The 72,089-nt window shown below is 43.7% G+C and overlaps 1 pseudogene; it reads right to left on the bottom strand.

Annotated features, from left to right (window-relative positions):
- Positions 1-28,197: 28,197 nt before the first annotated feature.
- On the bottom strand, positions 28,198-29,290 carry LOC128636474 (protein mono-ADP-ribosyltransferase PARP11-like; annotated as a pseudogene).
- Between the last annotated feature and the right edge of the window lie 42,799 nt (positions 29,291-72,089).

Genomic DNA, 72,089 nt, shown 5'->3' on the forward strand with positions numbered 1-72,089 from the left:
GTGACATTGTAAAACAATGCCTTCCAATTTTAGCCACTGATACTAGTCTGGAAAAAGTAGCAACCGATGGTTGCAGATTTGTAGCTAGAAAAAGCAGAACTATAGGCAACATGGTAGCGCCCTCTGATCTATCAAAGGCTAATCCACGTACTTGGTTACCCAATAGATTTGGCTTCTTCAAGTGTAGAGCTCAAAGATGCAAAACATGCAGTCATGTAGTAGAGGGCAGACATTTTACTTCCACTGTAACAAAACAAGTATATGAAATTAGACACAATTTGAGTTGTAAATCCAATCATGTCATATACTTACTTACCTGTAGGGGGTGCCAAATCCAATATGTAGGCAAAACTAAACGCCTTCTTAGGGATAGAGCTCTAGAACATGTTAGAGACATTGAAGACCCCGATTATCTGTACACCTGTATCTAGACATTTTAAGTCTATGCACTTGGGAGATGCATCCCTTATGTCCATTCAGGCTATTGATCATGTCCCTCCACACAAAAGAGGTGGGGATAGGATACAGAAATTAGATTATAAGGAGGCCCAATGGATCTTTCTGCTAAACACCAGAGTCCCCCTAGAAATTAAAAGGGAAAGCGATGTAAACTTGTTCATTTGATGGATAGCTTAAGGAATAGGATAAAAAGTTTAATCAGCTTAAAATTCATATCATAAATTGATCTGATATATAACCAATAAAGTTAAGTAAAATGTATATGTAAAAAAGGAAATTTATGCTTACCTGATAAATTGATTTCTTTTACTATATACCGAGTCCACGGTTTCATCCTTTACTTGTGGGATATATTCCTCCTGCTAACAGGAAGTGGCAAAGAGTACCACAGCAGAGCTGCTATATAGCTCCTCCCCTAACTCCTCCCCCCAGTCATTCGACCGAAGGTATAGGAAGAGAAAGGGAAAGAACCATTAAGGTGCAGAGGTGACTGAAGTTTATATAAAAATATGTCCTGTCTCAAAATGACAGGGTGGGCCGTGGACTCTGTATATCGTAAAAGAAATCAATTTATCAGGTAAGCATAAATTTCCTTTTCTTTTACAAGCTATACTGAGTCCACGGTTTCATCCTTTACTTGTGGGATACCAATACCAAAGCTTTAGGACACGGATGAAAGGGAGGGACAAGACAGGAACCTAAACAGAAGGCACCACTGCTTGAAGCACCTTTCTCCCAAAAATAGCCTCAGAAGAAGCAAAAGTATCAAATTTGTAAAATTTGGAAAAAGTATGAAGGAAGGACCAAGTCGCAGCCTTACAAATCTGTTCAACAGAAGCATCGTTTTTAAAAGTCCATGTGGAAGCCACAGCTCTGGTGGAATGAGCCGTAATCTTTTCAGGAGGCTGCTGTCCAGCAGTCTCATATGCCAAATGTATGATGCTTTTCAGCCAAAAAGAAAGAGAGGTAGCTGTAGCTTTTTGACCTCTACGCTTTCCAGAATAAACCACAAACAGAGAGGATGTTTGACGGAAATCCTTGGTTGCTTGCAAGTAAAACTGCAAAGCACGAACCACGTCTAAGTTATGTAACAGACGCTCCTTCTTAGAAGAAGGATTAGGACACAGAGAAGGAACAACAATTTCCTGATTAATATTCTTATTTGAAACAACCTTAGGAAGGAATCCAGGTTTAGTCCGCAAAACTACCTTATCAGAATGGAATATAAGATAAGGGGAATCACATTGCAATGCAGAAAGCTCAGAAACTCTTCGAGCAGAAGAGATAGCAACTAAAAACGTAACTTTCCAAGATAACAGCTTAATATCTATGGAATGCATGGGTTCAAACGGAACCCCTTAAAGAACATTAAGAACTAAATTCAAACTCCATGGTGGAGCAATTGGTTTAAACACAGGCTTGATTCTAATTAAAGCCTGGCAAAATGCCTGAACATCTGGTACATCTGCCAGACGCTTGTGAAACAAAATTGACAAAACAGAGATTTGTCCCTTTAATGAACTAGCATATAAACCCTTCTCCAAACCTTCTTGGAGAAAGGACAAAATCCTAAGAATCCTAACCTTACTCCATGAGTAATCCTTGGATTCACACCAATAAAGATATTTACGCCATATCTTACGGTAAAATTTTCTAGTGACCGGCTTGCGAGCCTGAATCAGGGTATCAATGACCGGCTCAGAGAAACCCCGCTTAGATAAAATCAAGCGTTCAATCTCCAAGCAGTCAGTTGCAGAGAAGTGAGATTGGATGTTGGAAAGGACCTTGAATGAGAAGGTCCCATCTCAATGGAAGTCTCCACGGTGGCAGAGACGACATATCCACTAGATCTGCATACCATGTACTGCTTGGCCACACAGGTGCTATCAGAATTAACGAAGCCCTCTCCTGTTTGATTCTGGCAATCACACGAGGAAGGAGAGGAAATGGTGGAAACACATAAGCCAGGTTGAACGACCAAGGTACTGCTAGGGCATCTATCAGCACCGCCTGAGGGTCCCTTGACCTGGACCCGTAACGTGGAAGTTTGGCATTCTGTTGAGATGCCATCAGATCCAATTCCAGTGTGCCCCACTGATGAATCAAGGTTGCAAACACCTCCGGGAGAAGTTACCATTCCCCCGGATGAAAAGTCTGACGACTTAGAAAATCTGCTTCCCAGTTCTCTACTCCTGGGATATAGATCACAGACAGATGGCAAGAGTGAGCCTCCGCCCATCGAATTATCTTTGAAACTTCTATCATCGCTAGAGAACTCCTTGTTCCTCCCACGCCACAGTTGTGATGTTGTCCGACTGGAATCTTATGAATTTGGCCGAAGCCAACTGAGGCCACGCTAGCAGCGCATTGAAAATCACTCTCAGTTCCAGAATATTGATTGGTAATTGAGACTCCGCCTGAGTCCACATACCCTGAGCCTTCAGGGAATTCCAGACCGCACCCCAGCCCAGAAGACTGGCGTCCGTCATTACTATCACCCAAGATGGCCTGTGGAAGCACATCCCTTGGGACAGATTGCCCTGCGACAACCACCACCGAAGAGAGTCTCTGGTCTCTTGGTCCAGATTTATCTGAGGAGATAAGTTTGCATAATCCCCATTCCACTGACTGAGCATGCACAGTCGTAGTGGTCTGAAATGAAAGCTAGCAAACGGAATGATATTCATTGCCGCTACCATTAGTCCGATGACTTCCATACACTAAGCCACTGATGGCCGATGAATGGACAGCAGAACCCTGCAAGTATTTAGAATCTTTGATTTTCTGACTTCTGTCAGAAATATTTTCATGCTTGCTGAGTCTATCAGAGTTCCCAGGAATGGAACCCTTGTCTGTGGAACTATTGAACTCTTTTCTACATTCACTTTCCAACCGTGAGTTCTCAGAAATGATAACACGATTTCCGTGTGTGATCTTGATAGATGAAATGTTGATGCCTGGATCAAGATATCGTCCAGATATGGTGCCACCACTATTCCTCGCGGCCTGAGCACCACTAGAAGAGCCCCTAGAACCTTTGTGAAGATCCTTGGAGCCGTGGCCAACCCGAAGGGAAGGGCCACAAACTGATAATGTTTGTCCTGAAATACAAATCGTAGGAACTGATGATGATCCTTGTGGATAGGGACGTGAAGCTACGCATCCTTCAGGTCCACCGTGGTCATGAACTGACCCTCCTGGATCATAGGCAGAATTGTACGAATGGTCTCCATCTTGAACGATGGGACCCTAAGAAACTTGTTTAGACCTTTGAGATCTAAAATTTGTCTAAAGGTTCCCTCTTTTTTGGGAACCACAAAAAGGTTTGAATAGAACCCCTGCCCCTGTTCTCGAGCTGGAACTGGGCAAATTACACCCATGGTGTAGAGGTCTTTTACACAGCGCAAGAACGCCTCTCTTTTTGTCTGGTCTACAGACAAACAAAAAAAGACAAAATCTTCCCCTTGGGGGAAAATCCTTGAATTGCAACTGATACCCCTGGGTCACAATTTCCAATGCCCAGGGATCCTGTACATCCCTTGCCCAAGCCTGAGCAAAGAAAGAGAGTCTGCCCCCTACTAGATCCGGTCCCAGATCGGGGGATGCCCCTTTATGCTGTCTTGGTAGCAGCAGCGGCCTTTTTGACTTGTTTACCTTTATTCCAGGCCTGGTTAGTTCTCCAGACCGCCTTGGATTGTGCAAGGTTACCTTCCTGCTTAGCAGAGGAAGGGGAAGCAGACGATGTTTCTTTAAAATTCCGAAAGGAACGAAAATTATTTTGTTTAGTCCTCATCTTGAGGGGCTTGTCCTGAGGTAGGGTGTGACCCTTACCTCCAGTAATGTCAGAAATTATTTCCTTCAGTTCAGGCCCAAGTAGGGTCTTACCCATGAAGGGAATAGACAAAAGCTTAGACTTAGACGACACGTCCGCCGACCAAGATTTTAGCCATAATGCTCTACGCGCCATGATGGCAAAGCCTGCATTTTTCGCTGCTAATTTCGCAAGCTGAAAAGCAGCATCCGTCATGAAAGAATTTGCAAGCTTTAGAGCCTTAATTTTGTCTAAAATGTCCTCTAAAGGTGTCTCAACCTTCAAGGACTCTTCCAGGGCGTCAAACCAAAAGGCAGCCGCAGTAGTTACTGGAACCATGCACGCTATAGGCTGCAAAAGAAAACCCTGGTGAACAAAAATTTTCTTTAGAAGACCCTCCAGTTTTTTATCTATATGGTCTTTAAACGCACAACTGTCCTCAATGGGGAAAGTTGTACCTTTAGCTAAAGTAGAAACAGCTCCCCCCACCTTGGGAATCAATTGCCAGAAATCCCGCATGGTGTCAGATATGGGAAACATTTTCTTAAAATTAGGAGGGGGAGAAAACGGTATACCTGGTCTATCCCATTCCTTCTTAACAATTTCCGAAATTCTCTTAGGAACCGGAAAAACATCCGTGTAAGTAGGTTCTTCTAAATATTTGTCCATTTTACACAATTTTTCTGGAGGAACCGTGATCGGGTCACAATCATCCAGAGTCGCCAGAACCTCCCTGAGCAATAAGCGGAGGTGTTCTAATTTGAATTTAAAGGACATGAAGTCCGAATCTGTCTGAGGTATTACATTTCCTGACTCTGAAAGTTCTCCCTCAGACATAAAATCCCTAACCCCCAAATCAGAGCATTGGGAGTTTACATCGGAAATAGCCAATAAGGCGACAGAAGGTTCAGTATTTGTATTAATATCTGACCTATGGCGTTTACCCTGCAAGGCTGGCAGCTTAGACAATACCTCTGTAAGGGAAGTAGACATGACTGACGCCATATCTTGCAAAGTAAAAGAAGTAGACGTACTAGAATTACTTGGCGTCACTTGTGTGGGCGTTAAAGGTTGTGACACTTGGGAAGAAATAGATGGCATACCTTGATTCTCTGCAGACTGAGAATCCTCCTGAGGCCCACTTTCTATATTTAAAATGTGATCCTTACAGTGTAAGGCCCTTTCAGTACAATAAGGGCACAATGTAAGAGGGGGTTCCACCATGGCTTCTAAACACATAGAACACTGACTTCCCATGTCAGACATGTTGTACAGACTAGTAATAACAGCACAAGTCTTTCCCAACTTTATTATGTGTAAAAATAATACAGTAAAAAAAAAAACGGTTACTGCGCCTTTAAGAAGAAAAAGTGAACACTGTTTTGCAAAATCGATAAAACGATAATTAAAATGCAATATTTTGTTGTTTTGAGAGCCTAAAGTGCCTTTGGATGTTGCACCACCAGTAAAAGGAAAGTTAATTTTTTAATTTCAGCAAGTTAAGCAGGATTAAAACGATCTGCAGACAATAAACAGTTAAAGTCTTCTGCACCTCGCCACAGCTCTGCTGTGGCACCTACCTGCCCCAAGACCTGTCCAAATGATCCGGTCCCACTTCAAAGCACAGCCACACAGCCTGGTTCAAACCAGAGCTAATGGCTGCCACCTCTCCAGAGATCTAACTGCGCACTGAAGCGCGAAAATAGGCCCCACCCATCATATCTGACGAGCCAAAAATACAGAAAACCGCATAGGAAGCGTTTTCAAGTAATAAACGTACACACTGCTTCTATTAAAAAATATGCCATGTGAACCCCACAAACAAAATTCAGCCTCAATAACCCCATAATCGTTCTTCATTAGGTTTCCTAGGCTGCCCCAGTGTCTAACCACAAAGCCCTTAAGTGTCCCATGTTATTTATAATGGGATAATAATACAGGTCAGCACAGTACCACCCTAAAACAAGGACTACTGCTTACCCCTGCCCCGCATGGGGAATATGTCAGCCAAATTCTGATATATCATGTCTCCTCAGAATGCAAATGACTGCACATACCTTGAAATTGCTTGTAGCAAGAACTCGTTCCCCTCTACTGAAGACTTCTCATGTACTTCCTCAGCAACGCTTGTAGGAACGAAAATGGATCTTAGTTACTACTGCTAAGATCATCAGACTCAAGGCATGATTCTTCTTCCATATCATGCCAGAGTAAAAACAGTACACACCGGTACCATTTAAAATAAAAAAAACTCTTGATTGAAGAAAAATAAACTATCGTTTTATCACCACATAAACTTTACCCTTCCTAATGCTATGCATAGGCAAAGAGAATGTCTGGGGGGAGGAGTTAGGGGAGGAGCTATATAGCAGCTCTACTGTGGTGCTCTTTGCCACTTCCTGTTAGCAGGAGGAATATATCCCACAAGTAAAGGATGAAACCGTGGACTCTGTATATCTTGTAAAAGAAAATACATTATAGTGATCTAGCTAAGCCTTAAAGGGACATTAAACACTAAATGCATGCTAGATAGAATGATGCATTCAAAGAAAAGATTAGTCCATGACTAACATGTAGATATATTTTTTAAAGTTTCATTAGTTGTTTAAAAAGTGACAAAATAAGAGTAACGTTTTAGTGTCTATAAAACACTGGGAGCTGCCATGTTGTAACTTGTGTTACCTTCTCTGCTGTGGCCAATTAGGGACAGTTATACATAGGTCATTAGAGTGTGCAGCCAATGGTTGTGCTGGATTTAACAGTGTTCTGCACTTCCATTTCTAACAGGAACTGAAAAGATCACAGGCAAAGAGGACAAAATAAATAATAAAAGTATATTGCAGAGTTGTTTTATTATATACAATTTATCGTTTTATATTACCATCTCAAAGTGTTTAATGTCCCTTTAAGATACACTCTATGTAAAATATGTATAAATATGTGTTCAATTGATTGTTTTCTACCAATGTAAAATTATGTAAAGTAAGAGGAAATTGAGATATTTCCAATTTTCAGACAGTCTGTGATAAATAGACAAAATGAATATAAAACGATTATTACAGTAGTTGACATCTTAACTGTTATAGTTTAGTTGCACAAGATAATTCAGGACATGAAGGGGTTAATTGTTTATTTTAAGTGTTGTTCCTTTAAATAGAGGACCCAGAGGCGGCAAAACTCCAGCAGTGATCAAGTGTGGTAGAGCCACACGAAACCTGTCTGCATCAGCCGTCCTGTGACCCTTTCATGTTGTATTTTTTGAGCTGAGGCTCAAACTTTTGTTTTTATAGTGTCTCAGACTTCAATAAATTTGTATTTTTTATTACATGACCCCCTTTGGATGCTTTTTATTTTTCATATTTTATACCTGGAGATAAGAGAAGGTTTGTGAAGCCTGCAAGCTGAGGAGGTTTTGTTACAGAGGATTTGCGCCCTGGATGGTGGCGCAACAGCTGGGCTCCCTTTTCACCGGAAGTAATACACAGCTGACTGAGCGCATACAGCGCACATCGGAGGCATGCTGAAGCGACGTAGCTAGACAAACACACAGGACCCCCAGGATAGGTAAGCGCCACTGTCGTCTTCTCTGTATTGTATCATCAAATTTGCTTTGTTCTCTTGCGGCTATATTACGAGTTTTTGTCGGTAAGGCTTGCGGTGCTAACAAGCCTTTTTTTCCCACCGCTTCCTTAAGACAACACTGGTATTACAGGTTTTTTAAACCTGGCGTTAGCCGCAAAAAGGTGAGCGTAGAGCAAAATTTAGCTCCACATCTCACCTCAATACCAGCGTTGCTTAAGTCAGCAGTGAGCTGGCTAAACGTGCTCGTGCACGATTTCCCCATAGGAAACAATGGAGCTGAGCTGGCTGAAAAAAAACCTAACACCTGCAAAAAAGCAGCGTTCAGCTCCTAACGCAGCCCTATTGTTTCCTATGGGGAAATAAACATTATGTCTACACCTAACACCCTAACATGAACCCCGAGTCTAAACACCCCTAATATTACACTTATTAACCCTTAATCTGCCGCTCCCGCTATCGCTGACACCTACATTATATTATTAACCCCAATCTGCCGCTTCGGACACCGCCGCCACCTACATTATCCCTATGAACCCCTAATCTGCTGCCCCCAACATCGCTGACACCTACATTATAGTTATTAACCCCTAATCTGGCCCCCCAACGTCGCCGCAACTATATTAAATTTATTAACCCCTAATCTGCCGCCGCCAACGTCACCGCCACTATTATAAATTTATTAACCCCTAAACCTAAGTCTAACCCTAACCCTAACACCCCTCTAACTTAAATATAATTTAAATTAAACGAAATAAATTTACCATCATTAAATAAATTATTCCTATTTAAAACTAAATACTAACCGATAGAATAAACCCTAAGCTAGCTACAATATAACTAATAGTTACATTGTATCTAGCTTAGGGTTTATATTTATTTTACAGGCAAATTTGTATTTATTTTAACTAGGTAGAATAGTTATTAAATAGTTATTAACTATTTAATAACTTCCTAGTTAAAATAGACAAATATACCTGTAAAATAAATCCTAACCTAAGTTACAATTACACCTAACACTACACTATAATTAAACTAATTACCTAAACTACCTACAATTAATTACAATTAAATTAAATAAAGTAAATTACAAAAAAAACCAACACTAAATTACAGAAAAAAAAAGAATTACAAGAATTTTAAACTAATTACACCTAATCTAATCCCCCTAATAAAATAATGAAGCCCCCAAAATAATAAAAATCCCTACCCTATACTAAATTACAAATAGCCCTTAAAAGGGCCTTTTGCGGGGCATTGCCCCAAAGTAATCAGCTCTTTCACCTGTAAAAAAAAATACAATACCCCCACAACATTAAAACCCACCACCCACACATCCAACCCTACTCTAAAACCCACCCAATCCCCCCTTAAAATAACCTAACACTACCCCCCTGAAGATCTCCCTACCTTGAGCCGTCTTCACCCAGCCGGGCACAAGTGGACCTCCAGAGGGGCAGAAGTCTTCATCCGATCCAGGCAGAAGAGGTCCTCCAAGCGGCAGAAGTCTTCATCCAGGCGGCATCTTCTATCTTCATCCATCCGGAGCGGAGCGGATCCATCTTCAATCCAGCCTACGCGGAGCCATCCTCTTCCATTGACGTCCTAACGAAGAATGAAGGTTCCTTTAAATGACGTCATCCAAGATGTCGTCCCTTGAATTCCGATTGGCTGATAGGATTCTATCAGCCAATCGGAATTAAGGTAGGAAAAATCCTATTGGCTCATCCAATCAGCCACTGATTGGATCAGCCAATAGGATTGAGCTCGCATTCTATTGGCTGTTCCAATCAGCCAATAGAATGCAAGCTCAATCCTATTGGCTGATTGGATCAGCCAATAGGATTTTTCCTACCTTAATTCCGATTGGCTGAATTTGATTTAGATTATTATAAATTATATTTAAGTTAGGGGGGATTAGTGTTAGGTTTAGGGGTTAATACCTTTAATATAGTAGCGGCGACGTTGGGGGTGGCAGATTAGGGGTTAATAAATGTAAGTAGGTGTCGGCGATGTTAGGGACGGCAGATTAGGGGTTAATAAAATTTAATTAGTGTTTGCGAGGCGGGAGTGCAGCGGTTTAGGGGTTAATATATATATTAAAGTGGCGGCGATGTCCGATCCGCAGATTAGGGGTTAATATATTTATTAAAGTGTTTCCGATGTGGGGGGGGGGCTCGGTTTAGGGGTTAATAGGTAGTTTATGGGTGTTAGTGTACTTTTTAGCACTTTAGTTAAGAGTTTTATGTTCCGGCGTTAGCCCATAAAACTCTTAACTACTGACTTTTAAATGCGGCAGAAGTCTTCACAGGAGAGGGTCTACCGCTCACTTCTTCCAAGACTCGTAATACCAGCGTTAGGCAAATCCCATTAAAAAGATAGGATATGCAATTGACGTAAGGGGATTTGCGGTAAGCTCGAGTCTCGGAAGAAAAGTGAGCGGTACACCTGTACTTGCCAGACTCGTAATACCAGCGGGCATTAAAAAGCAGCGTTGGGACCTCTCAACGCTGCTTTTTTAAGGCTAACGCAAGACTCGTAATATAGGCGTTGGTATTTTTTGTTATAAGCTAAACCTGGGTAGGCTAAAATGCTAATTTCTAAGCCCTTGAAGACCGCCTCTTATTTTAACTATCTTGTACAGCTAGAGAGTGTTAGTTCATGTTTGCCATATAGATAATACTGTGCTCACTCCCATGTAGTTATTTATAAGTCAGCACTGACTGTCTAAAATGCAAGTCTGTCAAAAGAACTGAAATAAGGGGGCAGTCTGCAGAGGCTTAGATACAAGGTAATTACAAAGGTAAAAAGTACATTAATATAACCGTGTTGGTTATGCAAAACTGGGGAATCTGTATTTTTAAACAATAACAATTCTGGAGTAGACTTTCCTTTTAAAGGGACAGTACACTGTAAAATAGTTTTCCTAGTAATGTATTTTCAATGACTTGTTATACCAGCTGCAGAGTATAGAATGTATAATAAATTGCATTTTCAGGTTTATTTGTGTATATGAATTAGCTGGTTTTGTACTTTTAAACCACAGCCTATTACAATGGGTTGAGCCTCCAGCTAATATCAGATCTCATCATGTTAACACTTCCTGTATACACACTTGCTTCCTTATCTTATATTTTCCTGTAAATCAAAGCCCAATACTTAGAAAGAACATTGGAAAATTAACATTTTATTACTTAAACTATCCTGCACCCCACTGAAAATGTAATTTCTTCTGATGACTGTGTTTACTTAGGCTTATCAATAGCCTAGACTCCAGTATACAGGGAGTGCAGAATTATTAGGCAAGTTATATTTTTGAGGATCAATTTTATTATTGAGCAACAACCATGTTCTCATTGAAAACGAAAACAGTTAGGAGCACCAAAAAGCGAGTGAAAAAACAAAATTTATTTACAGTTATTTAAACAAGAGGGTTAATTAACCCCAGGGTAAGAGTGTGATAACAAAAAACAATATACAGAGAACAAAAACGGCTGACCGGTTTCGGCGTCTGCCTTAATCCTAGCCTGCTTAAAAAGTGGTTGTAAATTCAATTTGAACCCAAAAAACTCATTAATATCAAAGCTGAATAGTTTTGGAAGTAGTTTTTAGTTTGTTTTTAGTTATAGCTATTTTAGGGGGATATATGTGTGTGCAGGTGACTATTACTGTGCATAATTATTAGGCAACTTAACAAAAAAACAAATATATACCCATTTCAATTATTTATTTTTACCAGTGAAACCAATATAACATCTCAACATTCACAAATATACATTTCTGACATTCAAAAACAAAACAAAAACAAATCAGTGACCAATATAGCCACCTTTCTTTGCAAGGACACTCAAAAGCCTGCCATCCATGGATTCTGTCAGTGTTTTGATCTGTTCACCATCAACATTGCGTGCAGCAGCAACCACAGCCTCCCAGACACTGTTCAGAGAGGTGTACTGTTTTCCCTCCTTGTAAATCTCACATTTGATGATGGACCACAGGTTCTCAATGGGGTTCAGATCAGGTGAACAAGGAGGCCATGTCATTAGATTTTCTTCTTTTATACCCTTTCTTGCCAGCCACGCTGTGGAGTACTTGGACGCGTGTGATGGAGCATTGTCCTGCATGAAAATCATGTTTTTCTTGAAGGATGCAGACTTCTTCCTGTACCACTGCTTGAAGAAGGAGTCTTCCAGAAACTGGCAGTAGGACTGGGAGTTGAGCTTGACTCCATCCTCAACCCGAAAAGGCCCCACAAGCTCATCTTTGATGATACCAGCCCAAACCAGTACTCCACCTCCACCTTGCTGGCGTCTGAGTCGGACTGGAGCTCTCTGCCCTTTACCAATCCAGCCACGGGCCCATCCATCTGGCCCATCAAGACTCACTCTCATTTCATCAGTCCATAAAACCTTAGAAAAATCAGTCTTGAGATATTTCTTGGCCCAGTCTTGACGTTTTAGCTTGTGTGTCTTGTTCAGTGGTGGTCGTCTTTCAGCCTTTCTTACCTTGGCCATGTCTCTGAGTATTGCACACCTTGTGCTTTTGGGCACTCCAGTGATGTTGCAGCTCTGAAATATGGCCAAACTGGTGGTAAGTGGCATCTTGGCAGCTGCACGCTTGACTTTTCTCAGTTCATGGGCAGTTATTTTGCGCCTTGGTTTTTCCACACGCTTCTTGCGACCCTGTTGACTATTTTCAATGAAACGCTTGATTGATCGATGATAACGCTTCAGAAGCTTTGCAATTTTAAGAGTGCTGCATCCCTCTGCAAGATATCTCACTATTTTTGACTTTTCTGAGCCTGTCAAGTCCTTCTTTTGACCCATTTTGCCAAAGGAAAGGAAGTTGCCTAATAATTATGCACACCTGATATAGGGTGTTGATGTCATTAGACCACACCCCTTCTCATTACAGAGATGCACATCACCTAATATGCTTAATTGGTAGTAGGCTTTCGAGCCGATACAGCTTGGAGTAAGACAACATGCATAAAGAGGATGATGTGGTCAAAATACTCATTTGCCTAATAATTCTGCACTCCCTGTAGAAACTTTCAGTATAGGTGGGGAAACCACAGACTAAATCAGCTATTTCAAATGCTGATATAAGGGTAAAGGAGATATGTGTAAACAATTTAATACATTCCAGCAGATAAAATAGATCATTGGGAACAATTTAAAAGGGAGGAAATGTTGGGTGAACTGTCCCTTTAAGAAGGCTAAACAGTTACTAATTACTATCCTCTTTTTGTCTCTAGTATCTTAGATAGGAGGGTTGAATAGTTACTTGCTGACCCCTGGCCTAGGCACATATGTACGCCAAAAAATAATTACATTAGATCACTGTGGTTGTATTTTCTTTTGTGCGCCTCGTTAAATGGACTAGTTACTCATTTATCATTTTTTACGCCTACAGCATATTTAATTTTCTCCTTCAAATGCATGCATCCAAGTTCTCCATAAATACTGTGGAGAACAGAAGTGTAAGTCATTTGCCTTTGAGCTTGTGTTGTGTCATCATGGAGTTCTTCCTGATGTTAGCTGGTATATCTATTACAAGGCGACTGGAAAGGCAAGAGGAGGAGAAAGATTTGCCTTTGGAATGGCACCAACCAACCATTCCTACCCCTTTGTGGACTTGAAGCATTGGCTGATCACAAAGTCAGACAAAGATTCAGGATCAACAAGGAGACCATCCTGAATCTCTATAGCTAATGATCTAGAGCCACGTATTAAAAGGACAAGGGCACTCCCTGGGATGCTCAAATTATTGGCCGTTCTTCATTTCCTTGGTACTTGCTCATTTTATGTTTGCTTATGTTATTGCAATCAGACCAACCTAATGCTGCTTATTTGGGTATTACTGCTCCTTCTGTTTGCTCATTACAGGAGAATGCTGCTAATGTTTCACCAAGTGTGAAAAACAAAATTTATGCTTACCTGATAAATGTATTTCTTCAAGATATAGTGAGTCCACGGGTTCATCTTAATTACTTTTGGGAATATCACTCCTCGCCAGCAGGAGGAGGCAAAGAGTACCACAGTAAAACTGTTAAGTATCACTTCCCTACCCATAAACCCCAGTCATTCGACCAAAAGTAAATGGAGAAAGGAAAGCAACACAAGGTGCGGAGGTGTCTGAGGTTTAGTCAAAAATGTTTTAAAATATAAAAAACAAAAGGGTGAGTCCGTGGACTCACCATATCTTAAAGAAATAAATTAATCAGGTAAGCATAAATTTTGTTTTCTTCTAAAGATATGGTGAGTCCACAGGTTCATCTTGATTACTGTTGAGAACCAATACCCAAGCTAGAGGACACAGATGAAAAGGGAGGGATAAGAACCAGCATGCCTAAACGGAAGGCACCACCGATTGATGAACCTTTCTCCCAAAAGCCGCCTCAGCCGAGGCAAAAGTATCAAATCTGTAAAATTTGGAAAAAGTATGTAAAAAAGACCAAGTTGCAGCCTTACAAATTTGCTCCATAGAAGCTTCATTTTTGAAAGCCCAAGAAGAGGCTATGGCCCTGTTGGAATTAGCCTCAATTCTCTCTGGAGGCTGCTTCCCAGCAGACTCATATGCCATGTGAATCACACTTCGCAACCAAAAAGCAAGAGTAGAAGCAGAAGCTTTCTGACCTCTATTCTTTCCAGAAAAACTGAGGCCTAGATTTGGAGTTCGGCGGTAGCCGTCAAAACCAGCGTTAGAGGCTCCTAACGCTGGTTTTGGCCGCCCGCTGGTATTTGGAGTCAGTGATTAAAGGGTCTAACGCTCACTTTTCAGCCGCGACTTTTCCATACCGCAGATCCCTCTACGCCATTTGCGTATCCTATCTTTTCAATGGGATCTTTCTAACGCCGGTATTTAGAGTCGTTTCTGAAGTGAGCGTTAGAGCTCTAACGACAAAACTCCAGCCGCCTGAAAATAGCAGGAGTTAAGAGCTTTCTGGCTAACGCCGGTTCATAAAGCTCTTAACTACTGTACCCTAAAGTACACTAACACCCATAAACTACCTATGTACCCCTAAACCGAGCTCCCCCCACATCGCCGCCACTCGATTAAAATTTTTAACCCCTAATCTGCCGACCGCCACCTACATTATACTTATGTACCCCTAATCTGCTGTCCCTAACCCCGCCGACCCCTATATTACATTTATTAACCCCTAACCTGCCCCCCACAACGTCGCCGCCAGCTACTTAAAATAATTAACCCCTAATCTTCCGACCGCAAAGCGCCGCCACCTACGTTATCCCTATGTACCCCTAATCTGCTGCCCCTAACACCGCTGACCCCTATATTATATTTATTAACCCCTAATCTGCCCCCCTCAACGTCGCCGACACCTGCCTACACTTATTAACCCCTAATCTGCCGGGCGGACCTGAGCGCTACTATAATAAAGTTATTAACCCCTAACCCGCCTCACTAACCCTATAATAAATAGTATTAACCCCTAATCTGCCCTCCCTAACATCGCCGACACCTAACTTCAATTATTAACCCCTAATCTGACGACCGGAGCTCACCGCTATTCTAATAAATTGATTAACCCCTAACACTAACACCCCCCTAACTTAAATATAATTTACATCTAACGAAATAAATTAACTCTTATTAAATAAATGATTCCTATTTAAAGCTAAATACTTACCTGTAAAATAAATCCTAATATAGCTACAATATAAATTATAATTATATTATAGCTATTTTAGGATTAATATTTATTTTACAGGCAACTTGGTATTTATTTTAACTAGGTACAATAGCTATTAAATAGTTAAGAACTATTTAATAGTTACCTAGTTAAAATAATAACAAATTTACCTGTAAAATAAATCCTAACCTAAGATATAATTAAACCTAACACTACCCTATCAATAAAATAATTAAATAAACTACCTACAATTACCTACAATTAACCTAACACTACACTATCAATAAATTAATTAAACACAATTCCTACAAATAAATACAATTAAATAAACTAGCTAAAGTACAAAAAATAAAAAAGAACTAAGTTACAAAAAATAAAAAAATATTTACAAACATAATAAAAATATTACAACAATTTTAAACTAATTACACCTACTCTAAGCCCCCTAATAAAATAACAAAGCCCCCCAAAATAAAAAATTCCCTACCCTATTCTAAATTAAAAAAGTTACAAGCTCTTTTACCTTACCAGCCCTGAACAGGGCCCTTTGCGGGGCATGCCCCAAGAATTTCAGCTCTTTTGCCTGTAAAAGAATAAATACAATACCCCCCCCCCAACATTACAACCCACCACCCACATACCCCTAATCTAACCCAAACCCCCCTTAAATAAACCTAACACTAAGCCCCTGAAGATCTTCCTACCTTGTCTTCACCATCCAGGTATCACCGATCCGTCCTGGCTCCAACATCTTCATCCAACCCAAGCGGGGGTTGGCGATCCATCATCCGGTGCTGAAGAGGTCCAGAAGAGGCTCCAAAGTCTTCCTCCTATCCGGCAAGAAGAGGACATCCGGACCGGCAAACATCTCCAAGCGGCATCTTTGATCTTCTTCCATCCGGTGCGGAGCGGGTCCATCTTGAAGCAGGCGACGCGGATCCATCCTCTTCTTCCGTTGTCTCCCGACTAATGATGGTTCCTTTAAGGGACGTCATCCAAGATGGCGTCCCTCGAATTCCGATTGGCTGATAGGATTCTATCAGCCAATCGGAATTAAGGTAGGAATTTTCTGATTGGCTGATGGAATCAGCCAATCAGAATCAAGTTCAATCCGATTGGCTGATCCAATCAGCCAATCAGATTGAGCTCGCATTCTATTGGCTGATCGGAACAGCCAATAGAATGCGAGCTCAATCTGATTGGCTGATTGGATCAGCCAATCGGATTGAACTTGATTCTGATTGGCTGATTCCATCAGCCAATCAGAAAATTCCTACCTTAATTCCGATTGGCTGATAGAATCCTATCAGCCAATCGGAATTCGAGGGACGCCATCTTGGATGACGTCCCTTAAAGGAACCGTCATTAGTCGGGAGACAACGGAAGAAGAGGATGGATCCGCGTCGCCTGCTTCAAGATGGACCCGCTCCGCACCGGATGGAAGAAGATCGAAGATGCCGCTTGGAGAAGATGTTTGCCGGTCCGGATGTCCTCTTCTTGCCGGATAGGAGGAAGACTTTGGAGCCTCTTCTGGACCTCTTCAGCACCGGATGATTGATCGCCAACTCCCGCTTGGGTTGGATGAAGATGTTGGAGCCAGGACGGATCGGTGATACCTGGATGGTGAAGACAAGGTAGGAAGATCTTCAGGGGCTTAGTGTTAGGTTTATTTAAGGGGGGTTTGGGTTAGATTAGGGGTATGTGGGTGGTGGGTTGTAATGTTGGGGGGGGGTATTGTATTTATTCTTTTACAGGCAAAAGAGCTGAAATTCTTGGGGCATGCCCCGCAAAGGGCCCTGTTCAGGGCTGGTAAGGTAAAAGAGCTTGTAACTTTTTTAATTTAGAATAGGGTAGGGAATTTTTTATTTTGGGGGGCTTTGTTATTTTATTAGGGGGCTTAGAGTAGGTGTGATTAGTTTAAAATTGTTGTAATATTTTTCTTATGTTTGTAAATATTTTTTTATTTTTTGTAACTTAGTTCTTTTTTATTTTTTGTACTTTAGCTAGTTTATTTAATTGTATTTATTTGTAGGAATTGTGTTTAGTTAATTTATTGATAGTGTAGTGTTAGGTTAATTGTAGGTAATTGTAGGTAGTTTATTTAATTATTTTATTGATAGGGTAGTGTTAGGTTTAATTATATCTTAGGTTAGGATTTATTTTACAGGTAAATTTGTTATTATTTTAACTAGGTAACTATTAAATAGTTCTTAACTATTTAATAGCTATTGTACCTGGTTAAAATAATTACAAAGTTGCCTGTAAAATAAATATTAATCCTAAAATAGCTATAATATAATTATAATTTATATTGTAGCTATATTAGGATTTATTTTACAGGTAAGTATTTAGCTTTAAATAGGAATAATTTATTTAATAAGAGTTAATTTATTTCGTTAGATAAAAATTATATTTAACTTAGGGGGGTGTTAGTGTTAGGGTTAGACTTAGCTTTAGGGGTTAATCCATTTATTATAGTAGCGGTGAGCTCCGGTCGGCAGATTAGGGGTTAATAATTGAAGTTAGGTGTCGGCGATGTTAGGGAGGGCAGATTAGGGGTTAATACTATTTATGATAGGGTTAGTGAGGCGGATTAGGGGTTAATAACTTTATTATAGTAGCGCTCAGGTCCGCTCGGCAGATTAGGGGTTAATAAGTGTAGGCAGGTGTCGGCGACGTTGAGGGGGGGCAGATTAGGGGTTAATAAATATAATATAGGGGTCGGCGATGTTAGGGCAGCAGATTAGGGGTACATAGGGATAACGTAGGTTGCGGCGGTTTACGGAGCGGCAGATTAGGGGTTAAAAAAAATATGCAGGGGTCAGCGATAGCGGGGGCGGCAGATTAGGGGTTAATAAGTGTAAGGTTAGGGGTGTTTAGACTCGGGGTACATGTTAGAGTGTTAGGTGCAGACGTAGGAAGTGTTTCCCCATAGGAAACAATGGGGCTGCGTTAGGAGCTGAACGCTGCTTTTTTGCAGGTGTTAGGTTTTTTTTCAGCTCAAACAGCCCCATTGTTTCCTATGGGAGAATCGTGCACGAGCACGTTTTTGAGGCTGGCCGCGTCCGTAAGCAACTCTGGTATCGAGAGTTGCATTTGCGGAAAAAATGCTCTACGCTCCTTTTTTGGAGCCTAACGCAGCATTTGTTTGAACTCTCGATACCAGAGTTAAATTTATGGTGCGGCCAGAAAAAAGCCCGCGGAGCGTTAACAGCCCTTTTACCGCCAAACTCCAAATCTAGGCCAAAGAGAGCAGAAGACTTTCGAAAGTCCTTAGTTGCCTCCAAATAGAACTTAAGAGCCCACATCCAAATTATGTAACAGACGTTCTTTATCCGAAGACGGCTTCGGACACAGTGAAGGAACAACAATCTCCTGATTAATATTCTTAGTAGAAAACACCTTGGGAAGGAATCCCAACTTAGTGCGAAGAGTTTCTTGAGGGCCTTATCCACATGAAAGATAAGATAAGGAGAGTCAAACTACAAGGCGGAAAGTTCGGATACCCTTCCGCACAGCAGAAATCGTCAACAGAAACAAAGCCTTCCAAGATAGTAACTTAATATCTATAGAATGCATTGGCTCAAACGGACACCGCTGCAAAACCTTAAGAACAAGATTAAGACTCCAAGGTGGAGCAACAGCTTTAAACACAGGCCTGATTTTGTTCAAGGCCTGACAGAAAGATTGAACATCTGGCACATCTGCCAAACATTAATGCAACAGCACAGATAAGGCAGAAATTTGACCTTTCAATGTAACTGTATCAGAGAGGCAGTAGGATCTGTAATTTCTTTTGGATAGGCAGAGACAAGCAAGTAACTACTCTTGGTAATTGTAGCAGAGAGGCAGTAGGATCTGTAATATATTTTTGGTAAGCAGAGACAAGCAAGTAACTACTCTTGGTAATTGTAATAATAACCCCTTTCCACCAAGAACTAGACGACACATAGCTTGGGAGTCAACAACAACTTTTTTTCTTCAAACGCAAAAACAAAACTTTTTAAAAACAGTCTCCCCTACAAGGGGTTTCCCAACTGAAACAGCAGGGAGTTTGAACAGTAACATACAGTTTAACATACATTTTAACCATTAGCCTAAATAACAATTCCTGCATAGTTCATAAGTGGCGAGGTTTGCCACAATGCTCCCCCAGAACCAAGCCAGCATACCCAGTCTGATCCCAACGGATTGGCTTGGGGAGGTCCGGAGGAGTGTTCACAGATCAAGGTTCAAGTTCAGTTTGTCTGGACAACCCGTTGGCGTTGCCGTTTTGCTTCCCAGGTCAGTAATGGATTGTTAAGTCAAACGGCTGCAGCGCCAAACTCCAGCGCAACAGCTGGGCATTGTCTCCGGATACCCTGTTTAGCCACACCAACGGGTTGTGATCTGTGAGCAGGGAAAATTGTTGTCCATATAGATATGGCTGAAGTTTCTTGAGGGCCCACACCACGGCCAGGCATTCCTTTTCGATGGCGGCATAGCTAACTTCTTGGGGTAACAGTTTCCTGCTTAGGTAGGCCACAGGATGCTCGCCGCCATCAGCCCCGACTTGGCTCAGCATAGAAGAGTCTGTATGGACGAGAAAGCGTTTAGTTGGATCTAGGGCAGCAAGGATAGGGGCATTTACGAGAGAGTTTTTCAGTTCTTGGAATGCTTGTTCACACTCTGGGCTCCAGGTAACAATCTTAGGAAGGTTTTTACAGATGAGGTCGGTGAGGGGTTTGGCTAGGGTACTATAATTAGGTACGAACTTCCTATAATAGCCTGTGGTACCTAGAAAGGCTAGCACTTGGGTCTTGGTACGGGGAGTGGGCCACTTGGCAACGGCCTCTACCTTGGCTGGTTTGGGCTTCTGTTGCCCGCTGCCTATTCGGTGCCCTAGGTACTGGACCTCCGTCATCCCTATATGACATTTGCTAGGCTTAAGGGTTAATCCTGCCTCCCTAATGCGATCTAGGATCGCCCCTATATGGTTCAAATGCTCATCCCAGGAGCTGCTAAATATAGCTATGTCGTCTAAATAGGCGCATGCGTACTCTTGGGACCCATCCAGTAGCCGATCTACCATTCGCTGGAAAATAGCCAGAGCGTTCTTCATCCCGAATGGCATGACCTTGAATTGGTACAGTCCAAACGGGGTGACGAACGCTGATTTGGGGATGGCATCCTCAGCTAGTGGGATCTGCCAGTACCCCTTACACAGATCTATGATGGTGAGGTACTGGCCTCGAGCCATTTTATCCAGGAGCTCATCTATACGGGGCATAGGGTAGGCATCAGAGACGGCTTTATCATTAAGTTTCCGGTAGTCTACGCAGAAGTGGGTCGTGCCGTCCCGCTTCGGCACTAGAACTACCGGCGAGGCCCAAGGGCTGTCCGAGTTCTCAATCAATCCTAACTGTAGCATCTCGTCAATCTCCTTCTGCATATGTTCTCTCACCGATTCTGGTATGCGGTAAGGAGGTTGACGCATGGGGAGGTGACCTGGGGTTTCTACCCTATGGGTGGCCAGTCGGGTATATCCAGGCACGTTGGAGAATGTGTCTCTCTTTTCCAGCAGTAGCTCTGCTATTTGAGCTCATTGCCGAGGACTTAACCGCTCACCCAATTGTACCTCCCCCAGACCTTCGTTCCGGTTCTTCATTCCTAGGAGGTCGGGAAGAGGTAAACTGTCTGCGTCGTCCGCGGCAGGGGCGCAAATAGCATTCACCTCCTCTGCGCGTTCATGGTATGGCTTCAACATATTTATATGGAGCATGCGTCTACCGCCTGCTCCAGTACATGGGCCGATCACATAGATGGTGTCACAGATTTGTTCCACCACCTTGTATGGGCCCTGCTAGGAGGCCTGCAGTTTATCATTTTTAAGATTAGCACCTTCTGCCCAGTCTGAAAACTGCGGTCCCTGGCGCCCCTATCATCCCAACGGCGTTGACAGGTTTGAGCCGTCTGAAGGTTGGAGCGGACGGTCCGAGTCAGGGCCTCTAGGCGCTCCCTAAACTCCAGCACGTATGGTACGATAGGAGTACCGTCACTAGTGACTTCCTCCTCCCAATGCTCTCGGATTAAGTCTAGGGGACCCCGTACCCTCCTTCCGAATAATAATTCAAAGGGAGAGAACCCCGTGGACTCCTGAGGTACCTCCCGGTAGGCGAAAAGCAAATGGGGTAGAAGTTCTTCTGGGTATCCATGAACGTGCGGAGCATCTGTTTCAGTGTTCCGTTAAACCGTTTTCTTAACTTTGAAGCACTATTGTCCAGTTCAACACCGTGGGATTGTAATATATTTCCATGCTTAAGGTCTAAAACCCTTATTACGTCCTACGTAGTGTAGCATAACCTGAATAAATAAGACAGCACACCAAGTTGGGAGAAAAAAGACCGGTCACGGTCGCGTTTATTAAATAAACGAATAACTAGTGCCTAATGTGCTATTTGAATTACCTTAGGCACTTTACTCTTAATTCCAAACTTGGCAACAAGTTCGTTAACAGAAAAACCGTTGGCGGCATCTTTCCCTAACCTAGCCCCTTTAAGCAGATGGTCAAGGCCCCTTTCGATGTTTGCAGAGTGACACCCGGCTGTCACGCCCAATGGCACTGAGAGAGAGCTGTGAAGGTTTAGAGGTATTTGGTCTTGTTCGCAAGGGAGAGGACCCCCAGACCGGCGCCTGGCGGGCGTAACCCCTCCCCTTTTTTAGACCGTCACTCTTCTCTCTCCGTGCCCGCTCCCCAGTGCCCTGACCACCCGCCACAAGAGCCGGGCTTTCTCTTGCCGCCACACAAAAACCGACAGGCACCTATAATAACTTAACATATCAACTGTAACAATAACCTTAATAACAAATAAAAATTAAAACCTTTATTTTATTTTTTTTTGAAAACTATAGTACCCTTAACAAAGCGTTCTTAATGTCCTTTAAGAACATGTCCAACCCGACATCGGTCAGACGAAATAGGTCCTTCTTGTCGGCCGTTATCCCATCGCCTAATCACGAAGCCCCCCAGGGCCGTGACCGCTGTTCCCAACTCTCTATTGACCTTCTTTTGCATGTTATATGCAGCTCTCTGGGTCACAATGTGTTTCCAATGCAGCCGAGCAACCACATTGGACCAACCTATTTTGACCTCTTTCAACCATGTGTGAACCCACTTAATATACGCTGTCATCCTCTTAATAAGGTCCAGGGCCGGCAATGCGCCCAAGTCATTACCCCCCAGATGCAGCACTATAACATTAGGCTGCCCCCACCTCCTATGTGCCTCCTGCAACAATGCTGGCAAATCGTCCCACACAAGGCCCCTGCGTCCTAACCACCGGAAGTTGGCCCTGGATGTTTGGAATCCAAGTTGTTGCCCTTCCAGTGTCCGCAGTGCCCTGATGGACGCCCAATGGATAAATGATTGGCCAATTATCCACACTCGAACAGGGGATGAACTTCCTAAAGTAACTGGTGAAACAGACGATACCCTATTAGCATGAGCCAGAGCCCTGGCCCACGATACAGCCCCCCACTGTCCAACTCCCTTATCAGCTGCCCCCACCCCCACACCAACCCGCTAACCCCTCAGGTGCCCCGTTGGTGCAAACCTTACATGATCAATTAAGTGTCATTGAACCACATCCTTTCCTAGGAATGTGGACCGGGGGCGGGCCTAATATACGTTTTATATTGGGCTGATCTCCATCTTCCCAAGCGCTTTATCTCAGGCGATGATTCCTCTTTCTCTGCTGCGCTAGTTGCTGCGCCGATCCTAAACGAATGGGCAGCTATTCTCTTGGGGTCTAACCCAGCTATCTCCGCTGTTTTTGCGAGAACCTTCCTAAACTGAAATATTGACAATGCAGTCCCATCTTCGTGCACGAGGAACTGAGCGCAATGCCGCGGACAGAGTTTCTCAAACTACTCCACACACCGCACATGGCAGCATACCGCTTCCTCCTGTCTCGCCAAGGGCAACCATGTGCCCTTACCTTCCTGATCCGTTTTGGACCTTGGGACAAATAATAGCACGCCCCCTTGGGCTAGCCGCACATGTTCTGCCAGTACCCCCCCTGTGCCTTTTGTTTTGGCTGATGAGACCAATTCGCTCACCCGCAGAGCCCCTGCAAATGCTATCGTGAAAGCTGTTCTAAAGAGCAACGTCTCATATTCCGATTTGCAGACCTCCTGTAAACCAAGTGCCAACTGCCTCAGTCTACTTGCTGTAATAGGCTCCCTATGGTCCTTTATACGGGGAACCATTCTCCCCCACCCCTTCAGCACCTTTCTAACCAGAAAAGCCCTAGAGTGGTCCACACAACCCAGTGCCTTGTTAAAGAAGGACACTGCTGCCAGCCTACCCGCAGCTCCTGCCTTGCTAATGCCATCCCTTCGCAACAAAGCCAGCCATTCCAACACATGCACCCTAGTGGCCCCTTGTACCTGTACGCCTCTCTGACGACAGAAAGTCTCCCATCTGTTCCAGTGGCCCAGGTAGGTCGCCCAAGTCTTCAGAGCCAGGGACGCCTTAACTTAACTGAGGATGCTTTCCCAATCTTCATCAACTGCCAAAGAGAAGAAGGGCACGTTAGACCCTCCTTCGCTGCCCTGGGTGCTGCTTTCCTAAACTGCCCCCAATTGAATCGAGAGAGTGCATGTGCAATGACATTCTGCACTCCCGGGACGTGTTTGGCAGTGAAACAGATGTTGAGCTGCAAGCAGCGCAACACCAGGTGCTTCAGATAGCATACCACATTTGGCGAAGCTGCAGACAACCTATTAATGGCGTACACCACACTCAGGTTGTCCGTCCAGAATACCACCAACCTGTTTGCTAACCGAACACCCCATATTTCTACAGCTACCACTATTGGGAACAGCTCCAATAGCGTCAAGTTCCTGACACACCCAGCCTCTATCCATTCTCTGGGCCATTGAGCCGCACTCCACTCCCCATCCAGGTAAGCTCCATACCCAGAGCGCCTGCCGTGTCCGTGAAGAGGTAAAGGGCTTGATTCGAAACTGGCGGGTGCCTCCAGAGGCAAACCCCGTTGAAGTTGACCAGGCCCAAACCTCTAAATCCTCCTTCACCTCATCCGTGACACTTGCCCATTTAGCCTGCCCCGGAGGGCCTTTCAATTGGCCCTCAAGGCAGCGGTTGAAGACCCTTCCCATTGGAATCACACGCCCAACAAAATTCAGAAGGCCGAGCAATGACTGAACCTCCTTAATAGGGACCCTAGCGCGTCCCATAAATGATCTGACCACCTGCAGCATTCGCTGCACTTTTTCGTCTGGCAATCTGCATATCGCATGCACAGTGTCGATTTCTATCCCTAGAAATGTTATACACGTACAGGAACCCTGCTTCTTCTCGTCCGCAAGGGGTACCCCGAAACTGGCCATCAATTCCTTCATGACTTTCATGAGCTGTTCGCAATCTGCGCAACCCGCTCTCCCCACCAAGAGGAAGTCGTCGAGGTAATGAGCAATCGCCCCACCTCCAGACGCCGTTTCGACCACCCAGTGCAAAAAGGAACTGAACCACTCGAACAACGAACAGGACAAGGAACACCCTATTGGTAGGCACCTGTCCACATAGTAAAACCCTTCGAACTTCATCCCCATGAGCCTAAATGCCGAGGGATGGAGGGGTAGCAGCCGGAACGCAGACTCTATGTCGAGCTTCGCCATCAGCGCCCCCGGGCCACACGACCTAACCACCTCTAGAGCATTATCAAAAGATTGATAATGCACCGAGCTGATTTCTGGGTCAATAGCATCATTGACCAACACCCCTTTTGGGAAAGACAGGTGATGAATCAACCTAAATTTCCCCGGCTCCTTTTTTGGCACCACTCCCAAAGGCGAGACCACCAGGTTTGCAATGGGGAGCTCCGAGAATGGGCCAGACACCCTACCCATTGCGACTTCCTTTGCCAATTTTTCCCTCACCACGTGTGGGAATTCATAAGCCGTCTTCAAATTTTTGTGTACCCCTGACCCCAGGACATTCCTCGTAACTGGGATCTCAAAACCCCACTACAGACCCGCCCGGAGCAGCTCCGCTGCCTCTTGGTCTGGATAATGTGCCAGCCATGCTAGCATAGGAGACAGCTTAAGTGGGGTTGGGGCCCTTGACCACAACTCCAGGTTTTTGTGCTGGTTTAAGCTGCCCCTGGTCCTTGCATTTACTGCAATCTGCTCCTTAGTGGGGACCACCACAGTATCTGCAGATGTGCCGAAAGGAGCAACTGCTCCCCCTGTCACACAACTTGTCCTGAAATTTCCAGCACTCTCACCCCCGCCTACTGACCCTCGCGCTCTGCCGCGGAAACCCCTGCTGCGCCTGCGCCGGGGGAGTGGCTCCCCCTTCCAGCCCTATTTTCGACCACAGGTGCATGTCCTGAGTGCCGAAATGCAGTAAGGGATTCCCCACCATCTTCCTCCTGAAGGCCATGTCATACTCTCTCCATGCACCCTCTTTAAATCTGTTATGAATATCCTCTATAGTATCCTGATACTTAAAGAGGTTGTGGCCTTGCAGCGGCCACCTATCCACATAACAGGCCGCTAGCACTCTGAAGCATTTCAGCCATTCTTCGTACGTTTCAGGCCTACGTACCTTTTTGGGCCCAGATCCGTCCTGGGACCTTTCTTTCACCCTAAACGCATCCAGTGAAAGGTCAAAAACGTTAACGTAACGACCCTCCTGTATATTCTTAATTATTTTCATCTTAAGGTGCCGTATAGCGAATGGACCAGACACGGGTACGTGTCCCCCTGCGCCGCCACCTTACGAGGCACTGCGGCCCCAGGGGTACCGCCCTCAGGCCCTATAACCCCTTGATCCCCTTCCACGGGCCCCGGCCCCCTGACCCTATCCTTTGCATGCCCTGCCGCCATTTTCTTAATCCACCTAAACATTCTAAGCTGACCTTTATCAACCAGCCCCAGGTCCTCCCCACTATCTGAACCTGATCCGCTAGATGAAGACCCCGTGTCAGCATGTAATGTGTGAGGTGCATAGTACTCACGATTTCCTGGGCGGCCTGCTTCGCTGGGTGCCTGAGTCGTTGATCCAGTCTGATCCAACTGCTCGCTGTTCTGACCTGCCACTACCAGCGCACTGGAAGCCTCGGTTGCCATAGCTGAAGCGGGCCTATTCTGTACCTGTGGAGACAAAGCAACTTGGGGAGTACTCTGGCCAACAGGTGGTGCGTCAAAAGAGACATTCCTCCCTTCCACCCTATGATCCCCCCAGCATTCATCCCCAGAGCTGCTGACACAGCCCTTCTGATCAAAACTTCCTGTCCAGGCCCCTCCTGGGCGTGGGCACTCAACCTCTGGGGGGGCCTGCTGTCTGGCCATCTCACGCAGCGCAGTTTCAACAGCCCTCTTTATGATTTCCTCTTGCACCTGCATATTATTAACCTGGTTTGCTGCCGTCCGCACATAGAAACCCCTAGCCTAGGATAACCCTGCTCCTGATTCGCAGACACCACACACCTATGCTCACCAATCGCTGTATCCCCACTCATGCCATACTGTGACCCATGAGCGCTAACATGCGTTATCCCCGCATGTGCCCTCCCTGTGCCTCTAGTGGCATCCCCCACACACATGCCACCACTAGCATCCATGACCCTCACAGTACTGCCACCAACGTTCGTGCTCCCTGCCGCTCCAGACATACTCATATGGCCGCAAGCGCCATTCCCGTGTGTGCATGCGCACTAGCACGGGGACCGCTGACACCCAAGACCGCTGGCGCAATCATCGTAGGCCCATCGGACCCAGCTGCCACAGACACACACCTCTGTCCTCCAGCCTCAACACCCATGCACGCATGCGCCCTTGCGCTAGGCCCATCAGTACTCGTGCGCGCCTGCGCACTTGTACTAGGCCTCTCAACCACGCTACACCTCCGTGCCCCCACCTCACCAGGCACCCTAACTGCACCCGGTAAGTACTCATGCCTCACTCCAGTGCCGCCTGTTGCTGCCCCACCCGCGACCGGAAGCCTCCCAATTTACCTGGGCCGATCCGGTCGCGAGTGGGGTCTTCTCCTCTTGTGACCCTCCCTCCAAGATGGCGGCCAAGATCCTCCTCCTCTGACGAACTTGAGGAGTACATCTCGCGCGATCTGCCATATGAGAGGGATGGGCCCGCTGCGCACTCTGCATTTTCTGACCTTGGGGGCCCCGACCCACCGGCCTGATCTACCGCCGCACCACAGACAGCCTGGGCCGCATCCCGGCCCTGCACATGTGCAGATGGGGCCATGGCTGACGCCAGAGTTTGGACTAAAGCCAGGACTGCCGGTGGCAATGCTGGCAAAGAACCACCACGCTCACTCTCCACTATAAACCCCGGTCCACTAATAGGAACCCCCAGCACCTGAGGGCCTTCCCGCCCCCCCCTAGGACCAGTATGGGCCTCTCCACAGCCCTCTCCCTCCGGCTGAGAAGGAGACACCTCTCTAGGCCTAACTGAGAAACTAGCTTTGGGCCCAGTACCCCCTCTCCCCCCCTTTGCAGGCCCCTTTCCCTTATTAAAACTTCTCTGGGGTTGCGTTTTTTGGGGTGTGGGGGGTACCACATCATCAGACCCATGCTCCTCTGTCTGTCTTGCAGGTCCTTTCTTCCTGGACGTCATCTCCACAACCTCCCTGTATCTCTTGGGAGACAGAGATTTCCTCCTGGATCTATCCATCTCCAAAATCTTCCTTCAGGGACACAGAAAACTTTCTCCTTGAAGTCTGGAACCGAAAAGAGGCCGGATACCCTGCTGCAGGACCCTATAAAGGTAAGAACAAACACCGCCTCCTCTCCTGCAACATTGTAACAAAACACAATCTCACATTCTCCAGACTTCAAGTTGGTAATCCCTTAATGTTGTTACAGGCCCACTAGAGGGCCCTCCACTCTCATTATATTGTTTTTGCAGTAATGACTTGATAGTAATGCATCTCTTGCAAAGTATGTGCCTTTTCCATATACAGTACCATGCATTCCATTTATTCTCCAATCAAAGTTGTGAATGCAAATTGCATTTACAAAGTCATTGCTTGTACCATGGAACAACATCTGTTCATTTATTTCAGCTATACCTTTCTTCTTTTTTAATTAGGCCTTTTTCCTGCAATAAAACTCCCATAAATCTAGATTTCGAATTCTTACAATTGCTTTAATACGATCCTTATTCATGGTACCTCCAAAGCGATCAGCAACTTGAGTATATTCGTTAGATAGCTTGATTAAGGGGACAAGCTGATAGGGTTCTGTATTATTTACATTCTCCCAGTGGGAAGGCAAAGGAATAGATCCATTTTCACAGATGTAACTAAAAGCAGTAATTGAAAAAGGCGCTCTCTTTACTCATCTTTTTTTTCCCCGGTGCATAAGTTGGTTTGGCTCATCTCTATAAAATCAAGTCTGTAGTTAAACTTTGCTGTAGATAAAAGTACTGCTGCATGTGGATTCATTCTGTAATGCTGTTCAATTTCTTCACTGCTAATGGAACAGTGTGCAGTGCAACTGGTCTCAAACATATGCCACTTGCCGCATTCTGCAAGGTAAAACCAACCCCAGTGAGTATTAGATACATCCATAGGTTCACCATCGTCATTGTTTATGTGGGTTCCCATCTCTTCTTAGGCATACATTTAATCTTATATCTGTGATGTAAACAATCGTTCTATAGCCTGTCTACATGAAAAAAGCTTCAAAATTCTTTCTGGAAAACATTCTTGCCACATTGATGAAGTTCTTGGCTATTCTGTACCAGTTTCAGTTGTTTTAGATGTTGTATCAGTCTCTCCAAAAGACCCCTTCCAAAAGACCAACAGAAAGGAAACTACTTCTTCTTTTGAATCTTTTGTGGAAATATGTATATATGGTAGTATTCAGTGAATACTTGGACAATATGGATCTATACAAACACAGCTGTGCACAAGCTGTATTCTTTTTTTTTTTTTTTTTTTTTTTAAAGTTTCAATATTTATTGATGTCAAACGGTTTACAATAAAAAAAAATGTTGTAACAGGGAACAAATCCCGAACAAAATACAAGTTTGTAAGCATTGTAATATCACATAATTCCAAAAGTAGGTATTCTGTTTCTCTAACAAGTACCGTTTCGATTAAATATTTACCAAATGAAATGATAGAAACATCTCTTGTGTGCTACTATAGTAGCAGTAAAACTTAATCAAACAATTAAACAATTAAACAGGTTACTCAAACTTAACTTCTTATTTGTGTACTCAGTTACAAAAAGAAAGAAAGAAAGTGTGTCTACCAAGAACTATGTTAAAGGCTACTTTAGTTAATCTCTGTCTCGTCTTCTGCTCCAACCACCAGGCCTGTGAGCTGTATATTTTTTAGTATTCGTCTAGGACGGGTGATGTGTAATGAGTCCTCCCATATAAACAGTAGGTCGTGGGCAAAGGTCAGCCTTTGTTGTTTAAGGAGGCCAAATTCTTCTAGGGATAATAATTCACTAACCTTTTCTATCCATGATTGGACTGTTATTGACTCTTGGGTCTTCCACTTTAGCGCTATCAATGACTTAGCTCCATTTAAAGCTATCTGTAATAAATGACGTCTGAGTTTACAGGGGAAGTCGGGTGGTTTATTTAGTAGTGCTATACTGGGTGTGAGTACGAAGTCGTTAGTAAGAATATTTCGGAAGTGAATCTCTATGTTGTCCCACATATGTCTTTGTTTCTGACACTCCCACCACATGTGTAGGTAACTCCCTCTGATTCCGCAGCCTCTCCAATAATATGTACTAGCTGTAGGGTATATAGAATGGATGCGTGTGGGGGTCAAGTACCATCTTAAAATGATTTTGAAGTTTAGCTCTGATATCTTGGGAGAAGTTGATGACCTTTGTGTGCTGCAAAATATTTGTTCCCATTCGTCTTCTGATAACTTGGTATTTAATTCTCTCTGCCATTTTGTGGTGGAAGAGATTTGTACTGTGATAGCTGAACTATGGCACGCATTTTTGATAATGAGTGTGGAAGTGTGTCACCTTGTAAACAAATCTTTTCAAAGGGTGTAAGTGCTCTAAGAAAGTCGGCTTTGTGTGGAGATGTAGAGATTAAGTGAGATAATTGCATGTGTTTGAGCCATGAAGAGTACGTACCTGACGCTATGTCTGTCAATTGATCACTACGTTGGAGTTTGCCATCTTTAATAAAGCGGGCTAGTGGGGTGGTGTACGACCACTCTGTCGCTCTCTGGTAATTATCATCCAATCCTCCTATTAATTCTGCGTTATGTGGTATTGGGAAAAGGGGGGATCTGTTTCCTGTAATGAGCTTGTTATGTGTTACTATTCTGTCCCAAGACTCAAAAAAGTGCTTGTGTATTGGAAGTATTTTACATTGAGGGGGGCGTAAGGCTTTGGGTACCCAGCATAGAGCCCCTACCGACGGTACCTTTAGTATCTGGGAGTCTATAGCAATCCAAGCTTTGTGGCTACCTGCGCTATGCCAGTCTAGTATTCTTTGGAGAATCAAAGCCTCCAGATATGTCGCGACGCAAGGGAGACCTAATCCTCCTCGTAGTCCGGGCCTATATAGGGTGTTCTTCTGTATTCTCGGTCTACTTTTCCCCCAGATGAAGGAGTCTATGTGTTTCTGTAGTTGTTTAATGTACCAGTTTGTTATGGGGAGAGCCTGTAGTATGTATAGGATTCTGGGCAATGTTGTCATCTTTATGCATTGAGTACGTCCCCACCATGAGATAGGTTTACTTGACCATGTGTCCAAGTCTCTTTTGACTGAATGTAAGAGAGCTGTGTAGTTGTCTTTGAATAATGCTTTCATGTCCGGGGTCAACTGTATACCTAAATATTTAATGGACCTCTCTTGTAATTTTAGTGGGCTTATTTTTGATAGCGATGTGAACTCTTCTGGGGGCATTGAGATATTTAGTATTTCTGATTTTGTGTTGTTTATTAGGAAATTGGAAAATTTTCCGAATCTTTCTAATTCAACCATGATTTCCCTTATTGAATGTCGGGGGTTACTGACCGTGAAGTGCTATTTTGAAACTATTTTGTCCTAATTCTATCCCTCTGATGTTTTGATTGTTCCTTACATGGGATGCTAATACTTCCATTGTGAGTATGAATAGCAGGGGGGACAAGGGGCACCCTTGCCTTGTGCCGTTACTTATTTTAAAGGGGCTGGACAGCATCCCATTTACTTTCGCTTGCGCTGTAGGGTGTGTATATAAACTGAAAATCCTATCTAGCATTCACGGGCCTATACCGACCGCTAACAATGTTGTCCTAAGGAACTGCCAATTGATGCGGTCGAAGGCCTTTTCTGCATCTGTGGCTATAAAGACCGTGGGTATTTTGTTATATTTAATATAATTCATCAATGTCAGTGCTCTGATGGTATTGTCCCTTGCTTCCCTTCTTGGGCAAAGCCCACTTGGTCTAAGTGAATGACTTCTAGGAGTATCTTATTTAACCTTTTCGCTATAATTTTGCCTAAGAGTTTCAAGTCTGTATTTAGGAGGGAGATGGGTCAGTAGCTTTTAGGGTCTGAGGGTTCCTTATGGGGCTTTAGTATAACTGAAACATGGGCCAGTTGTGTTTCTGTTAGAAGCATTTTGCAAGAGGCCAACCAGGATCAAGATCCTGCCCTCCTGGTCAGTGGCCTTGTTATGGAGTTGGAAATGGAAATGTAGGTTTCTGTGAAAAGTATACTAACTCCGTGTTTCTTAACTGAGTAGGCATTATGGTATCCCTCTGGGAAGTCCCTTGACCTGAAGCTAGGCTCTGCTCCAACAACAAAATGGGTTTCTTGTATAATTAAATTATTGAGTTTGTGTGACTGGCTAAGTTTCGTAGCGCCACCGATCTCTTAGTCGGAGAGTTAAGGCCCTTAGCGTTTTGCGTGAGTATATGGACTTTAAAGGGTGTCATGATAGGGTCCCTATAGTGTCATGAGCTCTGGCGGCTGGAGTTCGCGATGTGTGTGACTTTTTTACTGTTTATCAGCAGTGTAGAGTGGAAGTAGCCCAGATCATTATCTAGACGGGTAACATTACTTGTAACAATGCTGCAAAAGGTAGACACATTAGTACATATCATCAGAACGTTTGGTAACCATACATTTAAACATTGGGTAATTAAGAAAAATAAATAAACAATGTGAACTCTATAGAAAAACAAACTTAGAAAACTTATTCTTCCTCTACTTAGAAAAAAGGGATTTCTCATTCTACTAACTAGAGAGCGAGAATGTAGAGATTAGGTGGAAAGAAAATTAAGGCGTTTGGTAAGCCTTAGTACTCAATTTGGGCTTCTGTAACTAATAATTATCAAAGTCCATATAGCAGTTTACTTAGCCTTGTGACAGTTTCATCACAGGTCCTATTTCGTTTGTATGGCGTCTTCTAATTGGGAAGTATCTCTGCTGGATGTCAAATGGGGGAGGTGGTGGATTAGCTCTCCATTTGAGCGGTTGCAATATAAATGAGCATTTTAGTTCACTTGAATTAGTCTCCAATCATGTCTGATCTCCTGAAGCGGTCGTCAAAGATGAGTGTCCTTTTGTGAAAGTTTTTCTTTTCTTTGTCGCTGTGGACCACTCTGGTCTTTGTGGCTTGGGTGCTGCATTTTGCTGTTTTCTGGTTTCCTCACCTTCGCTGTTTAGCCTTGGTAGGGTGGGTTGTGCTATACTTAATTGTTTGCAAAAATGTTCCAAATCTTCAGGGCCTCTGTATTGGATAATTTTATCTCCTTTCATTACTCTAATTGAAAAGGGGAAGCCCCATCTGTATTGTATTCCTAAGTCCCGTAAATGTAAAGTTAAGTACCTTGCTTCCCTCCTTTTAGATAGGGTTATGGGGCTCAGGTCTGTATAGATTTGCAGCTGGTCTTCTCCAAAGTGTATCTGTGATTTTTGTCTGGCTGCTTGCAGGATTTTTTCTTTTTCTGTAAATTTATGACAACATAGGATCACATCTCTAGGAGGCGATGTCTCTTGTGGCTTGGGTCGCAGCGCTCTATGAGCTCTTTCTATGTGTATGTTTTCTCCTTCCTTTTCAAGTAGATATTTAAACAGGTTTTGTAGATAGGAAAGGAGTTGTGTAGACAAGATTACATTTTGGCGGCGCCCCCTGTTGTCTAAATCTTCCATTTGATTTTGTAAATGCTCCAAATCTGTATATTGGTGTTCAATGGCTGTAGCTGTATTATCTGCAGACTTTTGCACCTCCTCCATCTGATCTTCTAATTCTAGGACTCTATTTCCAAGTTCTCCTAATTCCTTCTTTACTCCTGCCGGTTCAGCACTTGTTGCGTGGTGCGCCTCGTTAGAGGAGGTATGCAGGGCCTGCGTCTGTCCCCCGGAGCGGTATTTAGACTGATCTACTCAAATTTTCAACGAAAAAGATCCTCAGCTGGTATCAGGTTAGGAACTGTGTTAGTGTCTCATATTTATGGCACTTTGAGCTGTAAAATCATGCCCAAATGAGCTCTTTGCTGCGGAGCTCTACTCTTGTGCGGCCATTAGGTTTGATGGCTGGCTCCGCCCCCACAAGCTGTATTCTTAACAGCAAGTTAGTGCATTTGCCAGATGGAGCTGCTAAATGATTGGTTTTCATTTGTCTTTCTGATGCACCTAGTGTGCATCATTCCTTTACTTGTACCACTTGTTAAATAAAGTTTACATGTTGCATGCATGTCTGACCTTAAAAAAAAAAAAAAAAGCCAACCGGGTCCGCATCTCTTTTTGGAATTCGGTTTCGTTGTTCGCCATGGGTACGGCCGTACCTGCTACCCGGTCTCCCTCCATGAGCTCTGCGATCAGACTTGCTTTTGTTTTATTGCTGGCAATAATTCCTCTCGCCTCCAGTAATTCCTTCAATGCAATTCTCTTTAGTCTGGTATAATCTGTCCCCATTCACCGTCCGTTCATATACAACACATGTCCTACGACTTGCTGTGCGGTTTGAATCCCGTCGCTTGCCACCAATTGTAGCCGAGAGGCAGTAGGATCTGTAATTTCTTTTGGGTAGGCAGAGACAAGCAACTACTCTTGGTAATTGTAGCAGAGAGGCAGTAGGATCTGTAATATCTTTTTGGTAGGCAGAGACAAGCAAGTAACTACTCTTGGTAATTGTAATAATAACCCCTTTCCACCAAGAACTAGACGACACATAGCTTGGGAGTCAACAACGACTTTTTTTTCTTCAAAAGCAAAAACAAAACTTTTTAAAAACAGTCTCCCCTACAAGGGGTTTCCCAACTGAAACAGCAGGGAGTTTGAACAGTAACATACAGTTTAACATACATTTTAACCATTAGCCTAAATAACAATTCCTGCATAGTTCATAAGTGGCGAGGTTTGCCACAGTAACCCTTTCTCCAGACCCTCCTGGAGAAAAGACAACATTCTTGGAATCCTAACATTACTGCAAGAGTAGCCCTTGGATTCACACTAATAAAGATATTTCCTCCATATCTTATGGTAAATCTTCCTAGTAACAGGCTTACAAGCCTGAATCATAGAGGCCTATTTATCATAGGTCTTGCGGACCTGATCCGACAGTGCGGATCAGGTCCGCAAGACCTCACTGAATGCGGAGAGCAATACACTCTCCGTATTTAGCATTGCACCAGTATCTCACAAGAGCTGCTGGTGCAACGCTGCCCCCTGCAGACTTGCGGCGAATCAGCCGCCAGCAGGGGGTGTCAATCAACCCGATCGTACTCGATCAGGTTGAATTCCGGCGATTCCTGTCCGCCTCATCAGAGCAGGCGGACAGGGTTATGGAACAGTGGTCTTTAGACCGCTGCTTCATAACTGGTGTTTCTGTCGAGTCTGCAAGCTCGCCAGAAACACCGGCCCTCAAGCTCCATACGGAGCTTGATAGATAGGCCCCATATTCTCAATTACTGACTGGGAGAAACCACTCTTAGACAGAATCAAGCGTTCAATCTCCAAGCAGTCAGTTTCAGAGAAACAAGATTTGGGTGGAGAAAGAGCCCCTGAAGAAGAAGGTCCTTCCTCAGAGGTAACCTCCATATAGATAGAGACATCATCTCCACTAGGTCGGCATACCAAATCCTTCAAGGCCAAGCCGGGGCAATGAGTTTCACTGATGCCCTTTCCTGTCTTATGCGAGTGATCACCCGAGGGAGAAGAGCAAATGGAGGGAACAGATAGGCCATACTGAAGTTCCAAGGGACTGCCAACGCATCTTTTAGGCAGGCCTGAGGATCCCTCAATCTGGATCCGTACTTCAGAAGCTTGGCATTTTGTCGAGACGCCATCAGATCCAACTCCAGGAATCCTCCATTTGGAAATTAACCTGGAGAACACCTCCGGATGAAATTCCCAATCCCCAGGATGGAAAGTCTGTCTGCTTAGGAAATTCGCTTCCCAATTGTCCACGCCAGGGATGTGAATGGTAGAAAGGCAACAACAGTGATCTTCCGCCCACTGAATGATCCGAGTCACCTCCCTCATGGCTAGAGATCTCCAAGTTCCCCCCTGGTGGTTGATGTAAGCCACTGAAGTTATGTTGTCCGATTGGAATTTGATGAACTGGCTCAAGGCCAACTGTGACCAAGCCAACAGTGCGTTGTATATTGCTCTCAACTCTAAGATGTTGATCGGTAGTTTGGACTTCTCTCGAGACCAAAGACCCTGCGCCTTTAAGGAATTCCAGATGGCTTCCCAGCCGACTAGGCTGGCGTCTGTGGTCACTATCACCCAAGAAGGCCTCCGAAAGCAGGTGCCCTGAGACAAGTGTTCCAGAGAGAGCCACCACAGAAGAGAATCCTTCGTCTTCTGATCTAGAGTTAACTTTGGGGATAAATCCACATATTCTCTGTTCCACTGACTGAGCATGTACAACTGCAGGGCTCTCAGATGAAATCGAGCAAATGGGATGATGTCCATGGTGGCCACCATAAGACCGATTACTTCCATACATTGGGCGACTGAAGGGCGAGCCGTCATCTGTAGGGATCGACAAGATGAAAGGAGCTTTGCTATTCTGGTCTCTGTCAGAAAGATCTTCATCAGAACAGAATCTATGATTGTCACTAGGAAAACTACCCTTGTTGCTGGAACCAGGGAGCTCTTTTCCAAATTCACTTTCCCCCCGTGTGATCGGAGGAAGGACAGTAACATCTCCGTGTGAGATGCTGCTTGCGGAAAGGAAGGAGCCTGAATCAAAATGTTGTCCAGGTAGGGAGCCACTGCAATCAACCTGGACCGGACCACCGCTAAGAGGGCTCCTAGGACCTTTGAGAATATCCTGGGAGCCGTGGCAAGGCCAAATGGTAAGGCCACAAACTGAAAGTGCTGGACGAGAAAGGCAAACCTCAAGAACTTGTGATGATCGCTGTAAATGGGAACATGCAAGTATGCATCCTTTAGATCTATGGTCATCATGAACTGACCTTCTTGAATCAATGGAAGAATTGTACGGATGGTCTCCATCTTGAAGGATGGAACCCTGAGGAACTTGTTGAGACATTTTAAGTGTAGAATTGGATGAAAGGTCCCTTCTTTTTGGGAACCACAAACAGGTTTGAGTAAAACCATAGACCATGTTCCTGCTTTGGAACAGGGACAATCACTCCTAGAGACGAAAGATCTTGGAGGCACTTTGAGAATGCCCCTCACTTTATCCCGTCTGCAGATAATCTGGAAAGGTGAAACCTGCCACTGGAAGGACAATTTTTGAACTCCAACCTGTAGCCCTGAGAAACAATTTCCACAGCCCAAGGGTCTGGAACGTCTCTTATCCAGACCTGAGAGAACTGAGACAGTCTGCCCCCTACCTGATCCAAGCCAGGATCGGGGGCAACTTCTTCATGCAGACTTAGAGTCAGCCGTGGGCTTCTTGGCCTGCTTCCCCTTACTCCAAGACTGATTTGGTTTCCAGGATGGCTTGTTATTGTCCTGTTTGGACAAGAATGAGGACAGCTTTCCTCTAAAATTCCAAAAGGAACGAAAATTATTCTGACATTCCTTTGGTTTTTTCCTCTTATCCTGAGGCAGAAAAGACCCTTTTCCACCTGTAATGTCGGAAATGATTTCCGCCAAACCCGGTCCAAATAAGGTCTTCCCCTTGTAAGGAAGTGCCATCAGCTTGACCTTAACGAAAACATTGGCTGACCAAGACTTTAACCATAAGGCCCTTCTAGCTAAAACTGCAAAACTGAAAGCCTTAGCTCCCAGTCTAAGGACCTGAAGGACAGCATCTGTAATATAGGAATTGGCTAACTTGAGAGCTCTGATCCTGTCCTGAATCTCATCTAAAGGCATCTCTTCCTGTAGAGAGTCTGACAAAGCCTCAAACTGTTAAGAAGCTGCACTAGTCACCGTGGCAATACATACTACTGGCTGCCATTGGAGACCAAGATGTACATACATCTTTTTCAAATAAGCCTCCATCTTTTTATCCATGGGATCTTTGAAAGAGCAACTATCCTCAATAGGTATAGTAGTTCTCTTGGCCAGGGTAGAAATTGCCCCTTCTACCTTGGGCACTGAAGACAAAGACTCCTTGATAGATGACTCCACCAGAAACATTTTTCTAAACACCGGTGACGGTGTAAAAGCCACAACTGGCTTCTCCCACTCCTGAGCTATGATTTCCTTAGCTCTATCTGGTACTAGGAAAACCTCCAAAGGGGAAGGAATGTCAAAAAAACTATTAAGTTTACTCGACTTCTTAGGCGTAACTACCACCTGGGTCTGAGTCATCCGAGGTAGCTAACACCTCCTTTAACAATAAGCGAAGGTGTTCAAGCTTAAATCTGAAGGTAGAACCTTCACCATCAGAAGAAGGCATTATACTGTCCGAATCTGAGATTTCACCCTCCGAATGAGAGTCTTCCTCGTTCTCAGATCTAAGAGGAGCCTGAGGCTCAGTGCCAGGGACAGATACCTTATTATCTGAATTCTTAGATTTCCTCTTGCGCTTCCCCGTAAATCTGGGAAACATGACTAAGGCTGCAGATACCGCTGAGGATACCTGTGCAGCAATTTCTGCCTTTAAAAACACTCCACTGGGAGTTAGCGAGGAACCGCAGGACACAGTGTTAGATGCCATAGAGGCCTGGGACGAAATAGGGGATGGCTCTGGTAACACCTGGACAGCATCCTCCTGAGAGACATTAGGCTCCCTGCAATGTTTGTTTAACACAGGAGGAGTAGAATTGCATGGGTGCTGCAATTTATGCATCTAAACACAATAAACAAGGATTGAATTGAGTAGACTACTGATCCATGTCAGACATGTCTGATTATTATCCCCACGGGCCGTTACCGTATGCGGTTATAGCCAAGGTCTAAAGATAAAGCAGTAACAAAATTTTAAAGAACACCGTAACTTCCCTAAAGGGGAGGAATGAACACTGCTAATGGTTATTATTAAAGCAGCTTATGCCAGCAAATGAGCATTGTCGCTCTGACTAAACCTCCCTCCACACCTCAGTATACTGAGGCGCCTTATCACCACCATGCAGCGGGAAATCCAACTTCTCCTAGTATGCGCTACCTCACGAAACACAGCCGCATATACTGAAACCACCTCTGTAGTGACAAAACAGAGAAGAGGGCCCGCTTGCGTAAATAAACGTAAGGGAAGCGCGAAAATCCTCCCACGGAACAACGGGGAAGGAGGGGGATGTGGTCAAGCTGAATCCACACATCGCCATAGCGTGAATAAAATAAAACTCATACTCTAAGAAAAATAAACAACACAAAGCACCCACCTAAAATGAGTCCTCATTTAGGTTATAGTTAACCATATCAGTCTCTCAATAAAGCACTGTGTCTGTAGTCATGTCTTAGCGAAGCCCTTACACCAGGGTGAGCTAATATAGTTCCTATACACATAGCAAGGTAGAAAAATTCTCAAATGCCCCTTCTTCCACCTAGAAGACCAGCACTTTTTTTAAAAATCTTTATTTATAGCCCGTACAGAATGCAACCAAAAAAAAGTTAAAAAAAAAATTAAGATTAATGACCTTTTAAACACCACGCAGGGTGTACAACAGAAAAAGAAAAAATAGAAACAACATCTCATATAGCTATAATTGTAGACACAGAATACAATATCTTTAGCACATTTAAGCAGGCAATGAGCATAAATAACATTTCAAAGTAGCCTGTGACATGAAAATAAAATCTAGTTTAACAAAAATATATTAATCTTAATGTCTCTATAGTCCAGTATCTTGGCTTTTTTTTTTTTTCTTTTATAACCTAAAAAAGACTAGGTTATACTACATGAGTATTCAATTAACTGATCGAATGAGACCCCATCCGATCAAAACAAATCCAAGACAGATCCGAAACAAAACAAAAAAAAAGGAAAAAAGGAAAGCTCCATGAACTTCCCCCTCCCAAACCTTCCCTCTCATCTCCAGAGCAGTAAATAGCCTCAATTAGGCAGTTCTCCTCTAAGACAAGCTTCCAATACAAAAACAGAGTTTCGAAACGGGAATATATATTGTTTCTGCACGCCAATAGGTAAACTTTGTAGGAAGTTAATCCATTTATTAAAGATTTTTAATTTCCTGTTCTGAGTCAATCGATGTATCATATTGTTCAATGGTTAGTTTTAAGTACATTTTATTTATAAATTGCGAGAAACTTGGAGTTCTCTTGGATTTCCAAGAAGAAAAAAATGATGTTCCTGGCACATAAAATTGTAAAGTTTATAAACATTATATGCAGATTAGGCATCAAGGGCATCCTTTCGTATAACAAAATGATATCATCTATTTTAAGGTGCAACTGTTGTCTAAGTATTTTTGAGAGCCAAAAAGATATTTTAGCCCAAAAAGATGCGACCTGTGGACAACTCCAGATACAATGAGTTAAATTTGCATTTGGGAAATTACACCTCCAACAAACATAACATTGATTTTTATTCCAGAGGCTTAGTGCATGAGGCGTTACATACATGCGATTAATCAATTTTAGTTGCGACTCTCTCCAAGCTAATAACGGAGTAGCTTGCCAGGCCCTCAAAAGGCTTTTACTTATCGTCTCGTTATCAATCCCTGGCATATCAGTTGTCGACCTTTGTGTCAGTAGAGTGAGATGCTTCTCTCCCTTTTTTTGTAATAGCAGCTTATACCAATAGGAGATGGAATGCATACCAGCACGGAAAAGGGCGATCCCTGTATGCAGACCCTCCCAGTTTGTACTATCAAGGATAGTTTTCCTAGTGTTCAAATAATGTCTAACTTGTAAATACCCGAAAAAGTCTTTGTTGTCTAGTCCATAATTAATTTTAATGCTTTCAAATAAATGGACATTTTTGTTCTCCCGGTCGATACATTGATAAAAATAGACCAGGCCGCTGGCCTGCCATTTTTTAAAGACCTTGTTATTTGTTCCTTCTATGAATTCAGGATTACCTATAATGGGTAAATATTTAGAATAACTATGATCAACTTTTATGAATTTACATATCTTATGCCATGCAATAATGGGATTTTTAAAGGTACACATCTTTTTCATCAAAGTGGGTAATTTAGACATGTTTAAGTGAGTGAGAGCTTTAAGCGAGAAAGGCAAGAAAAGGTCCTGTTCTAAATCCTTTACTTGAAAATACCCCACATCTAATAACCAGTCTGGAATATTTTTTATTAAACAAGCCCAATTATATTTTTGAAGACAGGGAAAACCGAAGCCCGCCGAATCTCTCTCATGAGAAAGTCTGTTTAGGGACAATGTAGCGTTCTCTTTTCCCCATAGAAAGATTCTGAAGGCTTTATTTAGTCTTCTTAAATTGAAAGGTTTTATGAATAAAGGCATATTCTGCATAATATATAGAAATTTGGGGAGAATTATCATTTTGACTAAATTTATTTTACCTGCTAGAGCAAGGGGGAAATTTAACCATCTTGACAGGTCATTTTCCACTTTATTAATTAGCCCTACAAAGTTTTCCTTGTACCATTTTTCTGGGGATATATTGACATTAATCCCCAAATACCTCAGACTTTCAACTTCTTTAAAGGGACAGTCACTTTTATAATTTCCTGACTTTTGAACCCATAATATTTCAGATTTTTGAGAGTTCACCTTATACCCTGAAAAAGTACTAAAACTAACGAGGATTTTCATGAGTTTTGGAATATTTTCACCTGCATTACTAATAAACACCAGTAGGTCGTCAGCATAGAGGTATATTCTAAATTCTTTAGGGCCAACTCTGATACCATGCATATTATTCCTTAGCACTATTGCTAATGGTTCTATACTTTGGTTAAAAAGCAAGGGCGATAACGGACACCCTTGCCTGGTTCCTTTATTCAGTTGAAAACTCTCAGAGAGTAAACCATTTACCACTAGTGCTGACAATGGATTATCGTATAATTTGTAAATAAATTTGAGAAAGTTACCTTTTAGGCCAAAACGCGCTAAGGAATCAAAAAGATGCTGCCACTCTATCGCATCGAAAGCTTTTTTAGCATTGATGGCGATCACTGCCTTATCATTACCTAAATGCGAGCTCTCCTTAGCCTGAACATTATAATAATCCACTGTTAAAAGCAGTTTCCTTAAGTTGGTAAAGGATGACCTACCTTTCATGAAGCCTGTTTGGTCGCTGTGTATTAAGTTTGGTAACAACTTCTGGAGTCTTGCTGCTATTATTGCTGTTAATATTTTATAGTCAGAATTGAGCAGTGATATTGGGCGATAAGCGTCTAGAGATTCAGGGTCTTTGCCTTTTTTGGGGATTAGAATAATTGTTGACTTAGTAAATTCTTTAGAAAAACTTGCTCCTTCAATATAGAAATAGTTAAATAAGTCGACCAAATTTTTTACAATATTATTTTGCAAGATTTTATAATATTCATTTGGGAGCGCATCAGGCCCTGCGGCTTTATTACAAGCTAAATGTTTAATTACTTTCTCAACTTCATCCTGCACGATTGGACTGTTTAGTTCTATTAAATCTTCCTCTAGAAGATATGGTAGTTTACATGATTCCCAGAACATTCTCTTATTATCCTCATTGCTTAGGGAGGATGAAAAAATTTGCTGGTAATATTTTAAAAATTCAGCGCTAATGTCATTAAGTTGAGTTAGTCTTTTCTTGTCACTTTTTATCGCCAAAATAGACCTTGTGCCCTTAGATACTTTAACCAGGTTAGAAAGGCCTTTACCCATTTTCCCCCCATGTCTATAATAATTTGCATTTGATTTTAAAACTTCTCTAGCTGCGTTCTGATGCAAAAATATTTCCCTTTCCTTCTTTGCTTGCTGGTATGCACTCCATCTCCCATTCGACATTTCTCTTAAATAAGCATTATATGCCTTAACTAATTGGTTGTAAAGTTGTTTACTGCGCTCACTGTTCTTTTTTTTTAAGATGGCACAAATATGCTTTGATTTCTCCCCGCAAAACGGCTTTGGAAGCTTCCCACACAATTTCAGGATTTTGGACCGAGTTTTGGTTAATAAGAATATATTCTTTCCATTTTTCGTTTAGCCAGTTTTTAAACTTAGGATTGTTGATAAGGTATTTTGGGAAACTAAACGAAACATGAGATCTTTTTATCAGATCAGTTTGCAGTTGCAACGTGATAGGAGCATGATCCGACAGGATGATTGCGGAAATGTCTGCCCTTGGTGCCCTACCTGCTAGTTTTTTGTCTATTAAAAAGTAATCAATACGTGAAAGAGTTTTATGAGTTTTAGATTCACATGTATATTCTTTTAAGTCTGGGTTTTGCAATCTCCAGATGTCCACTAGATTTAATGTTTTTTTAATTTTTTTTAGGAGGTTTGTCTCGGCCTTGTAACTTTTATTTTTTCTTTGATTCTTGTTTTTAACTCTATGTAAACGATCCAAGGGATATTGTGTAATTAAGTTTAAATCACCCACAATAATCAGACCATCATCTAAATAATTTGTTAGGTTTCTAGTTAAATTCTTCCAAAACTCTCTGTCACCTTTATTTGGGGCATAGATATTACATAAAGTGTATTTATAGTTGGCTATAACTACCTGTACTACAATGAATCTGCCTTCTTCGTCAATATACTTATGTATTATTTTGTAGTCTAAATTTCTATGAAACAGTATTGCTACGCCCCTCTTCCTTTTAGTGCCCGAGGTAGCCACGACTTCTCCAACCCAACCTGATTTAAGTTTAATTACTTCATGGGCTACTAAATAGGTTTCTTGTATAAAGGCGATTTGGGCATTACACACCTTTAAATGTTTCAAAATGGCCTTTCGCTTAATGGGAGTTGTTATTCCACGGACGTTCCATGAAACCAAGTTAATAACCTTATCGCTCATATTTTATTTGTATGCCACACAGGAATTGACTACCGACCTTACACATAATAAGTGAGAGGAAAGGCCGGGGAGAAGGAGAGAAAGGAAGAAAAAAGGAGAGGGAGCAAAAGCGAGAAAAAAAAAAAAAGGGAGAACCCCCCTTTAGAATAAAGAATCTTTTGTTTCCCTTTCATTAAAACTTTTAGTGCTACTATTTCCTGCATCTTAGGACTTACCTAAGAGCAAATGATGGTTAAATACTAACCGTTTACTTATAGTCAATCTTGGATGTTGTCCAGAAAAGAATTGAAAGACAAAGAAGAAAAGATTTACAGCGCTACACTTAGTCAGGTAGGGCACCCGTTGAAATTCCCCTTTGTAAATATAAATAAAATATTATAAATAAGTACCAGTGTACCTTTATATACCTGCTAGTCAGAAAACACAACTCCCTTATTGTGTTAGCATGTGTGACATATATATAAACCGCCATGCAAGAAACCGTTATTCAGTAAAATACGTAATTCAATGATAGACACACAACCCACTTATATACATAAGCTCCTGCTATCCCTAGGAGTCAGTGGAATGTCCCGAATCAGTGGGTAAGATGAATAAAACAGTGTACATATAGTCTTATTATTACGATATGGTGTGTGAACTTAGCTTAACCAGACGGAGGCAAAGTTCATTCAGTAGATGTGCATACTCGGCAAATCCAACGTCGACTTTAATGTCCGGTCAATACAGTTAGATATACGCTGAAGGGTCCTCGCAGGAGCAGCTGATAATTCATGGGACTCCAGCTGTGGGTATCCCATTGCAGCAAGCTGTATAGAAAATGACGAGAAGAAAACAGCACATCCACGAATCGCAGCAGCGTTTATTGTTCAGGTAAATGACACATACAAATTGCACACTTACAAGATGACAGCAGTATATGAGCGGTTGTGCCCTCTGGCTTGTTACATCTAGCCTGTAGCGGATCTCAGCGGAATTACCTCGGACGCCGACAAAAAAAGAAACCTAATAGATTGGAATAAATCTAGAAAAAAATCCAGAAAAGAATTGGCTTCTGATTTATTAGACAGAACATGCCACACTCCAGACTTTAATACTTTGATCTTAGCTGAGTATAATAGAAAAGCGTTAAAGCATTTCTCTATTAATTTAGAACAAAAAGGAGCCATTTCTTTTCTGCGAGTCGAGGTCTCAGATGAATAATCTTGAAATATTAGTATTTTTTTTGTCATGTACATGAACTGTGGCTTTCTTTTTCCTATAATAACTCATAATAGATACCTTATCTTGAAAATGTGAACATTTGACAATTATAGGTCTATTCATTATTGTGCCATCAGGTCTATTTTTCTCAGGTCCTATTCTATGTATTCTTTCAATCATTATTTTAGCTCGGCTGTTAGGCATCTCTAACAAATTTGGTAAGATTTCGTCAATGAACTTATTGAGATCAGCAAATTCTTGGGTTTCTGGGACACCTACTATTCTCAAATTGTTACGTCTAGATCGATCTTCAAGCACGTCCAGTCTATCCTGTAATTTTTTAATTGTAGAGTCATAATATTTAGAATCTTGCTCACGTGAATTCAATCTATCTTCGATTTTGGAAATTCTGGCCTCCGCTTCGTCTAATCTATTATTGAACTGCCTTACTTCCAGTGACAAGGCTGCGACGTCTTGTCTAATCAACTCTAGGTGAGGTAACATTGATGATGAAAACTGCTCTACCAACTGTTGAACATCTAGATTTGTCTGAGGTATAGAAGGTTCTTCTGTTATACTATCTTGAGAGAGAGAGAAGTATGATTTTTGGCTTGGTGTTTGTCTTTTTTAGGTGGCATAGTGGGTGACTTGTTTTTAGCTATATGGACGAATTTCTCCATATAAAGTGAAGGAGAGAGAGACAAAACAAAGGGAAAAAAAAAAGAAAAAGTGAGGTGCAAAATTTAAAAAGTTTGTGAGATGTGTCTTGCCTTGTGATTTAATTGGTGTCGTGAATAAGAATAATAAAAAAAAAAGTGTGAGTGAAAAATAAAGATGATCCTCAATAGGAAATTAGTGTCTTATGTGATTGTGTATACAAGTGTGGGATAAACTCTATAAGTTGGTGCAGACAAGGAGAATTCTACCTTTAATTTGCCCACTCCTGATCTCTCCCTAACCTAAGTATATTATAGTTTAGACAAATGTATTATACCAGAGGATTAATTTTACAGGAATTCACAGTGGTTCACTACTAATGTAGGCCCCAAGAAGATAGCTGGCCTCTTTAATACAAAAGGTGCTTAATTATTAATACAGTAGCCTAGCTGGAAAAAAACCAACAAAAGAAGAAACAGTTTCAGTAACCCAATTTGCGGCACTCCTAATAACAAAAGAGCAGTATTACTATCTAAAGAACTTGGAACATAATATTTTTAGTAGTTAGGCACCCTTTTGTATTATTTTAGTAAGGGTTATTTTACATGTGATTGTGTTCCCAGAGTATAAAAACAGTACCTCGAGCTTCAGTTGCCACCTAGAATGAGCTACTTGTTAATGCAAAAAACAAACAAACTGATCAGTCTCCTTAACGTTGGAACCTTAGCACATAGCCGTCTTATTAACGTCATAACGTCTTATTATCAGTAAAACAGCACAGTATTATTCTAAGAGCACAAGTTAGTGCCACAGCTCTAAGTGGTCATATGCATATAAATCTAATACTCCCTGAACTGGTGAATATATTTATATCCGCCTTTGAACATGTAGTTATATTTCATCAACCCTACTTACTAAATTCCCCAAAACATATAGGAAAAACAAGCGGCTAAGGATGTCCTTAAATGCACAAAATAGGATAAATGACATACAACTATCTTCAGATATCTAATTGCGGCAATTTCTGTAAGGCTTTGGACCCTTGCTTCGAGAGAGATACTTTCTAGTAATAATGAACAAATAATATATAAGACAAATAAGGCTATGATAACATTCAAACTTTGGATATCAGTTACTGCCTTTTGTTAATTTTAACAACAATAAAATAAGACAAGGTGGACAAGTCACTGTTTTAAGCAACCATCGATCCAAAGCACTTTCCTTCCTTCCCCCTTTCTCTTTTAGGTCAAAAGCAAACCTTCTGGCTTGAGGCTAGCTTCACTGGGATGACACTCTCCCTAAGGGGGAACTTAAATCCGGGAGTTCCACCACTCCCTGTCTTTCTGTACCAGTTCACTGGGTTCTGTTATACACGTAAGCTGTGTGTGCATAAGCGAAGGATAACTTCACCCTCTCTAGGGCCCAGACTAGATTAGCCTCTTAGACCAAGAGAAAAAATTGAGAGTACACAAGTTCTACTGTGACAATGTGCCAGGTAGGGGGGAATATAAGCTTTATCTGAGTTGCTAGCAGAGCACAGTCCAACAAATCCCTGGTTATCTTCACTGGGTTGTATAAACTTTGGAGGGAGGACTTGGTAACAACACAGTTTATCTGTTCCCAGATTATATATCTGACACACAGCAGATTTTTTCCTCCCTTTTCTTATTCCTCTGCAAATTTTAAGGGAATTATGCACAGACTTCGCCTGCCCTCTTAAGCACCCAGACTTTTAACTCGGGGAAATATACCAAGGTTACACATTCCACAAGTTCGAAATACTTTAACTTTTCCTTTCTCAGCCTCTCCTTGCCTTTACCTCTCTTTTAATACCCAGGGGGTGAGATAGGGAAAGTTGAAAAACACAGTTTTAAGGCTTATGTCTTTTATGCTCTTTACCACTTTAGAAAAATCACTCCAGTAAAGGACTTTGGCCGGTATGGGGAAGACCTCAAAGGCAATTTTCCACCCTTCCTTGCCCAGCTCCTAGGCTATAACTCAGCAGCAGTCATCGTTTGCAAAAAGATTGACATTATTAGTTTTTAAAGGCAAGGGTCTTATGGCACACAGTAAGTAAAAGAATACAGTCTGTCCTTGGCCAGAGGACTTTTCAAGGCCAATTCAGGATTACCGGACCAAGCACACGGCAGTGTGCTTTAGACGACTGCCTTGCCGCTTCTCCACTTCTTTCCACAGCGGTCTATCTCAGGCGGAACCAGGCCGTCACAAGCTGCGTCGTCCTCGCAGAGCTGAGGTGCAGGGGTGAGCCGAACAGAGCTGCTTGAGTAGTGACAGCGCTGAGAACTTCCGGCCTTCTGGGTGCTCCTCCTGCCGTGTAGGAGTTAGCCCAGCGGGCTGCTGGCAAAAATAAGCTGCTCTGTGTTTGATTTCCCGGAGGCTCGTGTGCCTACACACCGTGCTCACTATTCTCGCACATCAGGCGCGAACGTCAGGGCTGCTGACGTCAGATCCGGATCCCCAGAAGACCAGCACTTACCTGCTCAGCTGTCCGACATGAAGACAGTCCATTGGTATCAGAGGACACTCACAGAGACCTGGCCAGAATGCAGATAACAAAGTAACCAACTTGGTATCTGAGATTAGGGCAGCAAATGTGGGGATACGCAGCAAGCACCTCTTAGCAAGTTTCCCACTGCTTTAAAGCCACCACAGCTCGACCGCAAAGACTAACATGGAGCATAGCTATACCCTGTAAACTTGCTTGAAGTAATCCATCTTCAGAAAAAACTGTTTTAATTACACATTAAACTTCACCTCCTAGGGAAGTGATACTTAACAGTTTTACTGTGGTGCTCTTTGCCTCCTCCTGCTGGCGAGGAGTGATATCCATAACAGTAATTAAGATGAACCCGTGGACTTACCATATCTTTAGAAGAAAATTTAATTAAAGCTGCTGTTTCTGAAGAGTTGGCTGCTCTCCCACGTTCAAATAAGCATAAAAGGTCAGTCCAGATTTTACCTTCTACTAGTACTATGCCCCCTGAAGTCAGGGATATTGTTATGTCTTCAGAAGGTGAGAATTCTTATGGTTATGATGAGTCTGCCTCTGATGTTGAATCTGATACTTCCTCTTTTTTGTTTAAAATTGAACATATTCATACTCTTTTAAAGGGTTTAAGGATTCTAAGGTTTCTGACCATAAGCATTATAATTGTTTAAATTCAGTGTTTAAAACTGTTGCTAAACTTCCTGAAGTTTTTCCTATCCCTGATGCTGATAGGGTTCTGTATTATTTACATTCTCCCAGTGGGAAGGCAAAGGCATAGATCCATTTTCACAGATGTAACTAAAAGCAGTAATTGAAAAAGGCGCTCTCTTTTTTCCCGGTGCATAAGTTGGTTTGGCTTATCTCTATAAAATCAAGTCTGTAGTTAAACTTTGCTGTAGAAAAAAGTACTGCTGCATGTAGATTCATTCTGTAATGCTGTTCAATTTCTTCACTGCTAATGGAACAGTGTGCAGTGCAACTGGTCTCAAACATATGCCACTTGCCGCATTCTGCAAGGTAAAACCAACCCCACTAAGTATTAGATACATCCATAGGTTCACCATCGTTATTGTTAAGGGTTTAAATTTTTTAGCTAAGTTCAGTCAACATAATACCAACCCTACACAATCCCAAACTTACTAATATGCAATAAAGACACAACACTCAGGGTTGGGAGAAAAAACATAATTTATGCTTACCTGATAAATTTATTTCTCTTGTAGTGTATCCAGTCCACGGATCATCCATTACTTGTGGGATATATTCCCTTCCCAACAGGAAGTTGCAAGAGGATCACCCACAGCAGAGCTGCTATATAGCTCCTCCCCTCACATGTCATATCCAGTCATTCGACCGAAACAAGACAAGAAAGGAGAAACCATAGGGTGCAGTGGTGACTGTAGTTTAATTAAAAATTTAGATCTGCCTTAAAAAGACAGGGCGGACCGTGGACTGGATACACTACAAGAGAAATAAATTTATTAGGTAAGCATAAATTATGTTTTCTCTTGTTAAGTGTATCCAGTCCACGGATCATCCATTACTTGTGGGATACCAATACCAAAGCTTAAGTACACGGATGATGGGAGGGACAAGGCAGGAACTTAAACGGAAGGAACCACTGTCTGTAGAACCTTTCTCCTAAAAACTGCCTCCGAAGAAGCAAAAGTGTCAAATTTGTAAAATTTTGAAAAAGTGTGAAGCGAAGACCAAGTCGCAGCCTTGCAAATCTGTTCAACAGAGGCCTCATTCTTAAAGGCCCAGGTGGAAGCCACAGCTCTAGTAGAATGAGCTGTAATCCTTTCAGGGGGCTGCCGTCCAGCAGTCTCATAGGCTAAGCGTATTATGCTTCGAAGCCAAAAGGAGAGAGAGGTTGCCGAAGCTTTTTGACCTCTCCTCTGTCCAGAATAAACGACAAACAGGGCAGATGTTTGACGAAAATCTTTAGTTGCCTGTAAGTAGAACTTCAAGGCACGGACTACGTCCAGATTATGCAAAAGACGTTCCTTCTTTGAAGAAGCATTAGGGCACAATGATGGGACAACAATCTCTTGATTGATATTCCTGTTAGAAACCACCTTAGGTAAAAACCCAGGTTTAGTACGCAGAACTACCTTGTCTGAATGGAAAATCAGATAAGGAGAATCACAATGTAAGGCAGATAACTCAGAGACTCTTCGAGCTGAGGAAATAGCCATCAAAAACAGAACTTTCCAAGATAAAAGTTTAATATCAATGGAATGAAGGGGTTCAAACGGAACTCCTTGAAGAACTTTAAGAACCAAGTTTAAGCTCCACGGAGGAGCAACAGTTTTATACACAGGCTTAATCCTAGCCAAAGCCTGACAAAAATCCTGGACGTCTGGAACTTCTGCCAGACGCTTGTGCAAAAGAATAGACAGAGCAGAAATCTGTCCCTTTAACGAACTAGCAGATAAGCCTTTTTCCAAACCCTCTTGGAGAAAAGACAATATCCTAGGAATCCTAACCTTACTCCATGAGTAACTCTTGGATTCGCACCAATACAAGTATTTACGCCATATCTTATGGTAGATTTTCCTGGTAACAGGCTTTCGTGCCTGTATTAAGGTATCAATAACTGACTCGGAGAAGCCACGCTTTGATAGGATCAATCGTTCAATCTCCATGCAGTCAGTCTCAGAGAAATTAGATTTGGATGATTGAAAGGACCTCGTATTAGAAGGTCTTGCCTCAGAGGCAGAGTCCATGGTAGACAGGACGACATGTCCACTAGGTCTGCATACCAGGTCCTGCGTGGCCACGCAGGCGCTATCAGAATCACTGATGCTCTCTCCTGTTTGATCTTGGCAATCAGTCGAGGCAGCAGAGGAAACGGTGGAAACACATAAGCCATGTTGAAGAACCAAGGAGCTGCTAGAGCATCTATCAGCGTCGCTCCCGGGTCCCTGGACCTGTATCCGTAACAAGGAAGTTTGGCGTTCTGGCGAGACGCCATGAGATCCAGTTCTGGTTTGCCCCAACGATGGACCAGTTGAGCAAACACCTCCGGATGGAGTTCCCACTCCCCCGGATGAAAAGTCTGACGACTTAGAAAGTCCGCCTCCCAGTTCTCCACGCCTGGGATGTGGATCGCTGACAAGTGGCAAGAGTGAGACTCTGCCCAGCGAATTATCTTTGAGACTTCTAACATCGCTAGGGAGCTCCTGGTTCCCCCTTGATGGTTGATGTAAGCCACAGTCGTGATGTTGTCCGACTGAAATCTGATGAACCTCAGTGTTGCTAACTGAGGCCAAGCTAGAAGAGCATTGAATATTGCTCTTAACTCCAGAATATTTATTGGGAGGAGTTTCTCCTCCTGAGTCCACGATCCCTGAGCCTTCAGGGAATTCCAGACTGCGCCCCAGCCTAGAAGGCTGGCATCTGTTGTTACAATCGTCCAATCTGGCCTGCGAAAGGTCATACCCTTGGACAGATGGACCCGAGATAGCCACCAGAGAAGAGAATCTCTGGTCTCTTGATCCAGATTTAGTAGAGGGGACAAATCTGAGTAATCCCCATTCCACTGACCTAGCATGCACAATTGCAGCGGTCTGAGATGCAGGCGCGCAAATGGCACTATGTCCATTGCCGCTACCATTAAGCCGATTACTTCCATGCACTGAGCCACTGACGGGCGTGGAATGGAATGAAGGACACGGCAAGCATTTAAAAGTTTTGATAACCTGGCCTCCGTCAGGTAAATTTTCATTTCTACAGAATCTATCAGAGTCCCTAGGAAGGAGACTCTTGTGAGTGGTGATAGAGAACTCTTTTCCACGTTCACCTTCCACCCATGCGACCTCAGAAATGCCAGAACTATCTCTGTATGAGACTTGGCAATTTGAAAGCTTGACGCCTGTATCAGGATGTCGTCTAGATACGGAGCCACCGCTATGCCTCGCGGTCTTAGAACCGCCAGAAGTGAGCCCAGAACCTTTGTAAAGATTCTCGGGGCCGTAGCCAACCCGAAGGGGAGAGCTACAAATTGGTAATGCCTGTCTAGAAAGGCAAATCTTAGGAACCGATGATGATCTTTGTGAATCGGTATGTGAAGGTAGGCATCCTTTAAGTCCACTGTGGTCATGTACTGACCCTCTTGGATCATGGGTAGGATGGTCCGAATAGTTTCCATTTTGAATGATGGAACTCTTAGGAATTTGTTTAAGATCTTTAGGTCCAAGATTGGTCTGAAGGTTCCCTCTTTCTTGGGAACCACAAACAGATTTGAATAAAATCCCTGTCCTTGTTCCGTCCGCGGAACTGGGTGGATCACCCTCATTACTAGGAGGTCTTGTACACAGCGTAGGAATGCCTCTTTCTTTATCTGGTTTTCTGATAACCTTGAAAGATGGAATCTCCCTTGAGGAGGAGAAGCCTTGAAGTCCAGAAGATATCCCTGAGATATGATCTCCAATGCCCAGGGATCCTGGACATCTCTTGCCCACGCCTGGGCGAAGAGAGAAAGTCTGCCCCCCACTAGATCCGTTTCTGGATAGGGGGCCATTCCTTCATGCTGTCTTGGGGGCAGTAGCAGGTTTTCTGGCCTGCTTGCCCTTGTTCCAGGACTGGTTAGGTTTCCAGGCCTGTCTGGAATGAGCAACAGTTCCTTCCTGTTTTGGAGCAGAGGAAGTTGATGCTGCTCCTGCCTTGAAATTTCGAAAGGCACGAAAATTAGACTGTTTGGCCTTTGATTTGGCCCTGTCCTGAGGAAGGGTATGACCCTTACCTCCAGTAATGTCAGCAATAATTTCTTTCAAGCCGGGCCCGAATAAGGTCTGCCCCTTGAAAGGAATATTAAGTAATTTAGATTTAAGCCATAGCGCTCTCCGCGCCTGGATGGCGAATCCGGAATTCTTAGCCGTTAGTTTAGTCAAATGTACAATGGCATCAGAAACAAATGAGTTAGCTAGCTTAAGTGATCTAAGCTTGTCCATAATTTCATCCAATGGAGATGTGTGAATGGCCTCTTCCAGAGACTCAAACCAGAATGCCGCAGCAGCAGTGACAGGCGCAATGCATGCAAGGGGCTGCAGGATAAAACCTTGTTGAACAAACATTTTCTTAAGGTAACCTTCTAATTTTTTATCCATTGGATCCGAAAAAGCACAACTATCCTCAACCGGGATAGTGGTACGCTTTGCTAAAGTAGAAACTGCTCCCTCCACCTTAGGGACCGTCTGCCATAAGTCCCGTGTAGTGGCGTCTATTGGAAACATTTTTCTAAATATTGGAGGTGGGGAAAAGGGCACACCGGGTCTATCCCACTCCTTGCTAATAATTTCTGTAAGCCTTTTAGGTATAGGGAAAACATCAGTACACACCGGCACCGCATAGTATCTATCCAGCCTACACAATTTCTCTGGAATTGCAACTGTGTTACAGTCGTTCAGAGCAGCTAAAACCTCCCCAAGCAATACACGGAGGTTCTCAAGCTTAAATTTAAAATTAGAGATCTCTGAATCAGGTTTCCCCGGATCAGATCCGTCACCCACAGAATGAAGCTCTCCGTCCTCATGTTCTGCAAACTGTGACGCAGTATCAGACATGGCTCTTACAGCACCAGCGCGCTCTGCATCTCTCCTAATCCCAGAGCTATCGCGCTTGCCTCTCAATTCTGGCAATCTAGATAATACTTCTGACAGGGTATTATTCATGATTGTAGCCATGTCCTGTAAAGTAATTGCTATGGGCGTCTCTGATGTACTTGGCGCCATAATAGCATGCGCCCCCTGAGCGGGAGGCGAAGGTACTGACACGTGAGGAGCGTTAGTCGGCATAACTTCCCCCTCGTCGTCTGGTGATAATTCTTTTATAGATAAAGACCGACCTTTATTATTTAAAGTGAAATCAACACATTTAGTACACATATTTCTATGGGGCTCCACACTGGCTTTCAAACATAATGAACAAGTAGATTTATCTATGTCAGACATGTTTAAACAGACTAGCAATAAGACTGGCAAGCTTGAAAAACACTTCACAATAAGTTTACAAGCAAAATAAAAAATGCTACTGCGCCTTTAAGAAGCACAAAACCTGTCTCAAGTTGAAATAACAATGAACCAAAGCAGTTATACCAACCAAATTTTCACAGTAAATGTATTAAGTTAGCAGAGCATTGGACCCACTTGCAAATGGATGATTAACCCCTTAATACCCAAAACGGATAAACAATAGAGAAAAAAGGTTTTTTAAAACAGTCACACTGTCACAGCTCTGCTGTGACTGATTACCTCCCTCAATATGACTTTTGAAGCCTTTTGAGCCCTCTAGAGAAGTCCTGGGTCGTGCAGGAAGAAGCAGGAAGTCTGAATCTGAATTTTTACTGCGCAAAAATGCGCTAAAATAGGCCCCTCCCACTCATATTACAACAGTGGGAAGCCTCAGTTAACTGTTTCTATGCAGAAATTAAGCCAGCCATGTGGAAAAATTATGCCCCAATAAGTTTTATCACCAAATGTACGTTAAAAAACGATTAAACATGCCAGCAAACGTTTTAAAACACATTTTTTAAAGAGTATATATCTCTATTAATAAGCCTGATACCAGTCGCTTTCACTGCATTTAAGGCTTTACTTACATTACTTCGGTATCAGCAGCATTTTCTTAGTCAATTCCATTCCTTAGAAAAATATTTTACTGCACATACCTTAGTTGCAGGAAAAACCTGCACGCCATTCCCTTTCTGAAGTTACCTCACTCCTCAGAATGTGTGAGAACAGCAAGTGGATCTTAGTTACTTCTGCTAAGATCATAGAAAACGCAGGCAGATTCTTCTTCCAAATACTGCCTGAGAAAAAACAGCACACTCCGGTGCCATTTAAAAATAACAAACTTTTGATTGAAGAAATAAACTAAGTATAAAACACCACAGTCCTCTCACGACCTCCATCTATGTTGAGGGTTGCAAGAGAATGACTGGATATGACATGTGAGGGGAGGAGCTATATAGCAGCTCTGCTGTGGGTGATCCTCTTGCAACTTCCTGTTGGGAAGGGAATATATCCCACAAGTAATGGATGATCCGTGGACTGGATACACTTAACAAGAGAAAACCACCTCCCCAACGGGGGGAGGGGTTACTTTATTAATTAAGTAAATAAATAACTTTAATACTGCATAGCTACCCAGCTGGCAAGATGATCTTGTCCTAATTAACCCTCTAAGGGGTGTGGCCGCTCTGGGAATGAGGACGCCCTCATTCCGCCTACGTCTCCGCCCAAGGAAGATCGACCAGCGAGCCTACCTATCCCTATCCCCTTGTGACTAGGGTCCTGAACGCCCGCTGTACTTTCCTTCTATGATGCTACCGACCAATTGGAATTTTATGCCACACCCCTTTCCGCCACACTTGGGAAAGCATGCCGCCAAGCAGACCCCCAACCAAGCAATTTAGGGTTAAAGGAGTCTCCAACACTGGATAGTCAACGGTCCTCCAGCCAAAAGACTGTTAGTCCCGAAGGGAGACCCCATACTACCATTTAGTGCCTCTGGGCTTACAAAGGTCCACATGACTATGTAGCCCCCCGCCAAAGGAAATTGAGCCAGCTGCCTTAGAACTGCACACCTCCATCTGCTTCATGACCTGTAAAAGAATGACATCGAACAACCAACAAACAGGGAGGGCTGGGAGGGAAGACAAGAAACAGGTTAATGGTTTTACTTTCAGTTCTGCAGCTCTATTATCAGCTCTGAATCTCCTCCTCCTAAGCTCCCTCCCCCTGCCCTGCAGGGAACACATCCTTCTAACACAATCCCATTTTCTCCTTCCTTTCAAAAAATTAACCCTTAACTTGTTACATCCCTAAATAGGTCTTCCACTTTTCCTAAGGGTTTAAATTTTTTAGCTAAGTTCAGTCAACATAATACCAACCCTACACAATCCCAAACTTACATATATGCAATAAAGACACAACACTCAGGGTTGGGAGAAAAAAACACCTCCCCAGCGGGGGGAGGGGTTACTTAATTAATTAAGTAAATAAATAACTTTAATACTGCATAGCTACCCAGCTGGCAAGATGATCTTGTCCTAATTAACCCTCTAAGAGGTGTGGCTGCCCTGGGAATGAGGACGCCCTCATTCCGCCTACGTCTCCGCCCAAGGAAGATTGACCAGCGAGCCGACCTATCCCTAGCCCCTTGTGACTAGGGTCCTGAACGCCCGCTGTACTTTCCTTCTATGATGCTATCGACCAATTGGAATTTTATGCCACACCCTTTCCGCCACTAAAAAGAGGACAAGGTACTCTTGCCCCACCAATCTTAACCAGAAGCCAGGACCTGCCTAATATTTTCAAGAACCAATCAGTACCTCTATCGTACAAATGCACCTGATCCTTCCTGAACAATCCACCATGATCAATACGACTATTGTCATGCATAACCACCTTACCACCTGAAGCCAGCACCTCCTTACTGACCTCCCCATTTTGTTTCCTCTTCACTCGGAAACCCATTAGGAGCATAACATGAGGCCTGCCCCATCTCCTTCTGGCTTCAGCAACCGGCTCGGGCAGATGTTACCACAACACGCCCCTCCTACCAACCACCTAATTGACACTTCGTCAGCCAACAAACCTAACTGCTGACCACTGTCCAGGATGCTGCCCGAATAGCCGCCCAACGTATATATGAGTGTGCAACCATCCAAATTCTTCTACATCCCGTCACCTGACCTGCAACAAACACCAACCAACAATAGGGTCCTGGCTTCCCCAAATTCTAAACCATCCCAGCCGCTAGCCTTTGACAGACCACTAGCGCTCCCTCTAACTGACAACTACTTGAAAGGCCTGATATATTTCTTCCACTGCCCCGCAGACCAACGCCCCTTAGCCTTGATCCACCCCTCCATTTCCAAATTGAAACTGATGATAAAAGGAACCCATCCTCTTGCACCAAAAAACCACCCATCTACCCCATGCCTGATTCCCCTTTTTTTTTTTTTTTTTTTTTTTTAAATATATCTTTATTAAAAGGGAGTTACAGCATTAGACGTCAGAAGACATACATCTCAGTAAGTATACAATACTTAACATGAAGTTCAGTCTGATTGGTAATCGGATCACATAGTGGCAAGAAAGTTCTACAGTTCCATCATCATTAGCATATTTAACATGACAGTTTTCGATCCTTCATCAGGGTGTTTGCATATATCAACGACCGTCCAAGTAGCTGCCACCCTCCATTTTTAATATTTTATAAACAATAACTTAACATAACTTATAACCATGTTTAACATACTCTAATAAATAACATTGGCCAAACACTCATAAACAGTTCAGTCTCTGGGGGATATGTCTTTTTTGAATCTTCTTCAAGATAGAGAGGGAGGGGGGAGGAAGAGGGGAGAGGGGAAAAAAAAAAAGGTTATAAGTAAAAAAGGAAGAAAGTTCCTACTTTCCTTAGAAGAAAGATGTCACCTCAAAGTCATTCCCAGGCTCTGATAAGGGTATATTAGGGAGAGGTTCATACAGAGCTCCCCACTCCCCCCTTAGTGTCGCCTCCATAATTATCTCAGTTTGGAGGAAGGGCCCCAATATTTGTTTTTGTTTTTCTATTTGTAGTGTTCCCAGAAAAGTCCTCCACTTCTTTAAAAAGGACAATAACCTTCCACCTGTGTCCAATAATGTGTCTTGTTGCTCAATAAATATTTGTCTAATTAGGGCTCTTTTGAACTGTGTCAGTGTGGGAGGGCGTCTAGTACACCATAGAGTCAGAATACAGTTCCTAGCTATCAAAGTACAGAGAGTGCAAAAGGGATGTAGCCTTGTATTGATCCCCTCCCATAGAAACAGGTATATATTGTCTATGGTAAATGTTATCTCTATTTTCATTACCCTCTTAAACCAGTATTGTAAGAGTCCCCAGAAGCGACATAGGGCAATCCAAAAAGTAGTGGGATAGAGAGGGATTAGGGTAGCTGCACTTAATACAGTGATTCGGGAGTTGGGAGTTCCATTTACTTTGTCTACTGGGTGTGATGTAATCTAGATGTAGCATCCTGATTTGGGCCTCTCTCAGTGTTACACTTAATGTAGCTGATTTAACTTTTAAGATGCTGGCTGTGATGTCTGTGCTAGTGATATCGGGTGTGAGTACTTTCTGCAGATTAGCTAGCAGGGAGCTTTGTGTCTTGACCAATTGAGATCTAAGCAATGCCCTGTACAGTGCTGAAATGGAGAAACTTCCCAGGCTATATGCCATTTGTGTGATTGCGAACAGGGATTGATTCCAGAAATTTTTATCCGAGTCTATCAGAGCGTTCACATAATGTCTGATTTGTAGGTAAGCATAAAAATGCCTGTGTGGCAAGTCAAATTTAGTTTTTAACTCCTGAAACGTTCTGACGGTGTGTAGCAACGGGTCCAGTATATCACCAACTTTATCTAGACCCTTCTCCCTCCACTCAGCAAAGGGCGCGTGATCGCTTCCCGCTGGGAAGTCGGGGTTCCCCATAATAGGGATAAACTTTGGAGATGGCCGGATAGAGCCAAGCAGTTTATGCGCCTGGGTCCAAACCTTAAGAGGGTCTTCATACAGAAAGTTGTTTCTTAGCCGCTGTGGGAGATCACCCAACAAGAGATAAGGCAACATATTCAATGCCAAAGGTGCCACAACCGACTCCTCTAGTGATTTATCACAAAAATGTTGTGTGTCTAATTGCCAGTCCATAACCAGTCTCAACAACGCTGCCCAATTGTAAAACTTGATGTTTGGGAGACCTAGGCCTCCCTCCAGGAAGGCATGGTGAAGCTTGTGAGCAGCCATTCTCGGCTTCTTTCCCCTCCACACAAAGTGTTGAATTGCTTTCTCCAGGTCTCTGATGTCCCCCCTGTGCAGCATAAAGGGTAGCATCAAAAGTGGATAGAGGATTTTTGGTAACAGGGACATCTTAAGGAGATTTATATGTCCTGTTAGCCCCAGGGGGAGATCTCTCCATCTCTCCATCTGAGAGCATATCGAAGCACATTGTGACTCCAGGTTCATCCGATATAATTTATTCGGATCAGTGCTCAAGTGGATCCCAAGATATGAGAGGGAGTGTACGACTTCCACAAAAGGGTAGATCGTCCCTCCGCAACTGTTTCTATGTAGCCACAGGATCTCAGATTTCAGATTGTTTATCTTGTATCCAGAGAAGCTACCGAATATCTCTAGAATTTTCAAGATCCTTGGAATGTGTGTCCTGGGAGACTCCACAAATAGCAGCATGTCGTCTGCATACAATGCTAATTGTTGAACACTGTTACCTACTCTAATTCCCGGGAAAATCTGTCTCAACTTAATCGCAAGGGGCTCCAGGGCAAGGTCAAAAATCAAAGGCGACAAGGGGCAACCCTGTCTTGTGCCTCTTTCAAGCCGAAAGTCTGGGGAAAAGTGTCCGTTAACCATGATTCGGGCCATAGGGGCTTGGTAGATTTTGCGCAATGCCGTTATGAAGTGGCCCTGAAAATTAAAACGTTCTAAGGTGTCAAATAAATAGGGCCACTCTACCCTATCAAAGGCCTTTTCTGCGTCCAAAGACAGCAGAAAGGCTTCTGGTCTCTCGTCCACCTCTTCTCCTCTCGTCTTTTCCCGGTAGTGATTTATCACCTGAAGAACCCGTCGCAGGTTGGTAACAGACGATCTACCAAACACAATTCCCGTCTGATCAGGGTGTAGGAGGCCAGGGAGTAAAGGTTTTAAGCGATTTTCCAGTATTTTGGTATAGACCTTGTAATCCGCGTAGAGCAATGAGATTGGGCGGTATGATTCTGGGGCAGAGTGATCCTTCCCCGGTTTGGGAATCAAGGTTATGTGGGCCGATGAGAATGTAGGAGAAGGGGGATTATTCTCACTAAGAAGATTATTATATAGCTTCCCTAGCGTAGGGGATACCTGGGATAACAGCATTCGATAGAATTCTATGGGAAGGCCATCTGGGCCAGCCGCCTTGCCCAATGCTATTGATTTTATTGTATGTTGAATCTCTTCGACCGTGATGGGCGCATTCAGGGACTCTAGCTGCTCCTCTGTCAAGGTAGGCAGTACCAGATTGTCCCAGAATTGATGCAGACTTGCTGCCTCAGCCACCGGTTGTTTGGTATATAGGGATTGGTAGTACTCTGCAAAGCATTGTGCCACCTCCTGTGTTGTTTTGTATGTTGTCCCCTTATAAGTCAAGGCGGCCACTTCCCGTCTCGCCTCCTTTTTATTTACCAAGGATGCCAGCATTCGGCCCGACCTACCCCCAAACCTGTAGAACTTCCCGGCAGTTCTCAAGAGCCCATACGCTGCTTTTTGTTTCAAGAAATTGTCCATTTGTTCCTTAATCCCTACAAAGGCGTCATAAGCCTCTCTGGAATTAGTAATAGAGTATGTCTGATATGCCAGGTCCATGCTCTTCTGTATTTCATCATGTTTCCTCTGAAGAGTTCTCTTCAAAGTCGACATATAAGAGATAACCTGTCCCGTAAGGACCACTTTTGCAGTGTCCCAAAACAGCTGAGGCGTATCTAGGTGTTGCTGATTGTCGGTTAGGAAATCGTTCCAGCAGTGCATAAGGTATTTTAGGAATTTTTCAGAATTCATCAGATAAGTTGGGAATCTGAGTATGTTTCTGTTAGGTTTGGGTTTATTTAAGTGAAGCACAATTTCTATAGGCGCGTGATCCGATAGTATGATCGAATGTATTTTTTCGGAGCGAACCAGCGGGATCATGGAATCAGATACTAAGAATAGATCTATTCTAGAAAATGAACCCGCCGCCCTAGAAAGCCATGTGTAGTCTCTGTCCGTTATGTGTCTCCTCCTCCATATGTCACATACCTCGAGGTCAGACTGTAATCTCTGAAATATTTTGTGTTCATATCTGCCTTTATATTTCAAGGTCTTAGGATTAACCTCTTGTGGTGGAGGCCTCGATCTATCCAACTGTATATTGGGAGTCAGATTAAAATCCCCACCCAAAATAAATGGGAATCATGTGAATGGGGTAAGAGCCTGTACAAGTCTGTCCCAGAACGATAGATCTTTATTGTTTGGTGCATATAGGTTACAGAAGATATAAACTGTATTGCCTATTTTAACTTTAAGTATGAGGAACCTACCCTCACTGTCTTTACATGTATGAAGGATATCAACTGGATTTCTTTTCCCGAAGAGTATGGCAAGTCCCCTACTTGAGCTGGTATATGAAAGATATGACAGTGTACCTACCCATTGCCTTTTAAGTTTATCATGCTCTTTATCAACGAAATGTGTCTCTTGAAGGAATGTGACATCAGTGTCTAATTTTTTTAGGTGCGTCAGGATCGAGCTCCTTTTTATCGGGGAGTTGATGCCCCCCACATTCCATGAATGGATCCTAAGTGTCATTCAAGGTCTAGGTGGGAGAGAGACAGAAGCAGAGAGAGAAAAAAATAAAAAAATAAAAAATTTCCCCCCTCTTCCCCCAGTCAGGGTACAGACCCGCATTAGATTGCTGTGCTTTGTTCAGTGCATAAGTAGGTAAAAGTATAGTCCTGGTTCTAGGTTCCAGAACTGGGACCCCAGAAACTTTTTTGCCTGCAGCAGTCAGCAAACCTATCATAATGCATTCAATAAATGATGTTCTCTTTCTGGGGCAAATAACCATCCACAGTCCCCTTAGACCATTGTAAACTATCATCCTCTCTCTTGTGTTATCCACCATAACAAATAAAACAAATAACATGTCAATGAACATTACACATAAAATTAACATAAGAATACGATAGCTATTGTTGCTATTAATGTAAATCAGGGCTGTCTGCGACTTAGCTGCAGAGTATAATAAGTTTGTGCCTTCATGTAAAGAAGAAGTTTCAACCATCCCTGTGGACCTGTGAATTCCAACTTCACACAGGCCCGTCAGGGGCAGTCGCTTAGAAGCCTGTCGGTGAGCCGGTGGTATGTAGCCATTCAGCAGGATCACATTTGCGAACATAACCTGTAATTCAAAAATAGTTTTAGCAGCTTTGCCGTATGTGAAATTAGTGCTGACCTGTCTGTATAGAGTCATGACCAGTTTAGAGAAGGAGGTCCCAGCCAGCCCCGCGGACCAGTGAATTCCAACTTCACACAGGCTTGTCAGGGACACCTGCTTAGGAGTCCCTCGCTGGGTCATCAATACACAGGGATTTAACAGTATCACAGTACCTATCATGACATATAATTTGAAAATATTTCCAACAGCGTTCCCATATGTGACATAAGTATTGACCTGTCTGAAAGGGGTCATGGCCAGTCCCGAGGACCCGCCACTGTCACCTGCACCTGGGTCCCAGAGAGTCAGCCACGTCGTGAGATGTGCCCGTGGTAGAGAGGCACAGCTAATGCGGGAGCTGTGTGCCCATGCATGTAAGGCATTAGCTGCTATTAGAACGTATGGCTCAGGTTTCTGTAGGCCATTATGAGCCATCAATAACCCCCCTATGCTATCAAACAGAGCAGATGAAACAAACAGCATGACAATAATCATTACATGTAAAGTATGGATAAAGATAAAACCCCTGATGTTGCAACAAATGTAATTCAGGGTCATCCCCGGCCCAACAGCAGCATGCAATAATTCTTTGTTTTTATGTAGAGAAGGAATTTTAACCAACCCTGTGGACCTGCGAATTTTAACTTCACACAAGCCCAACAGGGGTAGTCGCTTATAAGCCTGTCACTGAACCAATGATATATAATCATATAACAGAATCACAGTAACAAACATAACATAGAACTTAAAAACATTTCTAACTGAGGAAATACATTTCCCAACACTACAAACATAACTTTCTCCTGGATTTGTCCCTGTTTGATTATAATTGTCATTATTAGTAGCTGGGGTGTGTTCCTGACGTTTAATGGTAGAGTATAGTTCATACCCAAGCAGTTCCATAACTTTTTAACTGAAGTTCACTTTGGGAGGGCCAGGATCTTTCAAAATGAACCCTCATTGCCCTCAGGGGTCAGTGCGACGTTTAAATGCAGCAAAATACCAACTCCTTCAGTCTGCTCCACTTTGCTTTTCAGTCTTCAAATAACTTTCCACGGCTTGAGGAGAGTGGAAGAATTTGGGGCCATGGGTGGTCTGAAGCCTAAGCTTTGCAGGAAACATCAGCGCTGCCTGCCTTCCCTGATCGTATAGACGGGAGCAGATGGGCGCAAATTCCTTGCGCTGTCTTGTAACTTCAGAAGAGAAGTCCTGAAATAAAAGCAGCCTGTTGCCCTCATATATGATTTCCTTCTTTAATCTGTAGGCCCTAAGGATTTTTAATTTCTCCTGAAAATTGAGACATTTAAATATAACCTGCCTTGGCTTGGTGTTGTTGGTTTCTAGATTGCGCTCCGGGCCCACTCTATGTGCCCTCTCTACATCAATAGGAAGGATATCTTGTGAAATGCCTAGGAGTTTCGGGAATACCAATGCAGTAAAAGCCAAGAGATCCTTACCCTTCACCTTTTCAGGGAGGCCTACTATGCGCAGGTTATTGCGGCGGCTACGATTTTCTAAGTCGTCTACTCTCTCTTGTAGAGCCTTATTTTGACGTAGAATTTGCTGTAAAGAGTTGCCAGCTTCCACTTGTCTATCCTCTACATCTGATATTCTATTTTCAGCCGCCGTTAGGCGCGTGGCATATTGCCTAACCTCGCTGGTGAGAGTATCTAGGCCCGCTTGCAGGCTCTCCATTTTAGGCAGGAAGAAAGATTTAAGTTCTGACATTAGTTGCCCCCTGTCATCTATATTACTAGACTGCTCTATTGGATGTGGGGATGTTTCTGCACTCACCTCAGAGTGGTGCCTATTTTTTTTATCTCCCACTTTATTTCTGTGGGCCATGGCGCCGTCTTGGGAGGATGACAGTTTATAGAAGTATTTATCCACTTTCATGTAAACTTGGCCTGTCGTCAGCCTTTACTATGATGTATGAGTGAAATTTTTAAGGGCACAGTAGGTATGGTAAGAGAGGTCCGTCTCCCTGACACAGGGGTGCAACAACGTCAGTGGTGTGTGAAAAAATAGTTGCGGCACAGAATCTTATGCAGGTACTATAAATCTAAGGAGCCGTTCTCAATTTCTCACATGAAAACACACAACCACCTCTGCCAAGCCCAGCCTTCACAAACACTGCAGTGTGGTGTGTATACAGAAAGTACAGTTAACAGCCCAGCACACTTTATTACCAAGGGTATTAAAAGAGTACTCGTGCACAAGATTTTAATAGTGCAGCATTCCCAATTTGTGCAGAGTTGTGATTTCTCAGTGCTGTATCCGCTGGGCAGCAAATATTGAAGTGTCAGTGTTTAATGAATATCTGTAAGGCCTTCAGTAGCTGCCTATTCAAGCAAAGCCAGGGTATATATATAGCTGTACACAGTCCAGTTAACCCCAGTAGTTCAGATATAATGCTGGCACCCCTAGTCAGGTTTTAAAATGTTCAGAATTATCTCCAAAAAATGTCTCTCAATAATAGGGTGATTTGTGTATGAGTGTAGGAGCATAAAAAGTAATCTTACCCAAACTTCTAGCCGGAGCTGCAAGGGGATCTGTCCCTCGTGTATTGCAAGATGGCGTCCGGGCGAACTAGCTCCGTAGAGAAGCTGCCGCAGTAGGAATCTGGAGCTGGGTATTGAAGAGACGGAGTTCCGGAGCTCGTCACTCTCTCTGGGAGTGTTAGGCAGTCTCTCCCCCCCCCAGCTCCCGGTTCAGGCCTATCTCACCTTTCCCACGTGGTTTGACTGTTAGGCGCGTGTATGAATGGGGGGGGGGGGTGCGGATCTTCACCCCGTCGCTCAGCCGAATCTCACTTTGGGGCAGATGGGTGATGTCCCTGTTATGGCCTCAATATCTTCGGTCCTTTTCCGGAGCTCCTCTCTTTGTCGTAAGTGGTGGGGAAATGCTCCGGCCCGCCACTCCACTCTGTCTTAGGCACTGCGCGGACTTGCAGCGGGGGCAGATAACAAATGCTGGTGCTTAGAATAGCCGGGTACCCAGTGTACCAAGGTCAGAATGCACCCAGGTCCTTAGGAGGATACAATATCCATACAACAAGGGCAGATATATAGGTCAAAAACCTTTAATAAGAGTCTGCAGGTCCGGAGCTCTTACACCAAGTTGCTTCCTCCTAAGCCCGCCCACCGGAAGTCCCCCTTTTTTTTTTTTTAAACAAAACTGCACACATTGATGGCCCTACCTGCGATTGCAAATTGAACCATCCACCCTTCCCCACCTGCTCTGTTTTAGATCTATCCACAAACACTGGAACTGCCTGTTCAACTAATCTAACGTGCCCTCTCTATAAACCTCTTCCCAGAGAAGTTTAGTATCACACTACCAATTCACTACAAAGAGCTTGTAAAGGTACCCCACTCAGGCCAAGCTACACTGTATGCCCGCCCAGACCTAGGCGCTAGCAAACCCTTCAACAGCCTTAGCGCAGCTCCCCCGCACTCACCACACTCGTTACCCTTGACCTCTGCCTCTGGCACTAGTTCCCTAAACTTCTCCCACTTAAACCGAGAAAGAGCATCAGCGATCTCATTCTGAACCCTTGGGACATGTCTAGCGCTAAACACAATGTTATGCCTCAAACATCTAAGCACTAACTGCCTTAGAACATTCACCACGGGTGGAGAACTAGCGGAAAGCCCATTAATGGCATAAACCACGCTTTGATTGTCGCACCAAAAAACTACTGCTCTATTCTGTAACTTTTCCCACCATAGCTCAACAGCAACTAAGATAGGGAATAACTCCAAGAGTGTCAAATTCCTAACTAAACTTGCGCTGCACCAACCCTGCGGCCAAGGTGAAGAACACCACATGCCATCAAAATATGCCCCAAAACCTGCACTACCCGCCGCGTCCGTGTACAGATGTAACCCTCTACTGGAAACCGGAGAAGCCCTCCAGATACTAACCCCATTAAAGTCTTTCAAAAAGCACAACCATACCCGCAAATCAGCAATGATTGCCTTAGATAACCTGATACATGCCCTCGGGTTGGTTAAACCCCTTGTAGCGGCCTCCATCCTACGGTTAAATATCCTACCCATAGGCATGACTCTAGTAGCAAAATTTAGAGTACCCAACAATGATTGAAACTCTCTTAAGGTAGCATGACCTGTCTCCAGGAAAACCGAAATGCATGCAGTTGCAGCCCGAATCTTCTCCAGCGGAAGTCTACACTCCTTAGCCACTGTATCCACCTCGATGCCCAAGAAAACAAGACATGTAGATGGACCCTCCGTTTTCTCCCCAGCTAAAGGAACCCCAAACTCTGCCATCAGAGATTGCATCGTCCCCAAGATGTAAGCACAGAAAGTCATCCAGATAATGAGCCACCTGACCGAAACCAGACCTGCGTACTACTGCCCAATGAAGAAATTAACTAAAGCGTTCAAAATATGCACAAGAGATGGCACATCCCATCGGCAGGCAGCGGTCCACATAGTACCGTCCCCCAGCCCTGCAACCCATCAAATGAAAACTATCTGGATGTATCGGTAAAAGCCGAAAGGCAGATTCTATGTCTACTTTAGCCATCTCTGCCCCCCCCCTAGACTCCTTACAATAGCTAATGCCGATTCAAAGGATTGATAGGCCACTGACGTGTCAGCCTCATCAAGCGCATCGTTCACCGAATTCCCGTTCGGGTGTGACAGATGCTGAATTAGTCTAAACTTCCCCGGTTCCTTCTTGGGCACAATGCCCAATGGGAACACCACTAAATTTTCAAGCGGAGGGGACAAAAAAGGTCCCGCCATTCTACCTAATCTAACCTCCTTATCTCTCTTTTCTTGCAAGACTTCTGGAAACTGGTAACTGGAAATTGCGAACCGCAAATCGGGGACAAACAAACTTTCTAACCGGTATTCTAAAACCATAAGCTAAACCTGCCTGTAAAAATTCTGCCATCTCCCTATCCGGGTAATCCCTAAGTGCTCCAAAAATTGCCCCGAGTTTCATTGGCGTGTGAGCCCTTTCCCGCAGAACCCTGCTAGTGTACTGTGAAAGTGCAAGCTCACCACTTCAAGCTCCTGATATCACTCCGTCTGCCGCCGTCCCGGTCTGCGAGGATCCAAATGCTCCCATCATAACCAGCTCTCCAGCCGTTGGTCTACCTTCCGATGCCCCCATTGCTCTGCTATTATTTTCCACTTGTGTAACAGAAAAAACCGAGGGAGCACCACAGACAGAAACAGACGGCCCAGCGGACCCCCCAGCCTCCACCTCAGTAAACCTGGCCCCAACATTTTGATCCCCAACCATATTCCTAGCTAATAGCCTTTTCTTAAGGCTAGACCTTAAATGCATGTGCCTTAGCCTAACGTTTGCCATTCCCCCATTAAGCGTTATCAATGATCCTACTGGCCCTTTAAATGTTCGTTGTCTAGGGGAAACAGGCTTATCTACGCCTGGTAAAGCATTGTTCCTACCTGCGACACCCCTCACAGCTCTTATCAATGTTCCTACTGGCCTTCTAAGTGTTCGTTGCCTAGGGGAAACAGGCTTATCTACGCCTGTTAAAGCATTTGTTCCACCTGCGACACCCCTCACAGCTCTTACAATTATCCCTACTGGCCCTTTAAATGTTCGTTGTCTAGGGAAAACAGGCTTATCTACGCCTGTTAAAGCAGTTTTACGGCCTGCGCCATCCATCACAGCTCTCCCCCCCTTCTATTACACCGCCCCCGCCCCCCCCCTATTATTACCAAGATTTCTCCCCCCTTCAGGATGGGTAAGAGACCCGCGGGACCCCCTGCTGCCTTGGGGTGCTCCTTTTACCTTAGAAGGTCCTGCTTCTCCTGTGTCCGGACCCAAGCTAATGCCCGCCTCAGCAGCCGCAACCGCCTGCAGATTACTCGATGCCCCCGGATCCAAGATGGCGGCCGGGACAGAGTTGGGCGGAGCTAAGCCGGGTGCGCGCACGGGACCAGACACAGGAGAAGAGAGACGCCGGAGGCCATGTGGCTCCCTAAACGGAGCACCAGGCCTTCCCATCATGCCCTGCAGACAGGATATCAATGCAGGTGGAGTGGATCTCACCGGGCTCCGCTGTGAAAAGCGGAGCTCCGGTGATTGCAACAGCAGATCGTCTGCTGGCTTCCTCACAGGGTCAGAGGCAAATGATGCCCCCAGCGACCGAGGAGGAAGAGGACTGGGGGAAGAGAGGGACAGACCGGCCACAGTAGGGACAGAAAAGCGGGTGGGAAGATCAAGAGGCCCTAAAGTTAGAGCCAGAGAAGGGAAAGAGACATAATCAGAAGTGACAAGACTAGGAAGAGAGACAGGGGCAGAGAAAATAGGACCAGGAGAAGAACTAGAGACAGGGATAGAGTAAATAGGCAGAAAATCAGCAGCTACAGATGATACTGCAGGGGAAGGGATAGAGACAGATATAGAAGTCAGTGTGGAACTAATAGAGGGGTCACAGACAACTGCAGGCTCGCCAGAAACACGGGCCCTCAAACTCCATACGGAGCTTGATAGATAGGCCCCATATTCTCAATTACTGACTGGGAGAAACCATTCTTAGACAGAATCAAGCGTTCAATCTCCAAGCAGTCAGCTTCAGAGAAACAAGATTTGGGTGGAGAAAGAGCCCCTGAAGAAGAAGGTCCTTCCTCAGAGGTAACCTCCATAGGGGTAGAGACAACATCTCCACTAGGTTGGCATACCAAATCCTTCAAGGCCAAGCCGGGGCAATGAGGTTCACTGATGCCCTTTCCTGTCTTATGAGAGTGATCACCCAAGGGAGAACAACAAACGGAGGAGACAGATAGGCCATACTGAAGTTCCAAGGGACTGCCAACGCATCTTTTAGGCAGGCCTGAGGATCCCTCAATCTGGATCTGTATTTCGGAAGCTTGGCATTTTGTCGAGACGCCATCAGATCCAACTCCAGGAATCCCCCATTTGGAAATTAACCTGGAGAACACCTCCGGATGAAGTGCCCATTCCCCAGGATAGAAAGTCTGTCTGCTTAGGAAATCCGCTTCCCAATTGTCCACGCCCGGGATGTGAATGGTAGAAAGGCAACAACAGTGATCTTCCGCCCACTGAATGATCCAAGTCACCTCCCTCATGGCTAGAGAACTCCGAGTTCCCCCCTGGTGGTTGATGTAAGCCACTGAAGTTATTTTGTCCAATTGGAATCTGATGAACTGGCTCAAGGCCAACTGTGGCCAAGCCAACAGTGCATTGTATATTGCTCTCAACTCTAAAATGTTGATCGGTAGTTTGGACTTCTCTCGAGAACAAAGACCCTGCGCCTTTAAGGAATTCCAGATGGCTTCCCAGCTGACTAGGCTGGCGTCTGTGGTCACTATCACCCAAGAAGGCCTCCGAAAGCAGGTGGACAAGTGTTCCAGAGAGAGCCACCACAGAAGAGAATCCTTCGTCTTCTGATCTAGAGTTAACTTTGGGGATAAATCCACATATTCTCTGTTCCACTGACTGAGTATGTACAACTGCAGGGCTCTCAGATGAAATCGAGCAAATGGGACGATGTCCATGGCGGCCACCATAAGACCGATTACTTCCATACATTGGGCGACTGAAGGGCGAGCTGTCATCTGTAGGGATCGACAAGATGAAAGAAGCTTTGCTATTCTGGTCTCTGTCAGAAAGATCTTCATCAGAACAGAATCTATGATTGTCCCTAGGAAAACTACCCTTGTTGCCGGAACCAGAGAGCTCTTTTCCAAATTCACTTTCCACCCGTGTGATCGGAGGAAGGACAGTAACATCTCCATGTGAGATGCTGCTTGCAGAAAGGAAGGAGCCTGAATCAGAATGTCGTCCAGGTAGGGAGCCACTGCAATCCCCCTGGACTGGACCACCGCTAAGAGGGCTCCTAGGACCTTTGAGAATATCCTGGGAGCCGTGGCAAGGCCAAATGGTAAGGCCACGAACTGAAAGTGCTGGACGAGAAAGGCAAACCTCAAGAACTTGTGATGATCGCTGTAAATGGGAACATGCAAGTATGCATCCTTTAGATCTATGGTCATCATGAACTGACCTTCTTGAATCAATGGAAGAATTGTACGGATGGTCTCCATCTTGAAGGATGGAACCCTGAGGAACTTGTTGAGACATTTTTAAGTGTACAATTGGATGAAAGGTCCCTTCTTTTTGGGAACCACAAACAGGTTTCAGTAAAACCCCAGATCCTGTTCCTGCTTTGGAACAGGGACAATCACTCCTAGAGACAAAAGATCTTGGACACACTTTGAGAATGCCCCTCTCTTTATCCAGTCTGCAGATAATCTGGAAAGGTGAAACCTGCCACTGGAAGGACAATTTTTGAACTCCAACCTGTAGCCCTGAGAAACAATTTCCACAGCCCAAGGGTCTGGAACGTCTCTTATCCAGACCTGAGAGAACTGAGACAGTCTGCCCCCTACCTGATCCAAGCCAGGATCGGGGCAACTTCTTCATGCAGACTTAGAGTCGGCCGTGGGCTTCTTGGCCTGCTTCCCCTTACTCCAAGACTGATTTGGTTTCCAGGATGGCTTGTTATTGTCCTGTTTGGACGAGAATGAGGACAGCTTTCCTCTAAAATTCCAAAAGGAATGAAAATTACTTTGACATACCTTTGGTTTTTTTCCTCTTATCCTGAGGCAGAAAGGACCCTTTTCCACCTGTAATGTCGGAAATGATTTCCGCCAAACCCGGTCCAAATAAGGTCTTCCCCTTGTAAGGAAGTGCCATCAGCTTGACCTTAGACGAAACATTGGCTGACCAAGACTTTAACCATAAGGCCCTTCTGGCTAAAACTGCAAAACTGGAAGCCTTAGCTCCCAGTCTAAGGACCTGAAGGACAGCGTCTGTAATATAGGAATTGGCTAACTTGAGAGCTCTGATCCTGTCCTGAATCTCATCTAAAGGCGTCTCTTCCTGTAGAGAGTCTGACAAAGCCTCAAACTGATAAGAAGCTGCACTAGTCACCGTGGCAATACATACTACTGGCTGCCATTGGAGACCAAGATGTACATACATCTTTTTCAAATAAGCCTCCATCTTTTTATCCATGGGATCTTTGAAAGAGCAACTATCCTCAATAGGTATAGTAGTTCTCTTGGCCAGGGTAGAAATGGCCCCTTCTACCTTGGGCACCGAAGACAAAGACTCCTTGATAGATGACTCCACCGGAAACATTTTTCTAAACACCGGTGACGGTGTAAAAGCCACAACTGGCTTCTCCCACTCCTGAGCTATGATTTCCTTAGCTCTATCTGGTACTAGGAAAACCTCCAAAGGGGAAGGAACATCATAAAAACTATTACGTTTACTAGACTTCTTAGGCGTAACTACCACCTGGGTCTGAGTCATCCAAGGTAGCTAAGACCTCCTTTAACAATAAGCGAAGGTGTTCAAGCTTAAATCTGAAGGAAGAACCTTCACCATCAGAAGAAGGCATTATACTGTCCGAATCTGAGATTTTACCCTCCGAATGAGAGTCTTCCTCATTCTCAGATCTAAGAGGAGCCTGAGGCTCAGTGCCAGGGACAGATACCTTATTATCTGAATTCTTAGATTTCCTCTTGCGCTTCCCCGTAAATCTGGGAAACTTGACTAAGGCTGCAGATATCGCTGAAGATACCTGTGCAGCAATTTCTGCCTTTAAAAACACTCCACTGGGAGTTAGCGAGGAACCGCAGGACACAGTGTTAGATGCCATAGAGGCCTGGGACGAAATAGGGGATGGCTCTGGTAACACCTGGACAGCATCCTCCTGAGAGACATTAGGCTCCCTGCAATGTTTGTTTAACACAGTAGAATTGCATAGGTGCTGCAATTTATGCATCTAAACACAATAAACAAGGATTGAATTGAGTAGACTACTGATCCATGTCAGACATGTCTGATTATTATCCCCACGGG

The sequence above is a fragment of the Bombina bombina genome, chromosome 7 (genome assembly GCF_027579735.1).
Source record: "Bombina bombina isolate aBomBom1 chromosome 7, aBomBom1.pri, whole genome shotgun sequence".
Lineage (NCBI taxonomy): Eukaryota > Metazoa > Chordata > Amphibia > Anura > Bombinatoridae > Bombina > Bombina bombina.